At 44.9% G+C, this 68,195-nt stretch overlaps 5 protein-coding genes, 2 long non-coding RNA genes and 1 pseudogene across 8 annotated transcripts; 4 read left to right on the top strand and 4 right to left on the bottom strand.

Moving 5' to 3' along the window:
* Positions 1 to 15,807: 15,807 nt before the first annotated feature.
* Positions 15,808 to 17,387, top strand: LOC139832089 (uncharacterized). Its single transcript, XR_011746641.1, has 2 exons — positions 15,808 to 15,892; positions 17,152 to 17,387. It is a non-coding gene; the product is annotated as an uncharacterized lncRNA (long non-coding RNA).
* Positions 17,388 to 19,701: 2,314 nt separating this feature from the next.
* On the top strand, positions 19,702 to 25,175 carry LOC139832088 (uncharacterized). The gene is made up of 2 exons (XR_011746640.1): positions 19,702 to 19,786; positions 24,940 to 25,175. It is a non-coding gene; the product is annotated as an uncharacterized lncRNA (long non-coding RNA).
* A 1,549-nt stretch (positions 25,176 to 26,724) lies between these two features.
* On the bottom strand, positions 26,725 to 27,463 carry LOC127308932 (uncharacterized). Its single transcript, XM_051339869.2, has 2 exons — positions 27,023 to 27,463; positions 26,725 to 26,873 (listed from the first exon to the last, which is right to left on the bottom strand). The coding sequence occupies exons 1-2, from the start codon at positions 27,374 to 27,376 to the stop codon at positions 26,829 to 26,831; spliced, it is 399 nt and encodes a 132-aa protein (XP_051195829.1). The 5' UTR covers positions 27,377 to 27,463; the 3' UTR covers positions 26,725 to 26,828.
* A 1,561-nt stretch (positions 27,464 to 29,024) lies between these two features.
* LOC127310809 (F-box protein At5g03100-like) lies at positions 29,025 to 30,665 on the top strand. Its single transcript, XM_051341446.1, has 3 exons — positions 29,025 to 29,654; positions 30,038 to 30,172; positions 30,291 to 30,665. Exons 1-3 carry the CDS (start codon positions 29,025 to 29,027, stop codon positions 30,663 to 30,665), a joined length of 1,140 nt encoding a protein of 379 aa, XP_051197406.1.
* A 4,561-nt stretch (positions 30,666 to 35,226) lies between these two features.
* Positions 35,227 to 36,391, bottom strand: LOC127308933 (uncharacterized). Its single transcript, XM_051339871.2, has 2 exons — positions 35,742 to 36,391; positions 35,227 to 35,596 (listed from the first exon to the last, which is right to left on the bottom strand). Exons 1-2 carry the CDS (start codon positions 36,093 to 36,095, stop codon positions 35,552 to 35,554), a joined length of 399 nt encoding a protein of 132 aa, XP_051195831.1. The 5' UTR covers positions 36,096 to 36,391; the 3' UTR covers positions 35,227 to 35,551.
* A 347-nt stretch (positions 36,392 to 36,738) lies between these two features.
* Positions 36,739 to 39,539, bottom strand: LOC127308931 (uncharacterized). 2 transcript variants are annotated; one of them, XR_007856858.2, is made up of 7 exons: positions 39,309 to 39,539; positions 38,994 to 39,146; positions 38,498 to 38,644; positions 38,032 to 38,184; positions 37,492 to 37,614; positions 37,253 to 37,402; positions 36,739 to 37,180 (listed from the first exon to the last, which is right to left on the bottom strand). XR_007856858.2 is itself a non-coding variant. In XM_051339868.2 (6 exons), the coding sequence occupies exons 1-6, from the start codon at positions 39,423 to 39,425 to the stop codon at positions 37,325 to 37,327; spliced, it is 771 nt and encodes a 256-aa protein (XP_051195828.1). In that variant the 5' UTR covers positions 39,426 to 39,539; the 3' UTR covers positions 36,739 to 37,324. The 2 variants fall into 2 exon arrangements, 1 of the variants encoding a protein (XP_051195828.1); XM_051339868.2 differs by having other exon boundaries at positions 36,739 to 37,402.
* Positions 39,540 to 41,127: 1,588 nt separating this feature from the next.
* On the top strand, positions 41,128 to 42,858 carry LOC139832340 (uncharacterized; annotated as a pseudogene).
* Positions 42,859 to 55,473: 12,615 nt separating this feature from the next.
* LOC127308935 (DNA-binding protein BIN4) lies at positions 55,474 to 60,059 on the bottom strand. Its single transcript, XM_051339872.2, has 12 exons — positions 59,732 to 60,059; positions 59,115 to 59,217; positions 58,891 to 58,958; positions 58,441 to 58,498; positions 58,255 to 58,322; positions 58,006 to 58,056; positions 57,424 to 57,541; positions 57,225 to 57,271; positions 57,108 to 57,134; positions 56,870 to 56,945; positions 56,505 to 56,647; positions 55,474 to 55,945 (listed from the first exon to the last, which is right to left on the bottom strand). The coding sequence occupies exons 1-12, from the start codon at positions 59,774 to 59,776 to the stop codon at positions 55,859 to 55,861; spliced, it is 891 nt and encodes a 296-aa protein (XP_051195832.1). The 5' UTR covers positions 59,777 to 60,059; the 3' UTR covers positions 55,474 to 55,858.
* Between the last annotated feature and the right edge of the window lie 8,136 nt (positions 60,060 to 68,195).

Genomic DNA, 68,195 nt, shown 5'->3' with positions numbered 1-68,195 from the left:
CCACCAGGCCCGCCCAGAGGGTTTGATTTTGACGTGACCAAAACTGAGCAAATCTTTGACCTCCTGCTCAAGGAGAAGCAGTTGAAGATACCCGAAGGTCTCAAATTCCCCACGGTACAGGAGCTGAATGGAAAGCCATACTGCAAATGGCATAACTCGCTCTCCCATGCCACCAACGACTGCAGGGTGTGGCGTCAGCAGATCCAAATGGCGATAGAACAAGGACGTCTGATTTTCAACCAGTATGCCATGAAGGTCGACACCCACCCCTTCCCCGCCGTTAACATGGTGGAGTGCACTTACCCTGAAGGTTGCCAGCCAGGATCCTCGTTCAGTATCAACATGGTAGGACCTGGGCACCACTCTGGCAAGGATGGAGACGAGGGCAGCGGCTCTCGTAGCAAGGACACAGAGGAGGCCGCTCCACGCGACCGGCTCCGTTATGATGGCAAGCGCTACGTCACAGAGGGAGAAGTGAAGAACATAAGATATCAGCGACCCCTCTCTGATCACCTCCTCAACAAGTATGTGAGTCAGTATGACCAATGCCGACGATCCAGCGATGAAGACGAAAGAGATCGTCTGGCTAGGGAAGCCAGAAGACATCGTCGGCATGATCGCAAAGAGGAGGAGTACGAGCGCCGTGCCAAGGAAAAGTCAAGGGAGCGAGACGACGAGGACAGGCACTGGGACTGTCCCTTCTTCAGACACTGCTGGGATTCAGGAATGAGCCGATTGCCTACAATCGGCAATTGCCCAGAATGCAACCAGAAGAAGAAGGAGACAGCCAACGTGTCCGTGTTCAAACGTCTAGGGCCTCTCCCAAAACAAAGCGAACGCGCGGAGTCCCCTCAGTTGGAAGATCTCGAGGATTCAGAAGACGAGGGAGAAGAAGAAGAAGACAGGTACCACCGGCCAAGGTGGTGCCCTGATGGGCTTAGCCGTTCCCAAAAGCGCAGGGTTCAGCGATTACGCGGCTTGGAGGAAGCCGAAAGGTTATACCTGCATACGCTAAGGAAGGCGCGACCTGATCTGGCTGCGAAAGTTCAGCGGACCCTGGATGAAGAGGGTCGTCCACGGAAAATGGAGTGGCGCCCCAAGCAAAGGAAAGCCGATGATGAAACATCGGCTGGCACAAACATGGTGTTCATCCTCCCTTCGGAGTTCAGTGCTCCAGGATTAGACGAGGCACCTGTGGCACAACTTGACTGCGGCCCACGGCCGGTTATCTTTGAGAAGCCACGAGAAAGAAGCTACAGACATCTGAAGGCCCTGTACTTGCGAGGTTACATCGATGGGAGGCCTGTCAATAAGATGCTGGTGGACACCGGAGCGGCAGTCAACATTATGCCATACTCTATGCTACGTCGGTTGGGACGCTCTAGCTCGGATCTGATCAAGACCAACGTGACATTGAGCGATTTCAACGGCCAAGCATCTGACGCACAAGGTGTCCTAAACGTGGATCTGACCGTAGGAAGGAAAACTATCCCTACGACGTTCTTCATCGTCGATAGCAAGAGCACCTATGCTGTTCTGCTAGGAAGAGATTGGATCCACGCCAACTGTTGCATTCCCTCCACGATGCACCAATGCATAATACAGTGGGATGGAGATGAGGTAGAGGTCGTCCAGGCCGATGACTCAGCCGAAATTTCAACGGCTGGCATGAACGCGTGGGAAGCAAAGAGCCAAGAGCCACTCTCAGGTATCAATTTGGACGACTGCGAGCGCATCGACGTGACGAAGGGCAGGGTTAGGCTGGTCTTATCCACTGGCCTAACCGAGTAGCAAGAACAAATCAACGAGAAACGTGGCTAGGCCGATCCTTTGGATCGGCCCCAAGGATCTATGAAGGAACATTACAGAGCCTTCATTGAGCGCTTCAATCAGTATGGAGGCCGATTCCAACAATCGGCCAAAATTATCCTTACCACATGTTCTGCTTGTGTTCGACATTGATCCTACTGGAGCCGAGGTACAAATTACAGAGCCGATATCTGCCGTTCTCTGACAGATTCGGCTCGGGGGGCACCTGAGCACGATGAACATGTGAACATGCACAGGAGAACATGTGTGCAGTAAAATATTGGGGCCGATAGGAAAAAATCGGCCAGTAAAAAAACATTTTTTACAGCCGATGCAAGGGCATCGACTTTAGAACTAAGAAACGAAGCCGATGCGCAGCCATCGACTCTGGTGCAATTATACAAGGTCTACCGGATCTTCACCAAGTTTCTCCGCCAAGTCCAGTTCAGCTGTGGGACCTTCTGCTTCTTCGAGGGAGGAAAACAATGAGAGCTTCTTCAGCTGCCTTGAGCCGATTCGGGTTCCTGAACTTTCTTGTCGAGGATTTTCAGCCCTTGGTGCTAGTTCAGCAGTGTTGACAGAAGAGGTATATCGGCTTTCGAAGGAAGAAAGGTGATCGGCTTTGGTGCATCCTCACTGACATTCTCGCCTCGAGTAAGGCTCGGGGGGCAGCAGGCCTGGTAGATGCTCTGTTTAAGAGCCGATTGGGGTACCATCGGCTGATCTTTCGTTGCAACCTTCTTCACAAAATGATGAGTGTTTGAAGAAGACCATTAGGTTTGGTTGGAAGAATTCAAAGGCTTTCCTGAAGACTCTACTTTATCCACCAGATCTCAAAATCATCAGTTGAGGAATTGAAGGGTGAATTTTAAAGGACCGATGCGTTGCTATCGGCTCATTACGCATTGGCTAAGGGGACAAATCGGCAAGATCAGTATGAGGAAATCGGCTAAATTAAGCTCAAAGGAAATCGGCAGAATCAAATTGGGAGAAGTTCTTCATTGATAGGCAAGATTTCTTACATAAAGAGCTGATTGCTCTCAAAAGGAAATACTAGGGGATACATTGCCCCATCTACTACTACTGGTCTATACTAAAGGTCCTATCTACGGGCCGTCGCTGCCCTCGTCATCGCCGTCGTCGCCGCTGTCGGCGCTACTCCCGGCGGGCTCGTCGTCGCTGCTCCAGTGGCCGCCGACCGGGCCCTCATTGTCCTCGTCCTCCTCGCTGGCGTCGTCGGCTGCCGTCGGCCGAAGTCGCTGAGGTTCCCCGGCCAGGGGCAGAACCGTTTGGCTGGCGGCTCGTCGGAGGAGGTGTCGTCCTCCTCCTCCTCCTCCTCCTCCTCTTCCTTCTCCTCCTCCTCCTCCTCGGGAGAGGTGAAGTCGCAGGAGAAGCGATCGTCGTCGCTCTCCTCCTCCGTTTCCCCGTCGGCGAGGAAGCGGAGGTCGCTTTCCCAGTCGGTCAAGGACTTGTCGTCCTCAGACCAGACGGAGAAGTCATGGCTGGGCTCCTCCCCGGCCTCGATGGCGCGGCGAGTGTTGGCTGCGTGGACCTCCGCCGGGTTCGGCTCCGGCGTCGGCTCGCGGGAAGAGGAGGATTGGGTGGAAAGATCCGATGGGGCAGAGGAGGAAGAAGACATGGTGGCGCAGGAGGGCTTTTGGAGTGCTAATGCGAAGGCGATGCGGAAGTAAACTGTTCGGAGCGGTTAAATAAAAGGGGATATAGTGGAAATTCAATGCCACAGCAGTTTCCGAGGAAGTGGTGCCTAAAAAAAAAACTGCCAGGTCACGCGGAGAAGTTGAGAAGGCAAGGCATCATGATGAAAGATACTGCGACGGTTCTGCCACGACATGACCCAACGAAAGAAAGGGCAGAGTGATTTTGGAATTATCAATTCCAAAACCAGGGGGGCATGTGTTATCACCAGAATTTGACCGAGTCAGAGGTGGGCCGCAATCAAGATGGATTTAAAGAATATACATGGAAGAATTACGTGAATCGGCCTGTTATGCAAAGTTTGGGCTAGTTTGCCCTTGTATCTGTAACATAGTAGATTACGTGTCGGTTAGTTAGAGTTTGCCTCGTGCACGGTTGGGATTATTCCCACGTTAGAAAGTCCCCTGGACTATAAATATGTATCTAGGGTTTATGAAATAAACAACAACCAACGTTCAACCACAAATCAATCTCGGCGCATCGCCAACTCCTTCGTCTCGAGGGTTTCTACCGGTAAGCATCATGCTGCCTAGATCGCATCTTGCGATCTAGGCAGCATAAGCTTTATGTTGTTCATGCGTTGCTCGTACTGAAGCCTTTTTGATGGCGAGCAACGTAGTTATCATAGATGTGTTAGGGTTAGTATAGTTCTTCGTATCATATGCTATCGTAGTGCAACCCTTGCATATCTGGCCGCCCTTACACCTATCTTAGGTGTAGGGGCGGCACCCCGCTTGATCATTATTTAGTAGATCCGATCCGTTACGGTTGCTCCTTGTTCTTCAAGGATTAGTTTAATATCTGCAATAGTTAGGCCTTACAAAGGGTTGGAGGATCCAGCGGCACGCAGGGTGTCGTTTGCTAGTCCTAGACAGGATGTTCCGGGGATCAACCTCGTGTTGGTTTTTAGGCCTTGTCTAGGATCGGCTTACGATCACCGTGCGTGGCCGCGAGGCCCAATCGTGAGTAGGATGATCCGATTATGCGGTGAAAACCCTAAATCGTCGTAGATCGCTTTAGCTTTATTTTGATCAAGCAGGACCACCATATATTCGTGCACCTCGTACGAATCATGGGTGGATCGGCTCCTTGAGCCGATTCACAGGATAACCTGAGAGCCGATCGAGGCTCGTATTTAATGTTTACGTGTATGCCATGCAGGAAACTAAGCGAGGCATCTCCATCACCTTCCTGACCAGGTATAGGTCAGGTGGCACGCCCTTGCATCAGCATCGGACGTGTGTACCAGAGGCTTTGCGGGCCGTCGCTCGGAGGGACCAGGGCCAGCCGCAGCCCTAAGTTGTTCCCGGCTCTACTGTGTTGCCCGTCGCTGCTCGCCGGTGGGTTTTGACCGCAACAAACCTATCATATGCATCTTCTCAAATTACTCAAATGTTCAATAAGAAGTTTTACTTTAAAAAGGGTTTTTCAAGAACCGCAATATTTTCGAAATAAATAATTTCATGCCAAGATACAACCTACAAGAGGTTGGATGCTATATGAGAGTGCATGAATAAGATACTTGTTACCGAGATGGCAATGGCTTGATGTAGTAGATAAGAGTTCATCGATCATCCTAGCTTGACTCCAATCCTCATATGGTGACAACACCTTCCTTATAGATGAGACAAGCCTCCATTGCATCTCCAATGTACCTAAAACATCATTCAAGTACATCTTGGTCCCCAAACTTATTGGGTCCAACATGGTTAGACTAACCACAATATATAGGACACACTCCATATAAACATGTGCATATTGAAATGAAATTTGAATTTCATGCACATCTTAGCCATTTAGGATTTGATGGAGTATATCCTACATAATGGATCGAAAGAAAGCAAGCATGCTACAAGTATAAACAAGTTACATATAAGCATGCACCAAAACTTTTAAAGATCCAAGAAAGATATACTTTGGACAAAACACCAAAGGAATTAAATAAGGCATAGAGGTGTCACAAAACAAATTTGTTGTCCAAATTATATCTAAGAAGCAAATCACAAAATATTTGTTCAACAAAGTTCAACAAGTGAACTAAGAAGAAACCATTGAGCATAGAGGATGAAATAAAGCAAACATGCTCAAAGATTTATCTCATTCAAGCTAATAGAATATGTAAGAAGGAATGAGATAGCAAACTCCCCAAAAGAGCAAGGTTCGAACAAATAAACCAAACCCTCTACACCTTTCACAATGGCACAATGTACCATAAAGAAAAGGTTTGTCTTCCAAAACAAACACTTGATATGAATCAAGATAATTTATCAAAAGATGTTTCAAAGAGACAAGGAAGACACATGGGAGCAACAAGGATTTGTTGGAAATAAAATAAGGCAATAAGAAGCAATCAAAGGTGAAGGTGATCCATAAATTCAACCACATATAAGGTTATCAATTGTCAAAGACAATGAGTATATTGGAAATAATTTCCGGTGGTGAATTGACAAAGATAGTAAGGATCAACTTCACAATAAAAGGCATAGGATAAGTATATAGAATTAAGCACTATGCATGGATGAAGATTCTTGATAACTTCAACTAGTCACACAATCACGCAATGCAATGATTAGAATAACTTGAAGCAAACGGTGTCCCAAATAAGATATAGAGATATGTACTTGAGGAAAAACCGCACCAAGAATTTCTTATTCAAACAAGAACCAAAAGATGAGCAATAAAATCTTTTTACTACAAGTGGAGCTTGTTTGAGCAAACATGCCACCTAGGAACAAGATAATTAAGAGCATCAACTCTAAGTGGCATAACCTCATATGTTCACATTTTCTAGGCTTGTGATATGTACAAAACATATTACTTCCCCATAATGTGATAAGTCATTTCTTCCCAAACAAGAGGCAACTAAAATTCAACTAGAGATGATTAATGGATATTTTAGAATTTGAATTTCTCATGAGTATGACACACCACATAGTGACTAGATAATCTTGCAATATCAATACTAAGTGGTGGTACCCATGTACACATTTTAAAGAAAGAGAGATGCACAAAGCATATCACTCCCCCAAAATGGGATGTTCCATTAATCACTTCAAAGAGAGCCAAATAAGATATCATCAAGATGCATTAGGCTCAAAACAATACACAAGTATATGATGAGTCAAACAAACATACTTGAATACACAAGATAGGCAAGTAAGACACAACACATACATACACATATTTGGTACAAAAACCAAACATGCAAAGGGGCAAGTAACTTACAATAAACATGAAGAGTTGAAATATAAGTTACCGCAAAGAGGAACATTGGATATAAGATATAGATGATAATCCATATGACTTGGCTTGTTCAAAATATAATATATGAAGATCCCTTAATTCTTCATGAAGTAGCCAAGTCTCCAATGACCTCCACTTGTACCTATTGATCAAGTTTGAGATTGTTGGTCCCCAACCAAGTTGGGTCCTAAGAGGTTAGTCACAATAGGCTTGGCAACCCAAATGGTTCTTTTCTTGAAACCACTTTGAGTTCCAACAAACTTGGCAAACACATTGCCATCCTCATCCTTCCCTAGCGAATAATTATTATCAACAATTATAGGGTTAGATAAGGTACCACCTAAGCAAGAAGAAGCAAAGTGCCCCTTCTCACGACATAAGTAGCAAGTGTTCCCCTTTCTCTTCTTTATTGATTTATTCTCTTGGGGAACAATATCTTGATTCTTCTTGGGAAGTGGCCTATCTTCAACTTGAGGTCGAGCATGAGCTTGACCCTTGACCTTGTGGCCGTTTCCCTTGTTGTTTCTTACTCAAGTGCTTCTTCTTCTTCAATGGGCATGATCTAACATGATGCCCTTCAACCTTGCACTTGAAGCAAACCAACTTGGCCGGATCATTGACCTTATCTTGGCCCTTCTTCTTGTTGCTCTTTCTCTTGGACTTGTTCTTGTTATTGGAGTTGAATCCAAGTCCACTCTTGTCATTGGGGGATTGTTGCGCACTCAACATCTTGTCAAGTGCGGATTTCCCTTCATGACGCCTTTCCAAGTCTTTCTTCAAAGAAAGGACTTGAGCCTCGAGCTCTTTTATTTCCTCTACATGGTTAGTAGAAATACAAGTACTAGAGGAAGTAGAAGCTTCATTGTTAGAGCAACAAGGCAAAGTGAGTAATCCAACACGATGTGTATCACTAGTTTGACTAGATGGATTACAAGGACTAGCACATGGCAATATAGCATTTGTAGTAGAGATTGTGTTAATGTCCATATGAGGCTCACAAGATGTTACCTTAGTGATACTAGCCTCACGAGCTAACTTTATCCCATCATAGGAAATTAGAAGGTCATCATGAGAGCCCGAGAGCTTTTTATGACTTTCTTCCAATTCCCTATAATTGCTAGTTAGCAACTCAAGTTGAGCCCTTAACTCAACATTCTCCTTTAAGATAGATGCTTCACAAGAAGTAGAATTAGTAGCACAAGCATCAACAATAGTTTTCTCATTTTCATGCATATAGGATTCAATTTTTTGTGTAAGCATAAAATTAGTATGCTTCTCATCTTTTAGCTCATGCTTGAGGAGAGTGAATCTCATTTCCCCATTTTCAACATGGGACTCCAACTCCACTATGGTTTCCCTATATTTATACAAGGTATCCATAGAGTGTTCGAGATTAGCACGAGCTTCTTTATTACCACGAAGAGAAGCATAAACCATTGCCATATTATGCACCAAGATATTATATTCTTCATCATTATCATCATCATCATTCTCATCATTAGAGGATGTGTTAGGAGTCAAAGTAGGAGATACCTTTGATCCATTTGCCATAAGGCACATGTGCATACCGGAGGATGAAGATGAAGATATTCTTGAATCCTCATTTGAAAACATGTCTTGATCCATAGAGTGTTCGGTTTCCTCTACATTGTTAGTCAACAAACAACTAGAGGAAATATAAGCATTTTGATTATGGGAGCAAGACAAGGTAAGCATATCATCATGAGATCTATGTAAGCAATTTACACATGATATGCAAGGGCTATCAACACAAGCATGTAGGTTATTTTCAATACTAGATGTGTTTAAGTCCAAAGAGGAAGCATTACAATGGGATAGAGATGAAGAATCATCACTATTGAGCACAATATCAACATTGCAATTTTCCTCACCACTCACCATATCATTACCTCGTGTCTTACTACACGTTGGTGAAGTGGAAGAAGATGATAACTCATCACGACCGAAGGTGGAAGCAACTTGGAGCTCTTCATGATGTGAAGAGGAAGAGAGCTCTTCGGAGTCACCACCGACCAATTGAGAAGTGGATCCACCAAACATTTCCTTAAGCTTGATCCACATCTCATGAGACGATTTTCACTTTATATATATCAAGAACCTACGAAAATCGGGTCTCAAGGAGAATAAAAGCTCATTAGATACTTGAGCTTCAAGATGTAAGTTTTTCTCATCCTCTAAAGATAGATTTTGAGAATCCATCGGAGGAGAAAAACCGACATCAAGAAATTGCTCTATATGTGGACACAAGGTCCGAAGATTACAAAGCAAGCAATTTCGCCACAAAAGATAATTTGTGCCATTAAAGACAATTGTGTCATTGTGCACTATACTAGCCGACATCTTTACTCTCAAGGCGGTGAAGCCTTAAACAAGGAGAGACCTTGCTCTGATACCAATTGAAAGATCGAGATGTCGCCTAGAGGGGGGGGGGTGAATAGGCAATTACAAACTCTTGCGGATTTGTCTTGTAAGAATGCGGAATTAAACTATCGTTTAGTTTACAAGCACAAACCCTAAATATGCTAAGCTCAACTAAGTGTAACAATAGCAACTAGAGCTAAGCAAGATAGGCACAAAATATATGTAGCACAAGTGATAGCAAGATATATGTACTTCAAGCACGATGGCTATCACAAGGAAAGAGAGCTCGGGTATAGAAATAACCGAGGCACGCGGAGACGAGGATGTATTCCCGTGTTCCCTTGCTTTGCAACAAGGTACGTCACGTTTGGAGGAGTGGAGGTCCCACGAAGGATTCCCCGTGCCACGAAGGCTCACCCTATTCGCCGAACCACACCCACGAAGGATAATGGCCCTTTCCTTATGGTTAGCTTTTCCTCCGCTCCGGAGATGGCAAGCTCCACAACCACTTCACAAGCTCCACGAAGGAGAAGCCCGGGCCCCTTCACAATCTTCCACGAAGAGATCACCGGGACACCAACCAAGCCAACTAGGAGGTCACCCTCCAAGAGTAACAAGCTCATGGTCTTTCACTCGAACAAATCGTGGTGGAGAGCTCAACACTATGCAATGATGCAAAGCAAGAACACCGGAGGTGTTCAAGTCCTTCACACTCAAATCCCACCAAAGCAACGAATGCTAGGATGAGATTGGAGAGGAAGAACAAGGGGGAAAGTCAACCAAAGACTCCAAGATCTAGATCCCAAGAGATTCCCTCACTTAGAGAAGAAATGGTTTGGTGGAAGTGTAGATCTAGATCTCCTCTCTCAAATCCTCAAGTATGAGCAAGAATGGTTGGAGGAATCAAGGGAGAGAGCAACTTCTTCAAATGCAACAATGGAGGTGAGAGAAAGGGGAAGAAGTTGTTGTCTCAAGGTAGGAGAAAGGTATTTATAGTGGGGGAAGAAGAAATAACCGTTGGGGAGAAAACCGGGTGAAAATCGCATAAAAAACGGGCTAAAAAAGTGCCCAGGCCGGCCAGCAGGCCGGCCGACCGGAGCCTGGGCCGGAGAGGCCGGTGGCCTGTCCGGTCGGACCGGCCCACCGACCGGGCGAGGCGGAAGAGGCCACCGAGCGGCAGAATGCCCAGGGGCGCGCGGGCGCGTCGGGGCGAAGGCCTCATGGGCCTCCGGACGGAGAGGCGGCCCGCCGGATCCGGTCGGGCCGGGAGGCTGCTGGGCCAGGCCGGCGCGTGGGCCGGATGGCGCCCGGTCCGGTTGGCGCCCGGTGCGGACCGGGTGGGCCGGCGTGCGGCTCGGCAAGCCGGGCGCCCAACCGGCAGCCTTCCCCTTTTTCTTTTCTTTTTTCTTTTTATATTTTCTCCTTTTCCTTTTTCTTTAATAACTATTGCTCCCGAACTCCGATTGACATGAAACTAATTTCGTTGGAAAGATAACAACAAATGCTATCCAATAGAAAGTGCAAACACAAGAAACTGTAGGAGGGGATTTTATTATGAATATAAAAGGGTAGAACCTTATATCATGAATAACCGGTAAAATCACCCAACCTCGAAAACGCAATAGAAGATGCATGCGAACTCCGTTTTCGATGAACTTGGGCTTGTTGTAAAGCTAGCAAAAAGCTCAAGTACCTCACATAGAGAAACACCAAGAAGCAATAAGGATATGCAAAGTATGCAAAGGATTGAGCTCTCTAAGACGATGTGATCAAGTTACTCAACCGAAAGCCCCTCTTAATAGTGCGGCTATCTATCCTATAATCCGGTCTCCCAACATCCACCTTGAGACCGGTAAAAGGAAAACCTAGCAAGGCCATACCTTTGCCTTGCGCATCCCGCTTGATCTTGATGATAACTCTTCAAGCTTCACTCAAGCCGGAATGCCTCACTTGACCAATGTTGCTTCGTGAAGACTCACAAATGCTCCCCCATACACTATGATGGGAAAGCTCTATTGATGCACATCTTCACTAGTCCATTATCACCAAATGGACGGCAAGCTTCAAGCATGTGATTCAATTGAGATGCTCATCTTGAACTTGCCCAACTCAACCTTGTATCTTCTCATACTCACATAAGATAGAGCATGGCTAATATTGAGTTCCACATAAGAACTCCATCTTCATTTCTTCTTCTTGATCATATCACATATATATCTTCATACCGATGATCTTGATGCCAATACACAAGGTATACCTTTATCTTCATGGCATCCATACTTGAATCCAACACATGGAGTACAAGTAGCACCTATGGAATATTCCTTCATATAAACTCAATGAAAAACATTAGTCCATAGGGGTTGTCATTAATTACCAAAACCACACATAGGGGCAATGTACCCTTACAATTTGTTTTGTACATTCCTCAGATTGTTTATGTTGTGCAATTTCTACAGTTCCCTGGAAGCGAGTGCTTTAATATTTGAAAGCTTAAGTTGATATATGAGGTTCACTAAGTTGTACTTATGCAAATCATAAGCAATTTAATGTAGGTCCGTGCACCAGAAATATCGTGTGGTAAATTTTTTTTTGCTGTCATAGTTTTGTCAGATTTGAAGATTTTACTTTTAATGGCTGAGAAGACTTCAGATGTTCTTAGCAACCTTGGTAATCCTACATCCTGCTGGTATGGGGCTATTCCAGGAGGCACACCATAGATTTCAACCCCACTTTCTTGTGAAAACATAGTAGGACATGTTAAAATTGTTACCTGCAAAAAAAACTATTAAAATTATTTTTTATTATGAAAAGTGTTTTCTGGAAAAAATCTATACATATGATTTCCGCACATCCAAACAAACTAGTTTGAATTTATTTCCTGTGTTTGTATCTCATTAAGTTACCTCTACTGAAATTGCCAAATGTATGGATGCAAAAAAGATTTATCAAAGTCATTACCGCTGATCCGAATACCTTTTAGCTGCCAACTGTTTGGTTATGGCTAGTATACATGATTCAGTTATCTTGGTGATTGATGAATTGTTAATCGCATAGTATATCAACATTTGTTTTCTACATTCCTCAGATCGTTTATGTTGTGCAATTTCTATAGTTCCCTGGAAGCGAATGCTTTTATCTTTGAAAGCTTAAGTTGATACATGAGGTTCACTAAGTTGTACTTATGCAAATCATAAGCAATTTAATATAGGTCCGTGCACCATAAATATCGCGTGGTAAACCTTTTTTTTTTTGCTGTCATAGTTTTTTCAGATTTGAAGATTTTACTTTTGATGGCTGAGAAGACTTCAGATGTTTTTAGCAACCTTGGTAATCCTACATCCTGCTGGTATGGTTGCGGCTATTCCAGGAGGTACAACATAGATTTCAACCTCATTTTCATGTGAAAACATAGTAGGACATGTTAAAATTGTTACCTGCAAAAAAAGAGTATTTAAAATAATATTAGTGGTACCAGTTCTAAATGCTGTCCACAAAAGGATGTTCATCCTCTGCGTCGATATAAGATTTGTGGACAAACACAACAACTAAGGAGGCCAGTCATGATATATCATCAAAACATGCAGACAAGAACATGAAGAATGTCAATGACCAACCAAATAATGACAAACTTACGAAATAACTATAAACTAGCATCATTAAAAAGTAGAACCTTAACAAAATACTATCTCCGGAAGGATGGAGGGGATCATCTACTATTTGAAATTTAAGGACATTATGTAACACACTTGTTTTTGAGTGGGGAAGGAGAATAATAAGCGAACAATTGAACAACCAATCTAAGTCTGAATTCGCAGGATTAGGACATGAGTGAGAAAAAAGCTTTCATTTTCGTCATTCAGCAGTAAGAGCATCTCCACCGGCGGTCCCGATAGCGGCCTCGATAGAGTTTTGGGGGGCGGTGCGGTTTTTGGGCTCGCACCGGTGCGCCCCAAACGGCGCCGACTAGTTTTCGAGTCCAATAGAATCGCCCGCAACCCCGTGTCGGCCCCTTGGCCAAGGGCGCGAATTGGGCGCGCCGGCGCCTCGCGGAACGACGGTTTTCGCGGGTGGGGGTGCTTTGTCAGCGACAGGACGCGACGGTTCGCATCGGTCGCGACGCGGGAAGGTTGGTCGTCGGCGTTTAATGGTCTCTCGCGCGGAAACCGAAGCGGCCACGAGGGCAGCGACTGGTCACACGGCGTCCAGTCGCGACATCGCCGTTAATGCGGGCAGTTGTCACCGCTATATAGTACGTTCCGCGGTGCTATCCTCTCATCTCCACCACCGCCACCGCACTATCAAGAAGGGCTTTCGGTTGGGTAACTTGATTGCATCGTCTTAGGGAGTTCAATCATTTGCATATTTTTCATCCCTATATTCTTGTTGCTTCTCGGTGTTTCTCTGTGTGAGATTCTTGAGCTTGTTGCTAGCTTTTCAACAAGCCCAAGTTCATCGAAAACGGAATCCTTATGCATCTTCTATTGCATTTTAGAGTTTGGACGTCTTTACCATTTCCTTACGTTGGGAGGCTTCGTCTATAAAATCATCTAAAAATATTCTGTGAGGAGTCTCAATATTTCCAACAAAATTGGTTTCATATCAATCGGAGTTCGGGAATTTTGTCAAAGTTAAATTCTTTCGAGAAAACTGCGTTTGTGGGGTTCTGGCGATTTCGGCGCTGAAACCGGTAGTGCCGGCTCTCCTGCCGGAAAATCTCGGCGAGCCAAAATGGTTCTGATTTCGTACGTGTTTCGGATAAACCGGTTTCGTTCCGGTGTGCTGGTATCGTTCCGGCGAGAGAACCGACGTTCCGGTTTCAGAACCGGTCCAGCCTCGTGTGCTGGAGATTTCCGGCGGCGGTTTCGGTCAGCCGGTTTGCTTGCCGGACCATTTCGGCGTGTAACCAGTGGTGCCGATTTTACCACCGGTACAGGTCGCATGAATTCCCTGTAACGGCCCCGGGTTATACCCATAATAGATATTGCTTGTTTCTTTTTCTTTGTGCATCATCATGGCATATGCATCATATCATCCATATTTTTATCAAAATAAAATTATTTATAAACCCTCCCCTAGGCCTTTCCCTCTCTCTGGCCGTCTTCCCCCTTTTTTTCTTTTCTCGGTGGCCCAAGCAAGCAGCCCAGTAGCTCAACCCATCTCTCTTCCTCTCCTCTGGCCCAACCCATCTCTGCCGAAACGCTATATCCCCTCCTTGTCGTCTTCTTCCTTCACGAGAGAGACGTGAGCAGCCTGGTCCTCCCCAACCACCGCACCACCACGTTTTTCCTCCTTTTAATCCCCCCTCAAGGTCCAGCAAACCCTAGCCCTATCTCCCATCCATCCCGCCGCCACCTACCTCCCTCCACTCTTTCTCTTTTTCTCTTCTCTGTGAGGAAATGAAGGAGAGAAAACCTCACAGTACCGCACCTACCTCGCCATGGCGCCGCCGCTGCAGACCATCCCCCGCCGCTCCGAGGGCACCGGCGGATGCGCCTCGTCGTCCTCTTCGTCTGGGTACAAGGAATTGCTTCGGGAGGCCCTCAATCGAGCACACGGTCGCCGATTCCCCGCGACGGCAGCCGCGCTCCGGCGAGAATTCCGGCCGCCTCCGACCTCCACCGATCCTTCCGAGCACGTCCACGCATTCCAGGTGACCGTGCGCATCTCCGAGGCTGGTTTTCCCCTTCCTTTTCGTTCTCAGTAGCCTTTCCCATGTTGACCTCCATTAACCCTTGTAGGAGCTCGACGTCGGTGATGCTCCGGCGACCCCCTGGACTCCTCTCCGTCACCATATGTTTCCCCACGTTCCGCCGCAACCCGACGCCATCTCGCCCCTCCCGGTTCGCCCCAGAACGTCGTCCTCGTGCTCGTCTGCAAGCCCCGCCATGGTTGTTTCTTCCCAGAGCTTCCGCCTCGGTCTTGTTCAAAAGGCTGCACACCTCCTTCCAAACAACATCAGGTGCATCAGCCCAGATGGTTCGTTCCTATGTCCAGTTCGTGGAGATTGTGAGTTCAATTCCCACTCCAGGCAATTTAAGCCCAACTTTTTTGTTCCATCTATTTTGGCCAGATCTTCCGGCGATGGGCCTGGCCCGAGATCTGCCGGTTCACTCCGTCGCCCGCCGCGCGACCAGAAGCTATCCGTCGCCACCAGCAGGCCAGATCGGGCCCTGGACATGCAGGTCCGGCCCGGTTCTTCCCTTCTTGTTTTGTTTTTGCAGAAAATGTTCAGATCTTGTAAAATTCATATCTTGCAAACTACAACTCGGATTAAAATGTATTTTATATGAAAATTGATCAGAAAAACATGAGGAACATCAATATGCCATCCATGCTTGCTATTGCATCATGCATCATATAATTTCGTGCTAGTTTGCATTACCACCTAATATGGAACATATGGAATATGTGGGATATTATATAAATGTTGTCCCGGTTCCATTTAACTTTGATGTAGCTCACCCCTGCCATGCTATGCCATGATAATCAACACTTAACTTTACCGGTAGATATGCAACTTCAACTGTAATTTGATTGTCAGGGGTTCCGACTCCGATTAATATGGATAAGTGCATTGCATCATTGTTGCCATGTCATGCATATCATCTTGATCATGCCGGTTCTTCTTCCGTAGTAGTAAGATTTGCATCCGTTGCTTGCTCCAGCATTTGCTTCTTCCCAGATAGGATCACGAAGTGATGTTGTGAGATACGACAAGTTCTTCTGCAGCTTTTCACAGGCGAGCCCACCCCTTCACCTATTTTACTTTTACATGTTCTTTTGATCTATTGCTATCCTTATGTTGCGATTCTGTTGTGTCACGTGTCCTATCCACCTGTTACCTATATGTCCGAGATACACCTCCTCGCCCTACCTATTGTTTGTTGTTTGCCAGCTTTGCGAGTCGTAGGCGAATTTAGGGTCTTGTTGATATCTCGAGATGTTCGGGATATCTTGTTGGGAGGTTATCACATGCTATATCTTTTGTTGGAGATAATCACACTTTACTTTATTGTTAACAACTAAAATTGTAAGCAGAGGCATCTGTGAGCCCCTTTGCGAAAGCATCGGAACTTTGACTCGCTAATGTCCCCTAGGACCCGAGTTCTTGTTATCTGTTCCGAGATTGAGCGCTCTACCCGTACGTGGGGGAATGGGACCCCCATCACCCACTACCTTTCCTCGAGTCTGTTTATTGGGAGCCACAACCTTGGTTTTATTTGCCCATATGCACGATGCACGATTTTCTTCCTGTTGCCTTCGGGTGTTTATTTCTGTACTGTACTCATATTGCGGATAGACTTATCCTGTGCCTGGTCGTTAGTGCCCGCCTGGACTATGTCGCAAACCTCTGGGTCCGTATCGGAGTACGGCCGAACTTCGTCACGGGTAGCTTAGTTGGGTGGCTCCCATTAAACTTTCTCTTGCATTGGGAACGGTCTTGTTGTGAGACTCCACCTGTAGTAAGTGGGTTCGAGCATGCGTATGGTTACATTTGGGCAACCCCTGCAGGGTGTACATCTTATCGATAAGCCGTGTCCACGGTTATGGACGACTTGGAATTGTATAGCTTGATCATAGAACAACTTACACCTTATACTTGTTGTTAATAATCTGATAATAACTTGCGTAGTAATATAGCATTACTACAACCGATACCTAATAAAACTTGTCCACCGTTGAGTGCCTTTTACATTGCCTCTTCGCTTTGTTGAAGGGGATATGTGTATTTGGCTGGGTTATGTTTGTGTAGTATTTATCTGTTACCTTGTGCGCTCTCTTATCTTCTCTGAGTAGACGGATGTTGTAGCGAGTCTCTATTGGATAGTAGCTTTGCTGCCGCTAAACTCCACATATAGCCGGGTGAAGTTTATACCGCCCACCAGCGAGCATAGCTGGTCTTGTCTCGCAAGTACGTGCCAATGGTACTTACCCTTGCCTTCCTTTCTTTTTGTCTCCTCCCCCTTTTGTCGGCAACCGATGGCCCGACTTTGACAGGTACGAGATGACGACGTTAGCAAGGTTACCCTTCCGGCTTGGCCTGGGCAGGGTTATGGACGCCACTGGTTATCTTCAGGACTCTTAGTCCAATTTGTATCTTGTCCGTACTCGGACGTATTTGATCTTCTGTATGATTCGGATCTTTGTATTGTATATTTGTATCTTGACTCGTCGGAGTCATTGTTGTAATATATGTATCTTGTGGGCTCTATTGTAATCCTGTTGTAATGTTACCGCTCGTGTTAATTCCTCTGGCATCACGTGTGTGATTCTTCACGCACGTCGTGTCAGAGGGCGTCTCTGAATCGATATCGTGCGGATTTCAGCGGGGTCGCTGGAATCCTCATGGTACCGGTTTCGGGGCGTCACAAGTTGGTATCAGAGCCCAGATTAACGGTACCCCACTAGTCCAGCCTGTAGGTTAACCTTGCCAACGGACGTTGTTGTGTCTAGTGTCAAAACCTATTTTCGAAAATTCGTTGGATAGTTCTGACTAGCTCTGATTTTCTCATTACCTATATTCTTTCTCCTCTTATCTATGCGAGTTTTGAGTCTTCTATCTTATCTGTGTTTTCCGAGTCTTAGGTTCCGACGCGGGTTGGACGATCTTTGCCCCTCACCTAATAGGTCCGATCTTTGGAGGATCTCGACGGAAGTGCATCATCATCGACGGGACAACGACTTCTTGTTAGTGGTGACAACCGATCAACATGGAGCAAGCATTCTTGTTAGTGGTGTCGAGGAGATCGACACGTCGCCAGAAGATCTGGTAGTTCACCTCTCTCCCCCGTACATGGACGTGGGATCTCGGGCCGCGATCCCTTGTTAGTGGTGTCGATTGTAACGGCCCCGGGTTATACCCATAATAGATATTGCTTGTTTCTTTTTCTTTGTGCATCATCATGGCATATGCATCATATCATCCATATTTTTATCAAAATAAAATTATTTATAAACCCTCCCCTAGGCCTTTCCCTCTCTCTGGCCGTCTTCCCCCTTTTTTTTTCTTTTCTCGGTGGCCCAAGCAAGCAGCCCAGTAGCTCAACCCATCTCTCTTCCTCTCCTCTGGCCCAACCCATCTCTGCCGAAACGCTATATCCCCTCCTTGTCGTCTTCTTCCTTCACGAGAGAGACGTGAGCAGCCTGGTCCTCCCCAACCACCGCACCACCACGTTTTTCCTCCTTTTAATCCCCCCTCAAGGTCCAGCAAACCCTAGCCCTATCTCCCATCCATCCCGCCGCCACCTACCTCCCTCCACTCTTTCTCTTTTTCTCTTCTCTGTGAGGAAACGAAGGAGAGAAAACCTCACAGTACCGCACCTACCTCGCCATGGCGCCGCCGCTGCAGACCATCCCCCGCCGCTCCGAGGGCACCGGCGGATGCGCCTCGTCGTCCTCTTCGTCTGGGTACAAGGAATTGCTTCGGGAGGCCCTCAATCGAGCACACGGTCGCCGATTCCCCGCGACGGCAGCCGCGCTCCGGCGAGAATTCCGGCCGCCTCCGACCTCCACCGATCCTTCCGAGCACGTCCACGCATTCCAGGTGACCGTGCGCATCTCCGAGGCTGGTTTTCCCCTTCCTTTTCGTTCTCAGTAGCCTTTCCCATGTTGACCTCCATTAACCCTTGTAGGAGCTCGACGTCGGTGATGCTCCGGCGACCCCCTGGACTCCTCTCCGTCACCATATGTTTCCCCACGTTCCGCCGCAACCCGACGCCATCTCGCCCCTCCCGGTTCGCCCCAGAACGTCGTCCTCGTGCTCGTCTGCAAGCCCCGCCATGGTTGTTTCTTCCCAGAGCTTCCGCCTCGGTCTTGTTCAAAAGGCTGCACACCTCCTTCCAAACAACATCAGGTGCATCAGCCCGGATGGTTCGTTCCTATGTCCGATTCGTGGAGATTGTGAGTTCAATTCCCACTCCGGGCAATTTAAGCCCAACTTTTTTGTTCCATCTATTTTGGCCAGATCTTCCGGCGATGGGCCTGGCCCGAGATCTGCCGGTTCACTCCGTCGCCCGCCGCGCGACCAGAAGCTATCCGTCGCCACCAGCAGGCCAGATCGGGCCCTGGACATGCAGGTCCGGCCCGGTTCTTCCCTTCTTGTTTTGTTTTTGCAGAAAATGTTCAGATCTTGTAAAATTCATATCTTGCAAACTACAACTCGGATTAAAATGTATTTTATATGAAAATTGATCAGAAAAACATGAGGAACATCAATATGCCATCCATGCTTGCTATTGCATCATGCATCATATAATTTCGTGCTAGTTTGCATTACCACCTAATATGGAACATATGGAATATGTGGGATATTATATAAATGTTGTCCCGGTTCCATTTAACTTTGATGTAGCTCACCCCTGCCATGCTATGCCATGATAATCAACACTTAACTTTACCGGTAGATATGCAACTTCAACTGTAATTTGATTGTCAGGGGTTCCGACTCCGATTAATATGGATAAGTGCATTGCATCATTGTTGCCATGTCATGCATATCATCTTGATCATGCCGGTTCTTCTTCCGTAGTAGTAAGATTTGCATCCGTTGCTTGCTCCAGCATTTGCTTCTTCCCAGATAGGATCACGAAGTGATGTTGTGAGATACGACAAGTTCTTCTGCAGCTTTTCACAGGCGAGCCCACCCCTTCACCTATTTTACTTTTACATGTTCTTTTGATCTATTGCTATCCTTATGTTGCGATTCTGTTGTGTCACGTGTCCTATCCACCTGTTACCTATATGTCCGAGATACACCTCCTCGCCCTACCTATTGTTTGTTGTTTGCCAGCTTTGCGAGTCGTAGGCGAATTTAGGGTCTTGTTGATATCTCGAGATGTTCGGGATATCTTGTTGGGAGGTTATCACATGCTATATCTTTTGTTGGAGATAATCACACTTTACTTTATTGTTAACAACTAAAATTGTAAGCAGAGGCATCTGTGAGCCCCTTCGAAAGCATCGGAACTTTGACTCGCTAATGTCCCCTAGGACCCGAGTTCTTGTTATCTGTTCCGAGATTGAGCGCTCTACCCGTACGTGGGGGAATGGGACCCCCATCACCCACTACCTTTCCTCGAGTCTGTTTATTGGGAGCCACAACCTTGGTTTTATTTGCCCATATGCACGATGCACGATTTTCTTCCTGTTGCCTTCGGGTGTTTATTTACATCTTTGTACTCATATTGCGGATAGACTTATCCTGTGCCTGGTCGTTAGTGCCCGCCTGGACTATGTCGCAAACCTCTGGGTCCGTATCGGAGTACGGCCGAACTTCGTCACGGGTAGCTTAGTTGGGTGGCTCCCATTAAACTTTCTCTTGCATTGGGAACGGTCTTGTTGTGAGACTCCACCTGTAGTAAGTGGGTTCGAGCATGCGTATGGTTACATTTGGGCAACCCCTGCAGGGTGTACATCTTATCGATAAGCCGTGTCCACGGTTATGGACGACTTGGAATTGTATAGCTTGATCATAGAACAACTTACACCTTATACTTGTTGTTAATAATCTGATAATAACTTGCGTAGTAATATAGCATTACTACAACCGATACCTAATAAAACTTGTCCACCGTTGAGTGCCTTTTACATTGCCTCTTCGCTTTGTTGAAGGGGATATGTGTATTTGGCTGGGTTATGTTTGTGTAGTATTTATCTGTTACCTTGTGCGCTCTCTTATCTTCTTTGAGTAGACGGATGTTGTAGCGAGTCTCTATTGGATAGTAGCTTTGCTGCCGCTAAACTCCACATATAGCCGGGTGAAGTTTATACCGCCCACCAGCGAGCATAGCTGGTCTTGTCTCGCAAGTACGTGCCAATGGTACTTACCCTTGCCTTCCTTTCTTTTTGTCTCCTCCCCCTTTGCTCGGCAACCGATGGCCCGACTTTGACAGTACGAGATGACGACGTTAGCAAGGTTACCCTTCCGGCTTGGCACAGGCGAGGTTATGGACGCCACTGGTTATCTTCAGGACTCTTAGTCCAATTTGTATCTTGTCCGTACTCGGACGTATTTGATCTTCTGTATGATTCGGATCTTTGTATTGTATATTTGTATCTTGACTCGTCGGAGTCATTGTTGTAATATATGTATCTTGTGGGCTCTATTGTAATCCTGTTGTAATGTTACCGCTCGTGTTAATTCCTCTGGCATCACGTGTGTGATTCTTCACGCACGTCGTGTCAGAGGGCGTCTCTGAATCGATATCGTGCGGATTTCAGCGGGGTCATTTGGAATCCTCATGGTACCGGTTTCGGGGCGTCACAAGTTGGTATCAGAGCCCAGATTAACGGTACCCCACTAGTCCAGCCTGTAGGTTAACCTTGCCAACGGACGTTGTTGTGTCTAGTGTCAAAACCTATTTTCGAAAATTCGTTGGATAGTTCTGACTAGCTCTGATTTTCTCCTTACCTATATTCTTTCTCCTCTTATCTATGCGAGTTTTGGGTCTTCTATCTTATCTGTGTTTTCCGAGTCTTAGGTTCCGACGCGGGTTGGACGATCTTTGCCCCTCACCTAATAGGTCCGATCTTTGGAGGATCTCGACGGAAGTGCATCATCATCGACGGGACAACGACTTCTTGTTAGTGGTGACGACCGATCAACATGGAGCAAGCATTCTTGTTAGTGGTGTCGAGGAGATCGACACGTCGCCAGAAGATCTGGTAGTTCACCTCTCTCCCCCGTACATGGACGTGGGATCTCGGGCCGCGATCCCTTGTTAGTGGTGTCGATTGTAACGGCCCCGGGTTATACCCATAATAGATATTGCTTGTTTCTTTTTCTTTGTGCATCATCATGGCATATGCATCATATCATCCATATTTTTATCAAAATAAAATTATTTATAAACCCTCCCCTAGGCCTTTCCCTCTCTCTGGCCGTCTTCCCCCTTTTTTTTTCTTTTCTCGGTGGCCCAAGCAAGCAGCCCAGTAGCTCAACCCATCTCTCTTCCTCTCCTCTGGCCTAACCCATCTCTGCCGAAACGCTATATCCCCTCCTTGTCGTCTTCTTCCTTCACGAGAGAGACGTGAGCAGCCTGGTCCTCCCCAACCACCGCACCACCACGTTTTTCCTCCTTTTAATCCCCCCTCAAGGTCCAGCAAACCCTAGCCCTATCTCCCATCCATCCCGCCGCCACCTACCTCCCTCCACTCTTTCTCTTTTTCTCTTCTCTGTGAGGAAACGAAGGAGAGAAAACCTCACAGTACCGCACCTACCTCGCCATGGCGCCGCCGCTGCAGACCATCCCCCGCCGCTCCGAGGGCACCGGCGGATGCGCCTCGTCGTCCTCTTCGTCTGGGTACAAGGAATTGCTTCGGGAGGCCCTCAATCGAGCACACGGTCGCCGATTCCCCGCGACGGCAGCCGCGCTCCGGCGAGAATTCCGGCCGCCTCCGACCTCCACCGATCCTTCCGAGCACGTCCACGCATTCCAGGTGACCGTGCGCATCTCCGAGGCTGGTTTTCCCCTTCCTTTTCGTTCTCAGTAGCCTTTCCCATGTTGACCTCCATTAACCCTTGTAGGAGCTCGACGTCGGTGATGCTCCGGCGACCCCCTGGACTCCTCTCCGTCACCATATGTTTCCCCACGTTCCGCCGCAACCCGACGCCATCTCGCCCCTCCCGGTTCGCCCCAGAACGTCGTCCTCGTGCTCGTCTGCAAGCCCCGCCATGGTTGTTTCTTCCCAGAGCTTCCGCCTCGGTCTTGTTCAAAAGGCTGCACACCTCCTTCCAAACAACATCAGGTGCATCAGCCCAGATGGTTCGTTCCTATGTCCAGTTCGTGGAGATTGTGAGTTCAATTCCCACTCCAGGCAATTTAAGCCCAACTTTTTTGTTCCATCTATTTTGGCCAGATCTTCCGGCGATGGGCCTGGCCCGAGATCTGCCGGTTCACTCCGTCGCCCGCCGCGCGACCAGAAGCTATCCGTCGCCACCAGGAGGCCAGATCGGGCCCTGGACATGCAGGTCCGGCCCGGTTCTTCCCTTCTTGTTTTGTTTTTGCAGAAAATGTTCAGATCTTGTAAAATTCATATCTTGCAAACTACAACTCGGATTAAAATGTATTTTATATGAAAATTGATCAGAAAAACATGAGGAACATCAATATGCCATCCATGCTTGCTATTGCATCATGCATCATATAATTTCGTGCTAGTTTGCATTACCACCTAATATGGAACATATGGAATATGTGGGATATTATATAAATGTTGTCCCGGTTCCATTTAACTTTGATGTAGCTCACCCCTGCCATGCTATGCCATGATAATCAACACTTAACTTTACCGGTAGATATGCAACTTCAACTGTAATTTGATTGTCAGGGGTTCCGACTCCGATTAATATGGATAAGTGCATTGCATCATTGTTGCCATGTCATGCATATCATCTTGATCATGCCGGTTCTTCTTCCGTAGTAGTAAGATTTGCATCCGTTGCTTGCTCCAGCATTTGCTTCTTCCCGGATAGGATCACGAAGTGATGTTGTGAGATACGACAAGTTCTTCTCATGACTTTTCACAAAGTAGCCCACCCCTTCACCTATTTTACTTTTACATGTTCTTTTGATCTATTGCTATACTTATGTTGCGATTCTGTTGTGTCACGTGTCCTATCCACCTGTTACCTATATGTCCGAGATACACCTCCTCGCCCTACCTATTGTTTGTTGTTTGCCAGCTTTGCGAGTCGTAGGCGAGTTTAGGGTCTTGTTGATATCTCGAGATGTTCGGGATATCTTGTTGGGAGGTTATCACATGCTATATCTTTTGTTGGAGATAATCACACTTTACTTTATTGTTAACAACTAAAATTGTAAGCAGAGGCATCTGTGAGCCCCTTTGCGAAAGCATCAGAACTTTGACTCGCTAATGTCCCCTAGGACCCGAGTTCTTGTTATCTGTTCCGAGATTGAGCGCTCTACCCGTACGTGGGGGAATGGGACCCCCATCACCCACTACCTTTCCTCGAGTCTGTTTATTGGGAGCCACAACCTTGGTTTTATTTGCCCATATGCACGATGCACGATTTTCTTCCTGTTGCCTTCGGGTGTTTATTTCTGTACTGTACTCATATTGCGGATAGACTTATCCTGTGCCTGGTCGTTAGTGCCCGCCTGGACTATGTCGCAAACCTCTGGGTCCGTATCGGAGTACGGCCGAACTTCGTCACGGGTAGCTTAGTTGGGTGGCTCCCGTTAAACTTTCCCTTGCATTGGGAACGGTCTTGTTGTGAGACTCCACCTGTAGTAAGTGGGTTCGAGCATGCGTATGGTTACATTTGGGCAACCCCTGCAGGGTGTACATCTTATCGATAAGCCGTGTCCGCGGTTATGGACGACTTGGAATTGTATAGCTTGATCATAGAACAACTTACACCTTATACTTGTTGTTAATAATCTGATAATAACTTGCGTAGTAATATAGCATTACTACAACCGATACCTAATAAAACTTGTCCACCGTTGAGTGCCTTTTACATTGCCTCTTCGCTTTGTTGAAGGGGATATGTGTATTTGGCTGGGTTATGTTTGTGTAGTATTTATCTGTTACCTTGTGCGCTCTCTTATCTTCTCTGAGTAGACGGATGTTGTAGCGAGTCTCTATTGGATAGTAGCTTTGCTGCCGCTAAACTCCACATATAGCCGGGTGAAGTTTATACCGCCCACCAGCGAGCATAGCTGGTCTTGTCTCGCAAGTACGTGCCAATGGTACTTACCCTTGCCTTCCTTTCTTTTTGTCTCCTCCCCCTTTTGTCGGCAACCGATGGCCCGACTTTGACAGGTACGAGATGACGACGTTAGCAAGGTTACCCTTCCGGCTTGGCCTGGGCAGGGTTATGGACGCCACTGGTTATCTTCAGGACTCTTAGTCCAATTTGTATCTTGTCCGTACTCGGATGTATTTGATCTTCTGTATGATTCGGATCTTTGTATTGTATATTTGTATCTTGACTCGTCGGAGTCATTGTTGTAATATATGTATCTTGTGGGCTCTATTGTAATCCTGTTGTAATGTTACCGCTCGTGTTAATTCCTCTGGCATCACGTGTGTGATTCTTCACGCACGTCGTGTCGGAGGGCGTCTCTGAATCGATATCGTGCGGATTTCGGCGGGGTCGCTGAAATCCTCATGGTACCGGTTCCGGGGCGTCACATTCCCCAAACGGCCAGTTTTCCCCCTTGGACTATAAATAGTCCTTCTTCTTCTTTGAGGAGGTAAGGTCAACCATTCTATTTGCTTTCTCTCTCCTACTCCATTGTTGAACCTCAAAAGTTTTCTTCCTCTCCATTCCTCCCATGATTCTTGCATATTCTTGAGGGATTTGAAATATCAGATCTAGATCTACAACTCCACCAATCCATTCCTCCTCTTTGTGAGGGGAACTCTTGGGATCTAGATCTTGGAGTCATGTATTGATTTCCTCCATTGATCTTCCTCTATAATTCCTCCCTAGCACTTGTTGCTTTGGTGGAATTTAAGTGTGAGGGATTTGAACATCTTTGGTGTTCTTGCTTTTGCATCGACTGGAAATTATCTCGAGCCCATATCCATGTACTATTCACGCTATATACCATAGAAATCATCTCGAGCCCAAACATTTTTATACGAGTACACTACTTGATCATCTTTTGTTTTCAGGAGGATTCAGATTTGTTTATCAACATTTGAAATTACTAGTTTGAATTTATTTCCTGTGTTTGTGTCTCATTAAGTTACCTCTACTGAAATTGCAAAATGTATGGATGCAAAAAGATTTATCAAAAGTCATTACTGCTGATCTGCCAACTGTTCGGTTATGGCTAGTAATTCAGTTATCTTGGTGATTGATGAATTGTTAACCGCATAGTATATCAGCAAACATTTGTTTTGTACATTCCTCAGATCGTTTATGTTGTGCAATTTCTACAGTTCTTGGAAGCGAATGCTTTAATCTTTGAAAGCTTAAGTTGATATATGAGGTTCACTAAGTTGTACTTATGCAAATCATAAACTTATGCAAATCATAAGCAATTTAATGTAGGTCCGTGCACTAGAAATACCGTGTGGTAAACTTTGTTTTTTGCTGTCATAGTTTTGTCAGATTTGAAGATTTTACTTTTAATGGCTGAGAAGACTTCAGATGTTTTTAGCTACCTTGGTAATCCTACATCCTGCTGGTATGGTTGAGGCTATTCCAGGAGGTACACCATACATTTCAACCGCACTTTCTCGTGAAAACATAGTAGGACATGTTAAAATTGTTACCTGCAAAAAAACTATTAAAATTATTTTTTATTATGAAAAGTGTTTTCTGGAAAAAAAAATCTATACATATGATTTCCGCACATCCAAACAAACTATTTAAAAATATATTAGTGTTAACAGTTCTAAATGTTGTCCACAAAAGGATGTTCATCCTCTGCGTCGATATAAGATTTGTGGACAAACCCGACAACTAAGAAGGCCAGTCATGATACATCATCAAAACATATGCAAACAAGAACATGAAGAATGTCAATGACCGGACAAATAACGACAAACTTACGAAATAAACTAGTATCATTAAAAAATAGAACCTTCAAAATACTAGCTCTAGAAGGATGGAGGGGATCATCTACTATTTTGAAATTGAAGGACATTATGTAACACACTTGTTTTTGAGTGGGGAAGGAGAATAGTAGATGAATAGCCTAGAGCATGTCCCTCAGTATGTTAATAGCCGCGGCATGCTTCTCCTGCAGACAGGGAAGAAAAAGAAAACCACCCTCACAGTAGTTAGTTGGGTATATATATGATTGATGCATGAAGTGATGGATGACAGGGATTCATTAAGTGAGAGCATGTATTTGTGGACAGAGATATGTGGATGCGGTGGATCACTCACCTGGTCACGAGCTCTGTCCCGGACGCCGCCGCACACCGGCCGTCCGCGCTCGTCGTACAGAATCATCCCGCTGAACCTCGGCAGCTGGCACTTGACGCCCATCAGCACCCTCCTCTGCCAAATCGGCCGCGCCGGCGTGCCGCCCGCCCTCTCCAGCACACCCGAAGCCGAAGGTCTCGGCGGCGCCACCGCTTCCTCCGGCTTGAACGCTCCAGGCCCCACTGGGAGCCCGTAATCAGAGACGCCGCCTCCCATCATCATCATCACATTGTCGACGACGTCGTCATGGCCTCGGCGCCGGCGGTCGGCGTAGACCTTGTCCTTCCACAGAGCCACGGACAGGCAGAGACCCATGGGAGCAAACACGGAGCTGTGGTAGGCAGCAATGGATCAAGATGCAGATGTATACAAGTGTAGGCCAGTGCTCAGTGCAGTGGGCTTCTTATGCGAGTGCGGCCAAGAAGAACCAGGCGGCATCGGTCATCCAGAAGGCTCCATTGAGCAAGGCCTTGAGCGACGGGAGGAAGGGCATGCACTCCAGTACTCCACGCTCCATTGAGCAAGCCCATCGAGGTTCGCGTCGCGTCGCACAGCTGGCAGGCGACCGCGACCGCGCGCTGCTGGAGTGCCCACGCGACGCCGCGCGCGGGGGTCTGGTGCACGTGAAGCGCCCGGATAGCTTTGTTTTTTTTTCCACGCGCGCTGGAATTAATTAATGGAAGAATTAATCGCGCACGACCCAATCTCATCCTCCGCGCACGCGCTCTCTCTCTCAGCTGCTCCGTTTGGTGTCACATTAATCGAGCCGGTGCAGGCCGGCTGGGGGGACGCGCGCGCCCAAACATGCCGCGTTCACCAGGAGCCTTGCAACTCTTCACGTTAATTAATTCCAAGGTTTCATCCATGAGGAATACACGCACCGAAATTGATGCTGGCAACATTAAATCTGACAATGTCATTAATTTGCAGGATCCATCCTTAGATGCATAGTTTCGGACTAGAAACAGGATCGGTACGTGACTAATTTAACCTCCGGACTGGATCATATAGGAGACGGGCAGAAAAGGATTCGTACTTACTAGACTCAAAACTCGAAAAGGGGGGAAACGCGTGACTGACCCTTTCGAGAACTTTCTTCCTTCGTCCACGTCGCCGAGACTCCGGCTCCCATCAGTTCCGGCCGCCGGTTTAAAACCAAATGCATCACATCAGAGGAAACAAATCAATCACGAGCGGGTTGGATGATCAGACGAAAAGAGCAAAAGACATAAAATGAGGATTATACCAGACGGCGGCCGAATCGACAACCGTGACTCGGGTGGACGACGGAGTAAGCCCTCTCTCCAGTGCCTGGCGAGCCAGAACATGGGGTTGATATGGCCTTGATACGGGAGAGGGAAGGACCTGTAGGTAAACTGTGCCATAACACGCTGCAACAGTTATACGTCCTTCCTTCTCTAACGAATAGTACCATTTTGTGATTTATTTATTTATGAGATGGCAGTTAGTAGTACTATACACGAAGCCATATGCATGTTGGACAATAATTACTTCAGTCAGGAGGCACTGGGAGCTCCTTGAGGATTAGAGGGAGGCCGCCTCCCTATGCAGCGCTCCTTGTTGCGTGGAAGGAATAGAGGGATGAGATCAGAGGCTTCAGTTCTTTCTCCTGACAGATGGATTGGTTGGGTTTCCTCTCTCATCTCCAACCAACCACAACTTGTTGTCTTTTTTGTTGCCACATATCAAAAGAATCAACTGATCTTGGCTAAGGGGCAAGAGTGTCATTTTGTGTGCCATTATTGGAAAATAATTGAAATAATTAAAATGGCATGTAATAATTGTTTGCAAAGCAAATAGGGAAATATGACCAATTGAAAATAACCGAAAAATATTATCAATGGTTTGCATAATATAGGGCATATGATCAAATCCTCCAAAATAGCCCCTACCTCCGGTTCGCAACCACTTCCCAAACCCTAGGTCGATCTAGCCGCCACCCATGGAGAAGGCGGCGGCTGCAAGGAAGCGTAGATCCAAAGAGACCGCCGGAAATAGAAAAAGGAAAGGGGCACGCGGTGGCAACAATGACGGCGTTGGGGAGGCAGAGGATCACATCAGCAACCTCCCCGATGTCATCCTATACATCATCATCTCCCTCCTCCCCACCAAGTATGGCGCCCGCACACAAGCCCTCTCTAGCCGGTGGCGCCACCTCTGGCACTCCGCGCCTCTCAACCTCGAGGCTGATGGTACCCTGTGTGGATATGTTCGCAAGCGTGTCCCCATCGTCTCCAAGATCCTCTCTAACCACCCAGGTCCCTGCCGTCGCTTCTACTTCCCTTGCATATACGTGAATTACAATAGCGTAGATAGCCAGCTCGATGAGATTGATAACTGGTTCCAATCTCGAGCACTTGATAAACTCCAAGAGCTCGATATCGAATACGCGCATCGTTGGTGGAATCCTCCTGATATGAGTTTCCCCTTGCCGGCATCTGTGCTACGATTTGCACCCACCCTCGTCGTGGTCAGAATCGGCGGGTGCAATTTTCCCAGTCATATCACAACATCAGTGATTTTCCCCCTCCTCAAGCAGCTCACCCTAGAATATGTTTCAATCTCAGAGGATGTATTTACCAGTGTTTTGTCCGGATGTCGTGTCTTAGAAAGCCTTTTGTTGTTTGACATTTTTACTTCTGGTCGCCTCCACATTAGCTCGCTAACTCTTAGGAGTATTGGCTTCCGTGCTCGTAGGACTTCCACACAAGAACTGATCATCCACGATGCCCCCTGCCTTGAAAGGCTTATGTCATTTTATCCGCCAGACATGAGTTATGAGTCTATTAGGGTAATATGTGCTCCAAAACTGAAGATACTGGGACTTATGTCACCCTTTCTCTCCAATCTAGAGATTGCCACTCTATTCTTCCAGGTAGCCCTTTTTGAATCTTGCATTCTCCGTACCTGCATGCACTGCTATTATTTTATTTTATTTTCATTTATTTTCTCTAGGAAATGACCCCAATCAGCATGACAAACCCGATATGCACTGTGAAAGTTTTGGCTCTTAACTCATTTGAACCTCAGTTGGATGCACTTCTAGACGTCCTTTGGTGCTTCCCCTGCTTGGAAAGGCTCTATGTCAATGTGAGTATTTATCTTTTCTAATGCCAAAATGATGTTTTTGGTAAGTCCAAATCTATATTTGATTGAAAATGATATAGTCTAGTTAGAACATCTTTAACATACACCTCTTCTTTCCCAGTTATGCCAACACTCAACGATGGATATGGAAAACATGCTTCAGTGTGACACACTAGGTCCAATAGAATGCCTCGAGACCCATCTAAAAAGAGTTGTGTTTGAGAATTATGAAGGCCATGACCAAGATGTTGATTTGGCCAAATATTTCATTTTGAATGCAAAAGTGCTAAAGGAGATCAAAATTGCAGGCCCTAAGAGCCACCATACAGAATGGGTGGCTGATCAACACATACTACTGCAAGTGGAAGATAGAGCTTCTAGAGACCTTGAATTTGAGTTCATGAGCGAGTGTAAAAATTTCGGTTACAACAAGCATATCCATGATTTCATCGATGATCCATTTGACTACTCATGTTGTAGACGTGAGCTGGATTGATGCTTTTTTTCAGATGATTCATGTTCTCGATGTTGCGATGGTACATTTTTCAACTCATGTTGTAGACAGGGGTTTTCCCATATATTGTGTAGTATTTGATGGATCCTTCTCTAGAACTGGAAGAGAATGATACTTGAAATTTGTCTTGTCTTTTGACCATACACCAGATTGATATGGCTGCCCGATTTCTAGTTTGAATTTATTTCATGTGTTTGTGTCTCATTAAGTTACCTCTACTGAAATTGCAAAATGTATGGATGCAAAAAGATTTATCAAAGTCATTACTGCTGATCTGCCAACTGCTCGGTTATGGCTAGTAATTCAGTTATCTTGGTGATTGATGAATTGTTAACCGCATAGTATAACAACGAACATTTGTTTTGTACATTCCTCAGATTGTTTATGTTGTGCAATTTCTACAGTTCCCTGGAAGCGAGTGCTTTAATATTTGAAAGCTTAAGTTGATATATGAGGTTCACTAAGTTGTACTTATGCAAATCATAAGCAATTTAATGTAGGTCCGTGCACCAGAAATATCGTGTGGTAAAATTTTTTTTGCTGTCATAGTTTTGTCAGATTTGAAGATTTTACTTTTAATGGCTGAGAAGACTTCAGATGTTTTTAGCAACCTTGGTAATCCTACATCCTGCTGGTATGGTTGAGGCTATTCCAGGAGGCACACCATAGATTTCAACCCCACTTTCTTGTGAAAACATAGTAGGACATGTTAAAATTGTTACCTGCAAAAAAACTATTAAAATTATTTTTTATTATGAAAAGTGTTTTCTGGAAAAATCTATACATATGATTTCCGCACATCCAAACAAACTAGTTTGAATTTATTTCCTGTGTTTGTGTCTCATTAATTTACCTCTACTGAAATTGCAAAATGTATGGATGCAAAAAAGATTTATCAAAGTCATTACCGCTGATCCGAATACCTTTTAGCTGCCAACTGTTTGGTTATGGCTAGTATACATGATTCAGTTATCTTGGTGATTGATGAATTGTTAATCGCATAGTATATCAACATTTGTTTTCTACATTCCTCAGATCGTTTATGTTGTGCAATTTCTATAGTTCCCTGGAAGCGAATGCTTTTATCTTTGAAAGCTTAAGTTGATACATGAGGTTCACTAAGTTGTACTTATGCAAATCATAAGCAATTTAATATAGGTCCGTGCACCATAAATATCGCGTGGTAAACCTTTTTTTTGCTGTCATAGTTTTTTCAAGACTTCAGATGTTTTTAGCAACCTTGGTAATCCTACATCCTGCTGGTATGGTTGCGGCTATTCCAGGAGGTACAACATAGATTTCAACCGCATTTTCATGTGAAAACATAGTAGGACATGTTAAAATTGTTACCTGCAAAAAAAGAGTATTTAAAATAATATTAGTGGTACCAGTTCTAAATGTTGTCCACAAAAGGATGTTCATCCTCTGCGTCGATATAAGATTTGTGGACAAACACAACAACTAGGCCAGTCATGATATATCATCAAAACATGCAGACAAGAACATGAAGAATGTCAATGACCAACCAAATAACGACAAACTTACGAAATAACTATAAACTAGCATCATTAAAAAGTAGAACCTTAACAAAATACTATCTCCAGAAGGATGGAGGGGATCATCTACTATTTGAAATTTAAGGACATTATGTAACACACTTGTTTTTGAGTGGGGAAGGAGAATAATAAGCGAACAATTGAACAACCAATCTAAGTCTGAATTCGCAGGATTAGGACATGAGTGAGAAAAAAGCTTTCATTTTCGTCATTCAGCAGTAAGAGCATCTCCACCGGCGGTCCCGATAGCGGGCATGGACCTCGCCTTGTATTTTCTTCGACTTCGAAGATTGTTATGCTTGGAGTTTCTACGCAAGTCTTCGACTTCCCTATAAACTCGGGGGCTACTGACATGGGCATACCCTTCGGGTACCCATTATTAGTACACCTGGCTCGGCCCAATATGGAGAAGACCCAATATGGAGAGAAGGCCCAACAAGGCAACCCGAAGAAGTAGTCGACTAGGACTCTTGTAAAATCCTAGGCTGGTTGCATATATAAAGCTAGCCAGGGCACCCGAAATAGAGGGGCCAACATATAGACACATAGAGAAACAACATAGATCCGCCTACGGCGGCACCATGTAAACATACTTGTGATCATATACTGGATTGCTAGCAGCACGTAGGGATCCTCCATCGAGGGGACCCGAAGCTGGGTACGTCGTGTGCCTAATCTCGTCCCCGGAATCTCCATCGTCGCTCTCCCGAAACCCTAGTCTACAATACGTAGGCATTGCCGAGGTATTCCCTCGTCAAGCGGCCTCGATAGAGTTTTGGGGGCCGGTGCGGTTTTTGGGCTCGCACCGGTGCGCCCCAAACGGCGCCGGCTAGTTTTCGAGTCCAATAGAATCGCCCGCAACCCCGTGTCGGCCCCTTGGCCAAGGGCGCGAATTGGGCGCGCCGGCGCCTCGCGGAACGATGGTTTTCGCGGGTGGGGGTGCTTTGTCAGCGACAGGACGCGATGGTTCGCATCGGTCGCGACGCGGGAAGGTTGGTCGTCGGCGTTTAATGGTCTCTCGCGCGGAAACCGAAGCGGCCACGAGGGCAGCGACTGGTCACACGGCGTCCAGTCGCGACATCGCCGTTAATGCGGGCAGTTGTCACCGCTATATAGTACATTCCGCGGTGCTATCCTCTCATCTCCACCACCGCCACCGCACTATCAAGAAGGGCTTTCGGTTGGGTAACTTGATTGCATCGTCTTAGGGAGTTCAATCATTTGCATATTTTGCATCCCTATATTCTTGTTGCTTCTTGGTGTTTCTCTGTGTGAGATTCTTGAGCTTGTTGCTAGCTTTTCAACAAGCCCAAGTTCATCGAAAACGGAATCCGTATGCATCTTCTATTGCATTTTAGAGTTTGGACGTCTTTACCATTTCCTTACGTTGGGAGGCTTCGTCTATAAAATCATCTAAAAATATTCTGTGAGGAGTCTCAATATTTCCAACAAAATTGGTTTCATATCAATCGGAGTTCGGAAATTTTATCAAAGTTAAATTCTTTCGAGAAAACTGCGTTTGTGGGGTTCTGGCGATTTCGGCGCTGAAACCGGTGGTGACGGCTCTCCTGCCGGAAAATCTCGGCGAGCCAAAATGGTTCTAATTTCGTATGTGTTTCGGATAAACCGGTTTCGTTCCGGTGTGCTGGTATCGTTCCGGCGAGAGAACCGGCGTTCCGGTTTCAGAACCGGTCCAACCTCGTGTGCTGGAGATTTCCGGCGGCGGTTTCGGTCAGCCGGTTTGCTCGCCGGACCATTTCGGCGTGTAACCAGTGGTGCCGATTTTACCACCGGTACGGGTCGCATGAATTCCCCAAACGGCTAGTTTTCCCCCTTGGACTATAAATAGTCCTTCTTCTTCTTTGAGGAGGTAAGGTCAACCATTCTATTTGCTTTCTCTCTCCTACTCCATTGTTGAACCTCAAAAGTTTTCTTCCTCTCCATTCCTCCCATGATTCTTGCATATTCTTGAGGGATTTGAAATATCAGATCTAGATCTACAACTCCACCAATCCATTCCTCCTCTTTGTGAGGGGAACTCTTGGGATCTAGATCTTGGAGTCATGTATTGATTTCCTCCATTGATCTTCCTCTCTAATTCCTCCCTAGCACTTGTTGCTTTGGTGGAATTTAAGTGTGAGGGATTTGAACAGCTTTGGTGTTCTTGCTTTTGCATCGACTGGAAATTATCTCGAGCCCATATCCATGTACTATTCACGCTATATACCATAGAAATCATCTCGAGCCCAAACATTTTTATACGAGTACACTACTTGATCATCTTTTGTTTTCAGGAGGATTCAGATTTGTTTATCAACATTTGAAATTACTAGTTTGAATTTATTTCCTGTGTTTGTGTCTCATTAAGTTACCTCTACTGAAATTGCAAAATGTATGGATGCAAAAAGATTTATCAAAAGTCATTACTGCTGATCTGCCAACTGCTCGGTTATGGCTAGTAATTCAGTTATCTTGGTGATTGATGAATTGTTAACCGCATAGTATATCAGCAAACATTTGTTTTGTACATTCCTCAGATCATTTATGTTGTGCAATTTCTACAGTTCCTGGAAGCGAATGCTTTAATCTTTGAAAGCTTAAGTTGATATATGAGGTTCACTAAGTTGTACTTATGCAAATCATAAGCAATTTAATGTAGGTCCGTGCACCAGAAATACCGTGTGGTAAACTTTGTTTTTTGCTGTCATAGTTTTGTCAGATTTGAAGATTTTACTTTTAATGGCTGAGAAGACTTCAGATGTTTTTAGCAACATTGGTAATCCTACATCCTGCTGGTATGGTTGAGGCTATTCCAGGAGGTACACCATACATTTCGACCGCACTTTCTCGTGAAAACATAGTAGGACATGTTAAAATTGTTACCTGCAAAAAAACTATTAAAATTATTTTTTATTATGAAAAGTGTTTTCTGGAAAAAAAATCTATACATATGATTTCCGCACATCCAAACAAACTATTTAAAAATATATTAGTGGTAACAGTTCTAAATGTTGTCCACAAAAGGATGTTCATCCTCTGCGTCGATATAAGATTTGTGGACAAACCCGACAACTAAGAAGGCCAGTCATGATACATCATCAAAACATATGCAAACAAGAACATGAAGAATGTCAATGACCGGCGAAATAACGACAAACTTACGAAATAAATATAAATTAGCACCATTAAAAAGTAGAACCTTCAAAATACTAGCTCCAGAAGGATGGAGGGGATCATCTACTATTTTGAAATTGAAGGACATTATGTAACACACTTGTTTTTGAGTGGGGAAGGAGAATAGTAGATGATAGCCTAGAGCATGTCCCTCAGTATGTTAATAGCCGCGGCATGCTTCTCCTGCAGACAGGGAAGGGGGAAAAAACCACCCTCACATAAGTTGGGTATATATGTGATTGATGCATGAAGTGATGGATGACAGGGATTCATTGAGTGAGAGCATGTATTTGTGGACAGAGATATGTGGATGCGGTGGATCACTCACCTGGTCACGAGCTCTGTCCCGGACGCCGCCGCACACCGGCCGTCCGCGCTCGTCGTACAGAATCATCCCGCTGAACCTCGGCAGCTGGCACTTGACGCCCATCAGCACCCTCCTCTGCCAAATCGGCCGCGCCGGCGTGCCGCCCGCCCTCTCCAGCACACCCGAAGCCGAAGGTCTCGGCGGCACCACCGCTTCCTCCGACCTGAACGCTCCAGACCCCACGGGGAGCCCGTAATCAGAGACGCCGCCTCCCATCATCATCATCACATCGTCGGCGACGTCGTCATGGCCTCGGCGCCGGCGGTCGGCGTAGACCTTGTCCTTCCACAGAGCCACGGACAGGCAGAGACCCATGGGAGCAAACACGGAGCTGTGGTAGGCAGCAATGGATCAAGATGCAGATGTATACAAGTGTAGGCCAGTGCTCAGTGCAGTGGGCTTCTTATGCGAGTGTGGCCAAGAAGAACCAGGCGGCATCGGTGCACCGTGCGCCCACCGGCTACCCGTGAGCGCGCGCTTGATTGCTTGCCGCCTGTGCCATGTAAATGCTGCGTATTTACGTTTCACCGTTGCGTCACCGCACCGCAGCCTCCCCGGGTGTGCATGTGAAGCATTCCTACTCCGGCGCTACAGACCCAGACTGGACCTGCCTGCGAGTAACATTCTCAAGACCATGAAAATGGTGTCTCTGTTTGGTGCCAGAAGAATTGCTTCGTGTCTTTGTTTGCTTAAATAGTTGAGCTCCCACCCACGACCAAGGCATCTGATAGCACGTCCCCTTTTTTTTCTCTATTTTTGTGTGTGTGTATCTTATGGTTTTCCATGTTCAACTGTGAACAAAAAAATGATCCTACACTACATGTTTGGAAGGATTTATGCAGGAACGCACCACCTGTAAGGCTGTAACCAACTGAAGCAAAATGATTTAACGAAAGCTTGAATCTATAGAATGTTGGTCATCTTTTAAACCCAGCCCATCAATGAGAATATGCATGTCTAAAGGGCAAAAAAGGTATCCTTCAACCAGTATTATTGAGGAGAAAAATTATGTCCGTTGAGCCTTAAGCTCATTATTACAAAGGGTGTCGATCAACCTCAAACTTACAAGCCAAATACCTTGCAAAGCCAGTTTTCCAGATAAACTGCAACAAGGAGCAATCGGATCAATGGTCTTCAAATTCGGCTTTTTAACACCCACAGACAAGAGTTTCTCCCACGACCCAGAACTGGTGTTGACCAAGGATTTCAAGATGGCCCTGGTTTGCTTTTAGAGATTTTCAACTAGCATCCAACGTTCCCGAGGCAGATACTGATGAATATGAGAATTCCCGTGGACACCATGGTTGTACTATGGCAACATAAGCTAGCACTGTAATCCTTAACCCATCAGCCTTGACACTCATGATGTTGTGCAGTTCAGTGCTTGAGCGTTTATAATGCTACCGGAAAAAAAAAACCGATGGAAGTTTCGAACAAAGGCAGAAACAGAGAAAATTAGCACTGAGCCTTACACAGAATCAGGGCAGCAGCCATTAACATTACGACAACCCGCCACTCGGTAGTAAGAAAGGTAATGGTGACACCTAACAGCGGAAATCAGGGGGTACAGTTTCTTCTGTGAAGTACTCTTTTCTCACAGTCTCAGCATCACAAAATCTCACCTTATATGAAGAAACAAAAACAACATAAGTGGGAAAATATTAGATGTAAAATCATTTGATGAAATATGTTGAGAGAAACAAGTACTGACCAGGGAGGCATATTGTTTCAACAGAGGTTTAACAAGCTGCCACATTGGCTGAAACACAAATGGTGCATCCACAAAAAGAACTTGGCCAAGCCGCTTCGGATAGTAATAGTAGAATACATCAATCTGGAAATCGCAGGAAATTAACTCTGATCTACGTAGTACCAGATTAGGGAACAATAGTTGTATGTGCATGTGCACAAAAGCTCATCAGCCAGTAAATATGCTTCAGAATTTTGGGAGTTACAACTATACATGGTTGGACCTCAAAGACCAAACTATATGTGGGCTCACTACACAGCCCAAGCATGTTAATTTACTTCCTATTTAGATTGATGAGTCTCAGCATGCCTTTGCATGTCAAGAACTTTTCTGTTTTGAGTGTATCTGGAAACCAACTTCCATTTTCTGGTTAATAGATCTAGTGAAAGGTGCATGCATGATTCTCAAACGGTATGTTGCTCTCATCTGAAATGCGTTCTTATAGCTGCCAACACAATTAGTGGGAGCAATAACTTCAACTCGGGAAAAGACTGAACTTACCAAAAACTTCAAGAATTGGAGATCACCATTTTCTACACGGAAGCCTCGAAGATCAAAAATTCCAAGTATGTTATCTGTTCCCGTTGGAAGTTTATTTAAAGCCTTTTCGACCAAAAAGGCGCATAGTTTCTCATTTTCATGTGGATCTTGCTTCTGTAATAGCAATACTGTTTACCCATCAGCCATATAACTCGGAACAAAAGGCATCTAAAACACAAAAGACATCAGCATGATAGATTATATAGAATAAAATAGGGCCAATAGGTCTGCCATGTCAGGTTGTAGTCAACAATTCAAAATTCTCTTTTCTCTGAAAAGTTTGGCCTGATAGTTCACGACATAATTCTGTATCTTTACCTTTTGATTTGATACTTTAACACTTGCCAAAGGCGTATGATTTCATTCAGGCGAAGGAACATCAGTTTGTTCAAAATATGTCTCAAGATTCAGAGCATGAGAAACTTACAGAAGGAAAATGTTTGGCTGCCACTACGACTAGCACAGGTCTGCCGGAGGTGTCAAAAGAAGAATGCACATATGCCTTGCCAGTTTGATACAACCCTTTCACTGATTCTTCCGATAATTCTGACACACGAAAATCTTGACGCCATTTCTAGTGCAGATGAAAGGAAAGATGAAGGTACAAAAAAAAATGGGAAAAACAAGTCTTCACCGTCAATAATTTGATGGACAAAATGTTAGGTCCTCAATGAAGATACAAAACAGAAGGCGTTAGGCAAAACATTCTAAAAAAATCTCACATTGGAACAAACCCGGCTCATTTTGTCATGGATAAGAAGCCCCCTCCCACAAACTAAGAGAGAGGATGAGAACAAAATAAATTGGACACTATATAAGAAGAGTGATCCACTTGGAGTATGCAAGTTAAGAAGAAAGAATAAGAAGAAACATGAAAGGAAGGGCTACTATTTATGAGCTGAACACAACAGGTTGTAGGATACAATGGCCTTGGTCAACTTGGAGACGGCCTCATCAACGGCGAATTTCCTGTCCTTTAAGAACCAGAGGATCATCTCGTCATCATCCCTCCCGCTTCTGCCAGTCGGGAGGCCTGGATGCTCCCTTTCCAGCCTCTCTTTAACCTCCATGACGAGCTACACACATGGAACAACCAACGCGCGATAATGTAAGTCCTAGCCTACACACCCAGTGTCAGCCGCTTGTGGTATTTCCGACGAATCAGTGCCATCCAGCAGCAAAGGAGACGAGGAAATCCTTTGAATCGGGAGCTGAACACGTGGTACGGGCTTGCTAACCTTGGAGGTGTAGGCGCCACCGGGAGCGGTGCTGCAGCAGAACACTGACCTCCTGGCGAGGCCCCGCGGAGGCGGAGGAGCCCGGACGATGGAACGGAAAGAGCAGGCGGCGGCCATCGCCTCTCCTCTCCTCTTAGAATTTTCGATTCGCGGCCGCAGCGCTAATGGAAGCGTGCGACGCCGGATTGGGGGTCGACGGCCGACGGGTCCACGGTGGCCGGTGGTCGTGAGGCTTTCCCCGGATAGGGTCCCGATGGAATGAGACAGTGAGATGCGGTGAGCACTGAGCAGGGCCGATCCTGCCGTATCTTTCAGTTATACATTTCTAATTTGGTTATCTATGCCCTGAAGTTTTGTTGTCTTTCGCTTGTTTTGTAAAAAGGATTGATGCAACCATATTTTTTGTTTCTCCAATCATCCAACTTGGTACAGCTGCTCTATTTGAATCTGAAGATTGTATGTCTTCCCATTTTCTGAAAATGATTGATGCAACCATACTGACTTCCAGTACTCTAATTGATATGGCTGATATATTTTTAGTCCCGCGTCCGCTTCTAATTCTTGACATAGTCTGCCAGACACCGGGAGGTCCCTATGCATGTGAGTGTGTTTGGGTTGTGGCCAAAGTGTTCCCTGCCAATTTGTTTTGCCATGACCTAAAAAATACTACTCCCAAAATGACAAAACCTCAACCAGAATTTTGGGAGGAAATTGCAGCTTCCACTAGGTTTAGCTCATTTCGCTGCTCAAAACACTACATCGATAAAACTTTTGCAGTCTCCACCAAGTCTAATCTAATCAGTTGCAACCCAGTCTAAATACTCATTTTATCACCCTTAATAGTAAAACTGACGAGTCGGTCCCACACAGTAAGCCCGCTTTTAATCAGGTACCGCACCTCCCCATGTGTTGCGGAACGAGGGCGACCCGTGAAAATGCCTCGGTTGTAGGCAGAACACAAAAGGGAAACGGCTCACACTTAGAGCATCCCAGTCGTGTGTTACCATGGCGTAAGCTTCGGAAACATCCGATTTTTATTCAAATTTCTTTAAATTTACAAGTTTAAATGAAATATGCTGAAATTTAAACACCTAAACTAATTGCGGTGTGGGATGAAGCGCCAGAACCACTCCATGTTGGGCTCTTCCTCTGCCGCATCCTCCTCCTTGATGGCCACGTTGCCGCCCGCGCCAACTCCTACCGTGCTGGCTGCACTATTTCCTTCGCTAGCCGTGAGGTCGACAAGTTTGCCGAACTCTCAAATACGTGTTTGAAAAGAAAGCGGTACTTGTAGCTTTCGCTTCCATTTTAAGTTTCTCCACTGTTATGGTCATATTCTATTTTACATATGCACTGTTAATATTTATTGTCTCCTAAATTACACTCTTATATTGTTGCTGCACCATTTCTACTTTTTTTTTTGGCATGCACTTGACTAAAACAGCTTCCTATTGTAATTTTGTTTCTAGGTTAGCTGTTAACATGGTATTAGACTGGACTGCAAAGGATTAGATGTAGACCTGGTGGAAGGTGCAAATTTTCTGTCGATGTGGTGGTATGTGCAACGGTTTGAGATGAGTCTGGTGGAGAGTGCAATTCCCTCCAATTTTGGCTAGCCAATCTTTGGTAGGGTGATATTGGAATCAAACACATTCTGTGTCTTACAAATAATATGGTTTTGCAAATATGATTTTGTCTAAAAGAAGATTATGAAACTCCGCCTATGTTGTCTCAACATAGCCGGTCCCAAGCCCGGGTAAAGGAGGAGGGTTGTGATAGGCGAGGCGACAACGTAAAAAACCCAGCCACTCTTATGTAGATGAAACCCAAAGGAACCTCGTTGGGGCGTAACCCTCTTAGCGACGCGCCACATCGGAACCCGGGTGTGGTGTCAAATGGGCAAGGGCCGGGCGGTCACCCCCTTGGTGACGCGCCGTATCTTGATCTGGATACGGTGATAAGTGAGCAAGGGTCGGGTCGCCGCTTCCTTAGTGGCGCACTGCACCGACGCCCCGGTGTAGTGAAAAATGAGCAAGGGTCTCCGCATTTGACTCGACGAGTGCGGAGGGTAAGGAAGTTAGCCGAGCCTAGGAGGATACGCTTAGGTAGCTGGAACGTAGGGTCCCTGACGGGTAAGTTATGGGAGTTAGTTGATACAGCGGTGAGGAGGCGTGTGGATGTCCTATGTGTCCAAGAGACCAAATGGAAGGGACAGAAGGCGAAGGAGGTGGAGGATACCGGTTTCAAGTTGTGGTACACGGGGACAACTTCAAACAAAAATGGAGTAGGCATCTTGGTCAATAAGAGCCTCAGGGATGGAGTTGTGGACGTCAAGAGGCAAGGGGACCGGATGATCCTTGTCAAGCTGGTTGTTGGGGACTTAGTCCTCAATGTTATCAGCGCGTATGCCCCACAAGTAGGCCATAATGAGAGCACCAAGAGGGAGTTCTGGGAAGGCTTGGAGGACTTGGTTAGGAGGGTACCTATTGGTGAGAAGCCCTTCATAGGAGGAGACCTCAATGGCCATGTGGGTACATCTAACACAGGTTTTGAAAGGGTGCATGGGGGCTTTGGCTATGGCATCAGGAACCAAGAAGGAGAAGATGTCCTAAGCTTCGCTCTAGCCTATGACATGGTCGTAGCTAACACCCTCTTTAGGAAGAGAGAATCCCATCTAGTGACATTCAGTAGTGGTCTACACTCTAGCCAGATTGATTTTGTCCTCTCTAGAAGAGAAGACAGACGCGCCTGCATTGATTGTAAGGTGATACCTGGAGAGAGTGTTGTCCCTCAACATAAGCTGGTGGTTGCTGACTTTCGCTTTAGGATCCGTGTCCAGCGGGGTAAGCGCGCCAAAGTCGCTAGAACAAAGTGGTGGAAGCTCAAGGGTGAGGCATCCCAGGCTTTCAGGGAGAGGGTTATTAAGGAGGGCCCTTGGGAGGAAGGAGGCGATGCAAACATGATGTGAACGAGTATGGCGACCTGCTTGCGGAAGGTCGCTGTAGAGGAGTTTGGGGTGACTAAGGGAAGTAGAAGGGAAGCTAAGGATACCTGGTGGTGGAACGATGAGGTCCAGAAGGTTATTAGGGAGAAAAAGGACTGTTTCAGATGCCTATATCTGGACAGGAGTGCAGCTAACATGGAGAAGTACAAGGTGGCGAAGAAGGCTGCAAAGCGGGCGGTGAGTGAAGCAAGGGGTCGGGCGTATGAGGACCTCTACCAACGTTTAAACACGAAGGAAGGCGAAAGGGACATCAACAAGATGGCCAAGTTTAGGGAGAGGAAGACAAGGGATGTCAACGAAGTCAAATGCATCAAGGACAGAGATGATCAGCTTCTTGTGAAGGATGAGGCGATCAAGCGTAGATGGCGGGAGTACTTTGACAACCTTTACAATGGAGAGGCTGAGAGCTCTACCATTGAGCTAGACGACTCCTTTGATGATACCAGCATGTGCTTTGTGCGACGTATCCAGGAGTCTGAGGTTAAGGAGGCGTTAAGGAGGATGAAAGGCGGCAAGGCGCCCTACAAGAAATCTGCCATAATATGATGTTTTTTTTATGACTGGAAATCAAAATATCATAACTTTATGACGTTCCTAGCTTTGACCGTCCTTGGCCACTCCGGGGGGGGCGAAACCCTAGAAAATCGTGACGTTATTGGGCAAAAACGTCATTGGCAATTTAGGTCAAAACGTCATTAGCAAAAGTAAGTGGCCTACGACATTTTTCCACTGCCGATTGCGACAAATCAGTAACGTCATTGGCATTTGGCTCAATACAATGGTATGTGTTTGGCTGCCATGTCATCCATTTTGCCTATGTGTCCCTTTTCGGGTCCCACGCGCCTCACACGTGTCACTAGAAGCAACTGGCTTGAACTAACTGACATGTAGGACCAACTGATACTTGTGGGACCAAGGCGTCTTGTAATTTTTTTCTCTGTTGCGTCCACCATTTTAGTGGGCTGCTGGTGATATCATCCTCTTTTGGGCTGTCCTCTACTAGGCTGCTGGCCTACCCTAATGTATATGGTGGTTGAATTGCTAGCACGACGGCCCATCCGGTGGTTGAATTGCTGGCCCGACGGCCCATCCGGGGTTGGAAATAACTGGCAAAAATTGCGCTTGCGGGGACTCGAACCCTTGACCTGGCGCTGCCGCACTACCACTCCTTACCGCTTTGCTACAATAGTGTTGTTGACAATATAGACATGATAGAACAATGTGTAGCAACTCCTTTTGCACGGCTCGCCGGCGTCAGCCATGCACGGCGGCGCCACCCATATATGGTCACCGGTGTCAGCCATGTAAAGTGGATGGGTCCTGATGGTATCCCCATCGAGGCGTGGAGAGGCCTTGTAGACGTAGCGATAGTATGGCTAACTAAGCTTTTCAACCTCATTTTTCGGTCAAACAAGATGCCCGAAGAATGGAGGCGGAGTATTTTAGTACCAATCTTCAAAAACAAGGGGGATGTTCAAAGTTGTACTAATTACCGTGGAATCAAGCTGATGAGCCATACTATGAAGCTATGGGAGAGAGAGTCATGTTGGGATACGTTGCATAGAAAACAAAAAATTTCCTACCGCGAGAACGCAATCCAAGCCAAGATGCAATCTAGAAGATGGGAGCAACGAGGGGATGAATGAGACTAACCCTTGAATATTTCCAAAGCCTATACGAGTAGGCTCTTATTGCTACGGTAGACGATCACTTGCCGCTTGCAAAAGCGCGTAGAAGATCTTGATCACGGTGCCACGATCGGGCAGCACCTCCGTACTCGGTCACACGTTCGGTGTTGATGACGACGTCCTTCTCCCCGTTCCAGCGGGCAGCGGAAGTAGTAGATCCTCCTCGGAATCCCGGCAGCACGACAGCGTGGTGGCGGTGTCGATGGAGATCTCCGGCGGAGCTTCGCTAAGCATATGCGGGAGAAGTAGTGGAGGAGGGGTGCTAGGGTTTGGGGAGAGGGGGTGCCATGGGCGCCGGCGTCAAGGGGGCAGGGGTGGTGCGGCCAAGCCATGGGCTGCCCCCTCCCTCTCCTCCTCATTATATAGGTGGAACCCCAAGGGTTTGCCCAAAGTCTTCGAATAAGACCCCAACAGAAAAAACTGCCTTATGGACGAAACCTAGAGGGACAGGGACTCTCCCCTTCCCCCTTTTCTTTGGCCGGCCAAGGAGGTGGAGTCCACCATGGACTCCACCTTCCCACTTGGTTGGCTGGTTAGGGTTTGTGGAGTCCCTCCGGGACTCCTCCTTCCATAGTAATTTATTTCCAGATAATTCTAGAAACCACCTTCCATAAATTCACCGGATCATTTCCAAACTTGGAAAGTGACTTCTTATATATGAATCTTATTCTCCGGACCATTCCGGAACTCCTCGTGATGTCCTGGATCCCATCCGAGACTCCGAACAAAACTTCGAACTCCATTCCATATTCCATATCTACTTAAACGACATCAAACCTTAAGTGTGTCACCCTACGGTTCGCGAACTATGTAGACATGGTTGAGACTTCTCTCCGACCAATAACCAATAGCGGGATCTGGAGATCCATAATGGCTCCCACATATTCAACGATGACTTTAGTGATCGAATGAACCATTCACATACGATACCAATTCCCTTTGTCACGCGATATTTTACTTGTCCGAGGTTTGATCATCGGTATCACTCTATACCTTGTTCAACCTCGTCTCCTGACAAGTACTCTTTACTCGTACCGTGGTATGTGGTCTCTTTATGAACTTATTCATATGCTTGCAAGACATTAGACGACATTCGACCGAGAGGGCCCAGAGTATATCTATCCGTCATCGGGATGGACAAATCCCACTGTTGATCCATATGCCTCAACTCATACTTTCCGGATACTTAATCCCACCTTTATAACCACCCATTTACGCAGTGGCGTTTGATGTAATCAAAGTACCTTTCCGGTATAAGTGATTTATATGATCTCATGGTCATAAGGACTAGGTAACTATGTATTGAAAGCTTATAGCAAATAACTTAATGACGTGATCTTATGCTACGCTTAATTGGGTGTGTCCATTATATCATTCACATAATGACATAACCTTGTTATTAATAACATCCAATGTTCATGATCATGAAACGATGATCATCTATTAATCAACAAGCTAGTTATACAAGAGGCTTACTAGGGACTCCTTGTTGTTCACATAACACACATGTATCAATGTTTCGGTTAATACAATTATAGCATGGTATGTAAACATTATCATAAACTCAAAGATATTATAATAACCATTTTATTATTGCCTCTTGGGCATATCTCCAACAGTCTCCCATTTGCACTAGAGTCAATAATCTAGTTTACATTTGTAAAGATATAACACCTTGGCCTTCCGGTGCTTTATCATGTTTTGCTCACGGGAGAGGTTTTAGTCAACGGATCTGACATGCTCAGAACCGTATGTATTTTGTAATTCATTTGCGTCTCAACGCATCACTCATTTCCAAATGAGTCGGCATTAAATATGTTTGGTCTTCTGGTGGAACCTTAATTCCGCGGTCTGAAATATGTCACTAATATTGTCATACACAATATAGCTTCAAAGTTCTGACACTATCGGAACTACACCAAGTTCTCAAAGAACCTTTTGACTTAACATCCTTTGTCATTGTCAAAACAATAACATACTCTGCCTTCTTTCGTAGAATCCGTCACAATATTTAGAACTCTTCTAAATCTAGCATAGACAACTTCTATCTCATTGTGCTACCTTTTAAACAACACTTAGCCTAATTGAGATTGAAATTTATTTTATATGCGACCAAACTAATATCGGTGCAACACATTACATCGATTTGTTTGTCATTACACCATATAAAATTATATATATATCCTTGGATCTTCTAAAGTACTCAAGGATATTCCTACTGTTTGTCCAATAATCATCACATGAATTATTCTGGTATATGCTCCTAACTCTTTAGAGCACAGGACATCTGATTTTGTACATATTCTTCGTGATCTAAAATCACTCATGTGTTTTTACTCATCGAGTGTCAAATACACTCAAGTCTTGTTAAACCTTCACATGAAAAGAACACCTTCTTAATATTTCTATGTACTTTGACTTAAACTTATTATGTATTCCAATCTATCTTCATAGATCTTGACACTAAATATGTTTCAGTCCATATCCTTTCATTGAAGTTAATTCTCAATGAAATCTTTTAATCAAGTATATAATTACATCATTTATAACCAACTATATGTCATCTACATAAAGTATTATAAATATGTCTCAGCGCTCCCACTTAATTTCTTGCAAATGCAAGCCTCTTCATCGTCTCTGATGAAATCAAAAACTCTTTGAAGATTTCATCTGGTGAAGATTCCAACTCCGCGATATTTACTTCATCCAATTGAAGTTCGTATACCTATCTAGTATTTCACGGACTAGCAAAACTTTTGGTTGTATCTTGTATACACCTTTAATACACACTTCTGTTAAGTAATGTATCTTGCCATCCTACTAGCATATCTCATAAAAGAAATATGTAGTGATTACTAGAATAATCCACATAGACTATAAGCATTGCTACGGAAGATCTAATCTTATCGTAGTCAACTCTTTGAACTTTGTCGTAAACAACTTTTCAACAAGTCAAGCTTCATCAATTTTTATAGATCCATTTACTTTCAAAAAGTATTCATCTATTTTGGATTTCATGGCGTATAGCCATTTTAACGGAGTCAGGGCCTATCATAACTTCTTTGTTTGTAGTTGGTTTATCATTGTTCAAAATCAATCCTTTGTCCACAAATCATTTATTTGATCACAAAGTAAACCATACCTACATGGTTCAATATGTACTTTGATCTCCATGGCTAAAACAATTTGTAGTCATGGGAGCCATGATCGTCGTGGCCACTTCCGGAACCAATTCCGATGTTGTGCTACTCTGATCATTATGCTCAGGTTCATAAACCTTATCAAGTTCTATTGTCCTCCCACTCAAATACTTCGCTAGAAACAATTTCTTGGAAATAAGAAACATTGACAAACACTTTTGTCTTTGTCTACATAGTGGGAAGAATTCCCAATCAATTCTCTGGAATAACCAACAAAGACATTCATCCGATTTTGGTTGTAAACTTATTTACTTATGCTATGCATACCAAAATTTTAAGAAAAGACTATTAGGATTCATACCCATGCCATAACTCGTATGGTGTCATTTCAACGGATCATGATGATGCTCTATTAAGTGTAAAAGCGGTAGTCACTAAAGCATAATCCACAAAAAATATAATGGCATCAATATTTTATCTCATCATTGATCCAACAAGGTTTGGATACGTCTTTTGGATACTTCATCATCATTATGATACTCCAGAAATGTGAGTTGTAGAACAATTTTATGACTCTCTTAGATGTTCGCTAAAACTCGTAATTCAAATATTTTCCCAATGATCCAATCATAGATATTTGATTTTTCTATTACGATGATTTCCACTTCATGCTGAAATTTATTTGAATCCATTCAAATGTTTCAAACTTCTTCCTTATCGAATATATCCACATATATATACTCAATTTATTGTTGGAAGTTTTCATGAAGTAGAAGAATCTCCCGCACACAACTATGCCCAGTGAACCACATATATCATCATGTATGTTTTCACTAAGTTAGTTGCCCGTTCAACTCTTGGCCTATGAACGGTATTTTAGTCATTACTTTTTAGAAAAGATTTTGCAAGCGCCAAACGATTCAACAAATCAAATGACTCCAAAAATCCATTTGCATGGAGTTCCTTCATGCGTTTCTTTCTAATATGACCTAAATGGCGGTTCCACAAATAAGTGGAATTCAAATCATTTGCCTTATGGCATTTTAGCGTCAGTGTTATGTATGTGTGTTTCACCATTTATAATAACTTATCCATCGTATATGCAGTAATGTCATAATTTGAACAACTCATTGTTTTCATTTGACCAGAGCAAAATAACAATTATTAAGTTCTTTATTATAAATTCTAAGGGCTAGATAGAATGCTAATGACGAACATAATAACACTTTATTTTGTTCCAGTCGTGCATTCCTATCATATTCCTTGTCAGTCACTTAGGCCATTGTATTCTTGTATTGCGTTGTTTTTGTATGACACTTCATACCAACCAATATGGTACAAATACCCAAGAATTTCATTGTGTGACCTAACTAGGAATATAACCATAACATGTATATCATTTATATACACCTGAGCTAGACATTCTAGTCTTTTCTTTCTTTCTGCCAATAATCTTTTGTAGTTTCTCTTTTAGCTTTCCTCATTATTCAGAAAAACACATCAACTTTAATAACTTCTCGGTTTGTTAGTCAAATACCAATAACCTTGAGGTTCTTACTTTTAAGTTGATCATCATATGACAAGTGTTCCGGATTTCACTATTAGTAACCTTGTCATATGATTAACAATTTCACTCATAATTTTATCCATTGTATCATGATGACTTTCTGAGACCATGTCTGTACATGCTAGGCTCATAAAGTTTTAACCTTGGTATTTGCATGTGCAAATCTGGCTTGCACCCGTTGTATGCACACGTAGAATCTATAACACCCGATCATCACGTGATGCTTCGATACGACGAGTCTTAGCAACGGTGCATACTAAGGATGATAACTTCATGGATATGCGAATATTGTTAGTGCCCCAATAGTTGGAGGATTGGGACACCTTGCGTCTTCAACCTTCGTACATTCCCATAAAACTTTTGAGTTTATGTAGTCTCACCAAATTATATTCTATCATCTTGCAATAAGGTCTTAGATATCACATATATCTCATACCTTGATTATTTCTGAAAACTAAATTTTCAGCTCCTTACTTTTCAAACAGATTTGAACTTCGATTTTCACGGAGACAAGATAACTTTATGTACTAATTGAAACCATAGCTCTTTGAATCAACAATGTGAGGTTTACTAAAAGTTTGCTATAGGACTTAATCACTTCTTGATTCTTTAACAATACGGTACCAGTCCGTAAAGTTTCTTGTCAGATTTTAACAGTATTTCTATCTCAATAACAAGACTAGCGCATGATAGAATAACGGATGCCAAAACTACAAAATTAATTCAAAATACTACTCAGACTAGGTTTATGATAATTAGTTCATGTTTTAATCTAATTACTAATGAACTCCCACTTAATACAACATCCCTCATAGTTGTTAAGTGGTACACGATCCAAATCCACTACACCAAAACCGATCATCACGTGAGATGATGTAGCTTCAATGGTGAACATCAACATGTTGATCATATCATCCATATGACTCGTGTTCAACCTTTCGGTTTCCGTTGTCCCGAGGCCATGTCTGTACATGCTAGGCTCGTCAAGCAAACCCAAGTATTCCGCGTGTGCAACATGGCTTACACCCGTTGTATATGAACGTTGAATCTATCACATCCGATCATCACGAGATGCTTTGAAACGACGAACTTTGGCAACGGTGCATACGAGGGGAGAACACTTTATTATCTTGATATTAATGTGAGGGATCATCTAATAATGCTACCGCCGCGTTTTAAGCAAAATAAGATGCATAAAGGATTAACATCACATGCAATTCATATGTGATATGATATGGCCCTTTAGTATTTGCGCCTTTGATCTTCATCTCCAAAGCACGGACATGATCTCCATCATCAACGGGCATGATCTCCATCATCGTCGGCGTAGCGTCAAGGTCCATGGCGCCGTCTTCATGGTTGTTCACCTCATGTAGCAACTATTACAACTACTTTGAAATACTAATCAACATGAAAATTAAAGACAACCATAAGGTTCCTGCCGGTTGCCACAATACAATAATGATCATCTCATACATATTCATCATCACATTATGGCCATATCACATCACCAAACCCTGCAAAAACAAGTTAGACGTCTCTAATTTGGTTTGCATATTTTACGTGGTTTAGGGTTTTCGAGAGAGATCTAATCTACCTACGAACATGAACCACAACGGTGATACTAATGTTGTCAATAGAAGAGTAAATTGAATCTTCACTATAGTAGGAGAGACAGACACCCGCAAAGCCTCTTATGCAATACAAGTTGCATGTCGAACGAGGAACAAGTCTCATGAACGCGGTCATGTAAAGTTAGTCCGGGCCGCTTCATCCCACTATGCCACAAAGATGCAAAGTACTCAAACTAAAGACAACAAGAGCATCAACGCCCACAAAACCATTGTGTTCTACTCGTGCAACCATCTATGCATAGACACGGCTCTGATACCACTGTTGGGATACGTTGCATAGAAAACAAAAAATATTCCTACCGCGAGAACGCAATCCAAGCCAAGATGCAATCTAGAAGATGGGAGCAACGAGGGGATGAACGAGACTAACCCTTGAAGATTTCCAAAGCCTATAAGAGTAGGCGCTTATTGCTGCGGTAGACGATCACTTGCCGCTTGCAAAAGCGCGTAGAAGATCTTGATCACGGTGCCACGATCGGGCAGCACCTCCGTACTCGGTCACACGTCCGGTGTTGATGACGACGTCCTTCTCCCCGTTCCAGCGGGCAGCGGAAGTAGTAGATCCTCCTCGGAATCCCGGCAGCACGACGGCGTGGTGGCGGTGTCGATGGAGATCTCCGGCGGAGCTTCGCTAAGCATATGCGGGAGAAGTAGTGGAGGAGGGGTGCTAGGGTTTGGGGAGAGGGGGTGCCATGGGCGCCGGCCTCAAGGGGGCAGGGTGGTGCGGCCAAGCCATGGGCTGCCCCCTCCCTCTCCTCCTCATTATATAGGTGGAACCCCAAGGGTTTGCCCAAAGTCTTCGAATAAGACCCCAACAGAAAAAACTGCCTTATGGACGAAACCTAGAGGGACAGGGACTCTCCCCTTCCCCCTTTTCTTTGGCCGGCCAAGGAGGTGGAGTCCACCATGGACTCCACCTTCCCACTTGGTTGGCTGGTTAGGGTTTGTGGAGTCCCTCCGGGACTCCTCCTTCCATAGTAATTTATTTCCGGATAATTCTAGAAACCACCTTCCATAAATTCACCGGATCATTTCCAAACTTGGAAAGTGACTTCCTATATATGAATCTTATTCTCCGGACCATTCCGGAACTCCTCGTGATGTCCTGGATCCCATCCGAGACTCTGAACAAAACTTCGAACTCCATTCCATATTCCATATCTACTTAAACGACATCAAACCTTAAGTGTGTCACCCTACGGTTCGCGAACTATGTAGACATGGTTGAGACTTCTCTCCGACCAATAACCAATAGCGGGATCTGGAGATCCATAATGGCTCCCACATATTCAACGATGACTTTAGTGATCGAATGAACCATTCACATACGATACCAATTCCCTTTGTCACGCGATATTTTACTTGTCCGAGGTTTGATCATCGGTATCACTCTATACCTTGTTCAACCTCGTCTCCTGACAAGTACTCTTTACTCGTACCGTGGTATGTGGTCTCTTTATGAACTTATTCATATGCTTGCAAGACATTAGACGACATTCCACCGAGAGGGCCCAGAGTATATCTATCCGTCATCGGGATGGACAAATCCCACTGTTGATCCATATGCCTCAACTCATACTTTCCGGATACTTAATCCCACCTTTATAACCACCCATTTACGCAGTGGCGTTTGATGTAATCAAAGTACCTTTCCGGTATAAGTGATTTATATGATCTCATGGTCATAAGGACTAGGTAACTATGTATTGAAAGCTTATAGCAAATAACTTAATGGCGTGATCTTATGCTACGCTTAATTGGGTGTGTCCATTATATCATTCATATAATGACATAACCTTGTTATTAATAACATCCAATGTTCATGATCATGAAACGATGATCATCTATTAATCAACAAGCTAGTTATACAAGAGGCTTACTAGGGACTCCTTGTTGTTCACATAACACACATGTATCAATGTTTCGGTTAATACAATTATAGCATGGTATGTAAACATTATCATAAACTCAAAGATGTTATAATAACCATTTTATTATTGCCTCTTGGGCATATCTCCAACAAGTCATTGAGCACCGCTTAAGAAGGTTGACAAGCTTGACCAAAAACCAGTTTGGTTTCATGCCTGGGAGGTCTACCATGGAAGCCATCTTCTTGGTACGACAGCTGATGGAGAGATACATGGAGCAAAAGAAGGACCTTCATATGGTGTTCATTGATTTGGAGAAGGCCTATGATAAGATACCTCGGAATGTCATGTGGTGGGCCTTGGAGAAACACAAAGTCCCAATAAAGTACATTACCCTCGTCAAGGATATGTATGATAATGTTGTGACAAGTGTTCGGACAAGCGATGGCGACACTGATGACTTTCCAATTAGAATAGGGCTACACCAAGGGTCAGCTTTGAGCCCTTATCTTTTTGATTTGGTGATGGATGAGGTCACAAGGGATATACAAGGAGACATCCCATGGTGTATGCTCTTTGCGGATGATGTGGTGCTAGTCGATGATAGCCGAACGGGGGTTAATAGAAAGTTAGAGTTGTGGACGCGAACTGAACTCTCGAATCGAAAGGTTTTAGGCTTAGTAGAACTAAAACTGAATACATGAGGTGCAGTTTCAGTTCTACTAGGCACGAGGAGGGAGAGGTTAGCCTTGATGGGCAGGTGGTACCGAAGAGAGACACTTTTCGATATTTGGGGTCCATGTTGCAGAAGGATGGCGATATCGATGAAGATGTGGGCCACCGAATCAAGGCTGGTTGGATGAAGTGGCGCCAAGCTTCTGGCGTACTCTGTGACAAGAGAGTGCCACAAAAGCTAAAAGGCAGGTTTTATAGGACAGCTATCCGACCTGCGATGTTTTATGGCGCTGAGTGTTGGCCAACGAAGAGACGACATATCCAACAGTTAAGTGTAGCAGAGATGCGCATGTTGAGATGGATATGTGGCCACACAAGAAAGGATCGGGTACGGAACGACGATATACGAGAGAGAGTTGGGGTAGCACCGATTGAAGAGAAGCTGGTCCAACATCGTCTCAGATAGTTTGGACATATCCAACGGAGGCCTCCGGAAGCGCCAGTGCATAGCGGACGGATAAAGCGTGATGAGAATGTTAAGAGGGGTCGTGGTAGACCAAACTTGACATGGGAGGAGTCCGTTAAGAGAGACCTGAAGGTTTGGAATATCGACAAAGATTTAGTCATGGATAGGGGTGCGTGGAAGTTAGCTATCCACGTTCCGGAACCATGACTTGGCTTAGAGATCTTAGAGCATCTCCAGCCGCGTCCCCCAAAGCGTCCCCCAACCGCGCCGGATTGAGCGTTTGGGGGACGTGTTTCGTTCGTGCCGCGTTCGGGGGACGTCGCTCCCCAGTCGTGTCCCCAAACAAAATTTCGGAAATTTTAAACTTAACGAGATTCGATTAAGATTCGTCCAAACTTACATAGATTCGAACGAAATTTGACTAAATTTAAACTAAACCTAATCTAGAACCATTTGCGGCGGCCGGAGGCGTCGTAGTACTGCTGGAAGTTGTACATCTCGTCGGTGACGACCTCCTGCTAGACGCGCTCGTCGACGGGCTCGTCCTTCACCAAGCCGCTTGGTCCTGCCTCGCCGTCGTCGGTGAGGTCCACCAGCGGCTTGCCGGAGTCGCGGATGGACAAGGCGATCGCCGCGTCGAGGTCGCCCCTCCAGGCGTCCTTGTCGTTCATGGACGCCAAGAATGCCGCCCGCAGACCTGGGCAGTCCTCGGGGTCGTCGCTGCTGGCGATGAGCCGCTGCTGCCGCTCGTACTCCGCCAGCAGCGCCGCCTGCGACGGTTCCTCCGGCTCCTCCTTCACCTCCGGCTTCGGGATGAGGAGGGCGCCGCCGCGCCTCCCTTGCTACCGCCGGCTGCCGCTGCCGCCACACCTCGTGTTGACAGGCGTCGCCGGCTCCTCCTTCACCTCCCGTTTGGGGACGGTGTAGGGCGCCGACCTGTACGACGAGGACGGTGTCGATCGCGCCGGTCCTGAGGAAGAAGAGTGCGAGGAGGACGAGTACGTCGTCCTCCTCGGCTGCCATTGAGGAGACGGTGGCGGTGACGATGGCATCTCCAACCTTGGAGCGCCGTTGCGGATGCCGCGGATGACGTTTTCGAGGGTGCGCCCCGGAACGCCCCAGAACAGGGCGCGACCGTCCTTGTTCCAGCTGTTGGGGCCGCCGACTAGCCTGTCGGTGCTGTGCATCTCGATGTCGTACTTCGCCTTGAAGTACGTCGTCCACCAGGCGTCGTTGTCGTTGGCCGCCCACGTCGGATCCAACCGCTCCTCGGCGGTGAGTTGAGCCCGACGGGCCTTGATGGCGTCCCTCCATTGGTCCGTGCGCGGCTTCGGCGGCGGCGGAACGCCAATGCCGTTCACGGCCATCTTCCAGCCGCCGCTGCTTGGCAGCCGCATGTCCGGCGGGACTGGATACCGGGCGTTGTACAGCGCCCACGCCTCCGGCACGGTGAGGCTGCCGCGGCCGAAGCCGTTCGCCGCGGTGATCTTGCGGGAGGACGAGCTCGACATTTTTGGCGCGGACCGGACAAGATCTGGGAGGGGGAAGGCGGCGGCGACGAAAAGGTTTGTGAGCGGTGAGAACTGCAGGGCGTCTTTAAACAGCGGCGGCAGCGGGTGGTTGCATGCAATAACGCCGGCGCGGACGACCACGCGGCCATGCACGACGAAACGCGCCCCTGCGTCGCCTGGGAAAACAGGGACGCCATTAACGTCGCTTGACCAAAGGTAAGCGACGGGGTTTTAGGCTTCCAAGCCGCTGACGCGTCGGGCCCACGGCGCTTCGCCTCGCTTTTCGGTGTGTCCGGCATCCCCGGTGCGTCCCTTGTGGGACGGGGACAGGCTCGGGGCGCCGGACACCGTATCGGGGCGCGCCGGACAAAAATGGGCTTTGGAGGACGCGGCTGGAACGGTTTTTTTTGTCCGACGCGCCCCAAAGGGCCAAATCCCTTTGGGGGACGCGGCTAGAGATGCTCTTATGGGTTTCCCAACTTGTTTGGACTGAAAGGCTTGGTTGGGTGGGTAAAAGAAGAATATGAATGCATCCTACTGTGTTGCAATCACGAAATGCATGGACATTTAAGTTGTGCGTCTGTATACAAAATCATATGAAGAGAACTAAAATGACTTGCGCAAATTCTCAACATTCAGAATATTTCCTTCTCTGATCACACAACTGCATGTTACATTTGAAGACATTGGAATCATAGTGTGCACCTTCTCATTGCACATGCAAAATAAGAATCATCTCCTTAAATCTGAATATTTTGAGTTGATCTCACGACATTGAATTGGCTAACTACCAGTATAGAGTACATGGTATTAGCCTTCTCTTCCTAAAAAAAATACATCATGGTACACAGATAGCCCAGATTATACAACATGTGGAGTCAGCAAACAACTATCCTAGAACCAAACCAGAACCAGTTGTATTGTAGCCTTTCCTCGTGTCCAGCTTGAAGTGAGTTCTCATCCTTACAGGAAAATATCCCAGTTCTTCGGCAAGTAATTATTTCTTTCCCTTCTTCCCTCTCTTTGTTGATTGGGTTTTCTTTGCTCCCTTCTTAGCAACCTTTGCCTTCTTCTGTCCCTTTGCCTAATATCACAAAAAATATTACAAGTTTGCCATCAGAGGCTCTATGATATTGCGATGTATGCAACTAAGTAGAGTAACATTTCCTACTTCCATGATTATCTGTTTGGTAATAACTACATGCTCTAGTAGAGCTGCTCACCAGGAAGCAAGGCTTTTACAGCTAGCGAACACTTCCCGATGAGTGCCATTGTGGTCTAACTACTCGACAATGGGCACAGAAATGACAAACAAAGAAGAGTGTCTCCAACAGTGAATGCAGTAAAGGGCATGCAACAGGATGTGTAATTGCTAAGAACTGGAAGTCCTTAAAAGCACATCAAAAGATGCACTGACCTGGTTACGCAAGTAAGATCCAGAAAACACAGCTATGCGAAAATGGGTTAGCAGTTGCCACATGGTAATATGCCGAGGCAAATGATAATTGATGGGGATCCGGTACTCATGATTTGCATTAACATACGCAATGATGTATTACTGGGGACATGACAATATCCGAATACTATGAATCAGTGAAAAGAAAATAAATAAGTGCAACAGAAAGATAGGCAAGAAACCATACCGCTGGCTTCACGGCTGCTTTTCTTTTGGTTTTCGCTTTAGGTTGATCTTCATTCTCATTGTTCTGATCATTTTGAGAAGCATGAAGTTCATTAAGCCTGTCACCCTCTCCATCTGAATCAAACGTGAACCCATCAAGGGTACCTATATAGAACGATACCAATTGTTAGAGAACATAGGTCTACAACTTCATGCAAATGTACTTCTTTTACGCTAAAAACTGTAATCAAATGCATAATAGCTCCCAAAACATGCTATATTAGGAATGACGACTTCTCCCAAACAGAGCTTAAGGCAATAAATTCAATACCAACAAACTGTTGACTGCAATCGGCAATAGATAGTCCAGCAAGATAAAATGCTAACCTTCCATCATAGTCTCTGCTTCAAATAAATTGGAATGAGGTTCCAACTGAATGAAGTCATTCATTATAGCCTCTATCTGCACAGGAAGAGGAGGATTAAAGCAAATACTTGCATCTTTTAAAGCAGAATGCAAATCCATATTCCAATTTACTAGTGAAATGGGACATTAGGTGCTAGAAATTTTGACTCAGCAGAGAAGTTCAATATGCATATAGAACTCATGTTATGGTTGACAAACCTTTGCTTCTGTTTGTCCCATGCTGACCTGAAACGAAAGAGGTAACGCACAAAGGACTAAGAAAACATACCGAAAAGCACAAATGCACAATTGCACTTAAGTTTGGGCGTAACTTACAACACAAAATGTCCTGGATGGCACTATAGTTGATTTGTATACTGTTCCTGTATGAGCACAGAAAGAAAAGAAGATGCTGAATTGTTTGTATTATTGTAAAGGAGAAATGATTTTCAACTAATGTATCTGCCAGTGCAGATAAAATTAGTTACAATATTGCATAAAAATTGATACAATAATGAGATGAACCTGGCGGTACCTTTCAGGTCCAGTAACAAATCCTGATTTCCAGTCGGACTGTTTGAAATTACTATCCTACCGACAGCTCCAATATCTCCGCTCAAGTCTATCGAGTCACCATCACATTCAACCAATGCCTAGAATGAATGAAAGATGATTATAAACTTGGGGGGTATATTAATAACAAAGTCCCCCTCGCAGGAAATCTGTTATTTCCAGAAAGCAAGATGTCGATACATTAAACTTGAACACATACTACACATTTTCTTAATCTATTTTCACAATGCATTCATGCATGCCTAATTTGTATAGCCTGTACTTATGTAACCCCTATTATATCCAGGGAACACACAATTGTAGCCTGAGGAAACATGCATGTATGGTCAAATCACATAAATCATGATTGTTCCTATGCTGATACATAACATACATTCCTTTCCAATCCCTTCATGCAAATTAGACAGCTTTCCCATGAAGAGAATACAAGCCAGAGAACAATTGGGATGTTCATAGTATTTCAGGTTTCTCGTTGCAGACAATGAACTTTTATGATGAATGTTCTTTGCAATTAAGCGACACTAGTGCGAAAATTAGAGTTTACCTTTGAACGTTGAACTTTATCAGACAGGATCAATGGCAGCCTCTGGGAGACCTGGAATTCAGAACATACACTCTGTAAGTAAATCCAGGTTTATAATTGTTACAGAAATATCAAATCACGGAACACAATACCAGAAAATTTGGTGATCTAGGAATCAGCTAGAACTTGTCCTGTGTTATTTATTCATATTTTGCATCGTGACTTGGAAATTTAGTTTTATGAACCCAAACAGATAGGAGGGGATCTTACAGAGTTTCTTGCAAGCTTGTCCTGCATCTTTTCCTCATTAACTTCATCTTCGAGTTGTTCCAGGGTATCTATGTTTGTTTGACAATAAAACACTAATTAAACCTCACTGGAAGGATGGAATTATATTACCTGAAAGGCATATTATTAGGCACTAACTAGAATGGTGTGTCTTTTAATTAGTCTTACCATTTCTTTTATCCAAACTATCTTTTGTTCCAGCAACCTTTGTTTTCTTCTTTGGAGTCTACAAAGAAAACATTTTGTACATAAATTAACAATGTTTGCAACTAGTACATGTTCCCTCAAGAAATTAATACATGCATTGAAGTTAAAGGTGACTGATCATCAGCATCAAAACATGTAAGAGAAGTCTAAAGATATGATCCATGAAAGTTGTTGCTAGCAGGAACCAAAGTATCAAACATCTTCACATGAAATAGGTGCCTGCTCAACTTGATTGGTGAGCAAATTCAGAGGTACCATAGTACCTTTTAGTTTCAGCATGATATATATTTTTAACCGTTTACTTGGAGATAGCAGCTATCAGTATTTAGTAAGATAATAACTAATATAAGACAGCTGGCAAGCTATCACGAATTCAAACTAGGTAAGTTGCAACAAAAATGAAATCTGTACCGCGCGTTTAGGAGGTTTATCCTGCTTTTCTTCCATGGATGGTCCTTCCTCATGTTTACTCGAAGTACCTATGAGCGGCCAAGTGGGGAAAAATATGATCAAATTGTTAAAGAGAACTATCACTAGCTTGAAATTTATCATACAAAATATAAAAAAATACGGGCATTCCTCCTAGTAGGAGATGGCCTGTTTGCCCTTAACTTGTGCAGCAGCATCTGTACTACCTGCACAGTCTGAAGAATTCTTCTTTTCTTCGGGTGGAGCGGTTCTTTTAGGGCTATTTTCAGGAGAAGAATCAGAAAGCATCACTGTAGCAGTACTTGGTGCCTGTACCCCACCCAAAACATAACACCCATATCCGTGTATTAGTAACTAGCAACCATGTAATTGCAAAACAAGAGCTATCAGTTATACAAAACATTGGTCTTCACAAGAATATGTCACAATTACGAAAAGCCAAAGTAGATCTAGAACAACACGTTGGCTTTCAGCAAAGATAGGCCTCAGTAATATGAATTGGTGACACAGCAAGGCATTCTTATTCAGAACAACATGAAGCATATCGGAGAAAGACATACTATATGCTAGAAATGGTGGCCATTTACAGCAGCGTGCAATATGTTCTAAGAACTTGCTGCAGGACTCGATTTCTAGCTGAATTCTGCACCGCGGTCACATACATCGCAGAATTTAAGCAGGAAAGTAGCGTCATTTCACATATGCACCTAACCCCGTGAAAATGGTGAATCTATTATGCAAGAAATCTTGGTACAGGTTTGTTCCCAAAGCGATAAGAGCTCATTTTCCCACGACTCAAGCAGAGGTTAGGTGAGATGGGTACCTTGAACGCAACAAGCCAGTCAGGGTCGCCTTCTTCGTCCGCCATGCCTGCCTGCCTGCCGCCGCCGCCGCCCCTCTGGTTCCGATTGGGATGGAACCCTAGGCTCGCTGAGACTGGGAGGGTTTCGGCCGCGCCGAGATTTAGGGGGTTTTGCCTCCGGGAGGAAGCGGCAGCCCTGCCTGTGCGAGTTCAGCGAGCCGCCGAGACCGTCTCCGTCGGAAGTGGGGCGGCTGCCACTAGACGCTCGGGCTCCGGCTAGTCCGCGACGCCGTGACCACGCCGCCGCCGCCCAAGCTTAAGAGAAGGGTGTCGGGTGTTTTTTTCTTTTCTTTTCGAGATGAGGGTGTCGGATGCTAACTCCACATCTGGGCATGGGCAGCCCGGCCCGACCCGATACGGCCCGGAAATCCTGGGCCGGACAGGGATTGCATGACGGGCTGGGTTCGGGCATGAATTTGGAGCCCGCTCATTAGACCAGGCTTGGGCTTGCAGAAAATGGGATTTAGGCCGAGTTTGGGACGGGTTTGTTGGACTGTCTTTTTTAGTTCGGGTCTGGTTTGTAAGCCCGGAGATCGGGCCGGACTAGGCTTGGGCTTAGGAATTTAGGTTCGAGCGGTAAGCAAGACACAACGACGGACCAGGGCACAAGCGGACAGACAATTGGTTTGACATGTGTGCATAGGTGTTCAAGCAATGTTGGCAAGTACCACATTTAAATTGGGCACTAAGTCTATCGGGATTGGCGTCAAAGTGACGGACAAGAGTCCGCCACGGAGAACTTGCGAAAGTGTTGATGAGACTACTGTGAATTTGACTCAAAGTGACTCAAGGGCGACGGTGAAATCTCTTCAAGTTATATAACTTCCACGCAAATCAATGGCTGGTAAGATATAGTGTTGATCGGAAAGAAGGGACTAAAGTTCAGCTCGAGTCTGTAGTACATGGAAGTTTGATGCTTGGACCACCTCAAAGTGGTGGACTTTGTTGTGTTTGTGTCGAATATTATGTACGAGTTGAGTTGCGTTTGGAATCTAAGTTTAATAGGTGTGGATATGATACGTGTAGTGTTCGAGTCGTACATTAGTAGCCTGGGCCTCTTATATGATGAGGGGGCACCACATATTGTAACCTATGCTAAGAGGAGCTGGTGGCATGTGTCGATGCCAAAGGCGGGCATGTGTTGCGTTATCAATGGAGGAGTGTTCGTAGTCATGGCTCGCAGAGTAGTAAATTCACCGAACTGGATTAACACATTTCAACGTCGTCATCCTGTGTTATGATTTTGGTCCTCGGTAGATCTACAGATGCACCTACGATGGTGATAGAAGGGGATCCTCAAAAATGTCTCCAAGGAGGGAGCGATGTTTGAGAGCACTGATACGTCTCCGACGTATCGATAATTTCTTATGTTCCATGCCACATTATTGATGTTATCTACATGTTTTATGCACACTTTATGTCATATTCGTGCATTTTCTGGAACTAACCTATTAACAAGATGCCGAAGTGCCGATTCTTGTTTTCTGCTTGTTTTTGGTTTCAGTAAATCCTAGTAAAGAAATATTCTCGGAATTGGACGAAATCAACGCCTGTGTTCCTATTTTACCCTAAGCATCCAGAACACACGAGAACCGCCAGAGAGGGGGCACAGCCCACCAAACCCTAGGCCGGCGCGGCCGGGGGCCCGCGCCACCCTATGGTGTGGGCACCCTTCGCCTCTCGGCGCCGCCTCTTCGCCTATTTAAAGCCTCCGTCGCGAAAACCCCGATACGTTCGACGAAACCCACGTAAACCTTCCGAGCCGCCGCCATCGCAAAGCCAAGATCCGGGGACAGAGTCTCTGTTCTCGCACGCCGCCGGACGGGGAAGTGCCCCGGAAGGCTTCTCCATCGACACCGCTGCCATCTCCACCGCCATCTTCATCACCGCTGCTGCTCCCATGAGGAGGGAGTAGTTCTCCATCGAGGCTCGGGGCTGTACCGGTAGCTATGTGGTTAATCTCTCTCCTATGTACTTCAATACAATGATCTCATGAGCTGCTTTACATGATTGAGATCCATATGATGAGCTTTGTATCGCTACTAGTTGTGTGCTACTCATGTGATGTTATTAAAGTAGTCTATTCCTCCTGCATGGTGTAAAGGTGACTAGTGTGTGCACCATGTGGTTCTTGTCGTAGGCTATGATCATGATCTCTTGTAGATTGTGGAGTTAATTATCATTATGATAGTATTGATGTGATCTATTCCTCCTTCATAGTGTAATGTGGGCAGTGTGTGCACTATGTTAGTTCTTGGTTTATTTTGCAATGATCTATTATGCTCTAAGGTTATTTAAATATGAACATTATTGTGGAGCTTGTTAACTCCGGCATTGAGGGTTCGTGTAATCCTACGCAATGTGTTCATCATCCAACAAAAGAGTGTATGTAGCACATATGAGAAAGAGTTATTTATTATGCGATCAATGTTGAGAGTGTCCACTAGTGAAAGTGTAATCCCTAGGCCTTGTTCCTAAATATCGCTATCGCCGCTTGTTTCATCGTTTTTTTGCGTTACTACATCGCTGCAATACTACCACCATCAACTACACGCCAGCAAGCTATTTTCTGGCACCGTTGCTACTGCTCATACTTATTCATACCACCTGTATTTCACTATCTCTTCGCCGAACTAGTGCACCTATTTGGTGTGTTGGGGACACAAGAGACTTCTCGCTTTGTGGTTGCAGGGTTGCATGAGAGGGATATCTTTGACCTCTTCCTCCCTGAGTTCGATAAACCTTGGGTGATCCACTTAAGGGAAAACTTGCTGCTGTTCTACAAACCTCTGCTCTTGGAGGCCCAACACCGTCTACAGAAAAGGAGGGGAAGTAGACATCAAGCTATTTTCTCGGCGCTGTTCTTGCAGTGAGGAAAGGTAAAAGGTACTCACACTCCGAATCTCGGCTACTAAGCTATTTTCCGGCGCATTGTAAGTACTCAAAGCTATTTCCTTTAGATCCTGCAATTGCAACTTTTTGTTTCTTGTTTACACTAGTTTGGCATAATGGACAAGAATGAGCTTCTTATTCTATTTCCTGATTTAAAACATGGATTGTTTGATGCGAAAATTAAAAAACCTATAGAATCTTATTTGCATGCTGGTAGTAATATTAGTATGAACGCTTTGAACACCATTGTTGATAATGATATAGAAAGTTCTAAGCTTGGGGAAGCTGGTTTTCATGATCTTTTTAGTCCCCCAAGCATTGAGGAGAAAATTTTCTTTGATGATACTTTGCCTCCTATTTATGATGATTATAATGATAGTAGTCTTTTGGTACCACCTGTTATGGAGGATAAATTTGATTATGATTACAATATGCCTCCTATATTTGATGATGAGAATAATAATGATAGCTACTTTGTTGAATTTGCTCCCACTACAACTAATAAAATTGATTATGCCTATGTGGAGAGTAATAATTTTATGCATGAGACTCATGATAAGAATGCTTTATGTGATGGTTATATTGTTGAGTTTGCTCATGTTGCTACTGAAAGTTATTATGAGAGAGGAAAATATGGTTGTAGAAATTTTCATGTTATTAAAATGCCTCTCTATGTGCTGAAATTTTTGAAGCTATACTTGTTTTATCTTCCTATGCTTGTTACTTTGCTCTTCTTGAACTTGTTTATTTACAAGATTCCTTTGCATAGGAAGCATGTTAGACTTAAATATGTTTTGGATTTGCTTCTTGATGCTCTCTTTTGCTCCAAATACTATTTCTTGCGAGTGCATCATTAAAACTGCTGAGCCCATCTTAATGGCTATAAAGAAAAGAACTTCTTGGGAGATAACCCATGTGTTATTTTGCTACAGTAATTTGTTTTTATTTTGTGTCTTGGAAGTTGTTTACTACTGTAGCAACCTCTCCTTATCTTAGTTTTGTGTTTTGTTGTGCCAAGTGAAGCCTCTAATCGAAGGTTGATACTAGATTTGGATTTCTGCGCAGAAACAGATTTCTATCTGTCACGAATCTGGGCCGTTTTCTCTGTAGGAAAATCAGAAAAATATGCCAATTTACGTGCGTATTCCTCAGATATGTACGCAACTTTCATTAGTTTTGAGTTTTCTGATCTGAGCAACGGAAGTATTTATTAGAAATTCGTCTTTACGGACTGTTCTGTTTTGACAGATTCTGCCTTTTATTTCGCATTGCTTCTTTCGCTGTGTTGGGTGGATTTCTTTGTTCCATTACCTTCCAGTAGCTTTGAGTGAAGGAGATATGCCCTAGAGGCAATAATAAAGTGGTTATTATTTATATCTTTATGTTTATGATAAATGTTTATATATCATGCTAGAATTGTATTAACCGAAACATTTGTACATGTGTGATATGTAGACAAACAAGAAGTCCCTAGTATGCCTCTTAAACTAGCTTGTTGATTAATGGATGATTAGTTTCATAATCATGAACATTGGATGTTATTAATAACAAGGTTATGTCATTGTATGAATGATATAATGGACACACCCAATTAAGCGTAGCATAAGATCTCGTCATTAAGTTATTTGCTATAAGCTTTCGATACATAGTTACCTAGTCCTTAAGACCATGAGATCATGTAAATCACTTATACCGGAAAGGTACTTTGATTACACCAAACACCACTGCGTAAATGGGTGGCTATAAAGGTGGGATTAAGTATCCGGAAAGTATGAGTTGAGGCATATGGATCAACAGTGGGATTTGTCCATCCCGATGACGGATAGATATACTCTGGGCCCTCTCGGTGGAATGTCGTCTAATGTCTTGCAAGCATATGAATGAGTTCATAAGAGACCACATACCACGGTACGAGTAAAGAGTACTTGTCAGGAGACGAGGTTGAACAAGGTATAGAGTGATACCGAAGATCAAACCTCGGACAAGTAAAATATCGCGAGACAAAGGGAATTGGTATTATATGTGAATGGTTCATTCGATCACTAAAGTCATCGTTGAATATGTGGGAGCCGTTATGGATCTCCAGATCCCACTATTGGTTATTGGTTGGAGTGAGTACTCAACCATGTCCGCATAGTTCACGAACCGTAGGGTGACACACTTAAAGTTGGATGTTGAAATGGTAGTACTTGAATATGGAATGGAGTTCGAATATTTGTTCGGAGTCCCGGATGAGATCCCGGACATCACGAGGAGTTCCGGAATGGTCCGGAGAATAAGATTCATATATAGGATGTCATTTTATGTGAATTAAAATGTCGCGGAAGGTTCTATGGAAGGTTCTAGAAGGTTCTAGAAAAGTCCGGAAGAAATCACCAAGGAAGGTGGAGTCCACATGGGACTCCACCTTCATGGCCGGCCAACCCTAGTGGGGGAGGAGTCCCAAGTGGACTCCCCCTTAGGGGGCCGGCCACCCCCCCACATGGGAGGTGGAAACCCCACCTTTGGTGGGAGTCCTAGTTGGGCTAGGTTTCCCCCTCTTATGGAAGGTTTTTGGTTCGGGTCTTATTCGAAGACTTGGACACCAACACTTGGGGATCCACCTATATAATGTGGGGCCAAGGGAGGGGGCCGGCCACCCCAAGACCACAAGCTGGCCGCCCCCCTTGAAGTGGCCGACCACCCCTCCCAAACCCTAGCCGCCCCCCTCTCCTCCATATCTCCCGCGTAGCTTAGCGAAGCTCCGCCGGACTTCTTCACCGCCACCGACACCACGCCGTCGTGCTGTTGGATTCAAGAGGAGCTACTACTTCCGCTGCCCGCTGGAACAGGAGGTGGACGTCGTCTTCATCAACAACCGAACGTGTGACCGAGTACGGAGGTGCTGCCCGTTCGTGGCGCCGGACCCGATCGTGATCAAGATCTTCTACGCGCTTTTGCAAGTGGCAAGTGATCATCTACCGCAGCAACAAGAGCCTCATCTTGTAGGCTTTGGAATCTCTTCAAGGGTGAGACTCGATACCCCTCGTTGCTACCGTCTTCTAGATTGCATCTTGGCTTGGATTGCGTGTTCGCTGTACGAAATTTTTTGTTTTCTATGCAACGTTATCCTACAGTGGTATCAGAGCCGTGTCTATGCATAGATGGTTGCACGAGTAGAACACAATGGTTTGTGGGCGTTGATGCTCTTGTTATCTTTAGTTTGAGTACTTTGCATCTTTATGGTATAGTGGGATGAAGCGGCTCGGACTAACTTTACATGACCGCGTTCATGAGACTTGTTCCTCGTTCGACATGCAACTTGTATTGCATAAGAGGCTTTGCGGGTGTCTGTCTCTCCTACTATAGTAAAGATTCAATTTACTCTTCTATTGAAAACATTAGTATCAACGTTGTGGTTCATGTTCGTAGGTAGATTAGATCTCTCTCGAAAACCCTAAACCACGTAAAATATGCAAACCAAATTAGAGACGTCTAACTTGTTTTTGCAGGGTTTGGTGATGTGATATGGCCATAATGTGATGATGAATATGTATGAGATGATCATTATTGTATTGTGGCAACCGGCAGGAGCCTTATGGTTGTCTTTAAATTTCATGTTGAGTAGTATTTCAAAGTAGTTGTAATAGTTGCTACATGGAGGACAATCATGAAGACGGCGCCATTGACCTTGATGCTACGCCAACGATGATGGAGATCATGCCCGAAGATGATGGAGATCATGTCCGTGCTTTGGAGATGAAGATCAAAGGCGCAAAGACAAAAGGGCCATATCATATCACATATGAACTGCATGTGATGTTAATCCTTTTATGCATCTTATTTTGCTTAGATCGCGACGGTAGCATTATAAGATGATCCCTCACTAAAATCTCAAGATAATAAAGTGTTCATCCTTAGTAGCACCGTTGCCAAGACTTGTCGTTTCGAAGCATCTCGTGATGATCGGGTGTGATAGAATCAACAAGTGCATACAACGGGTGCAAGACAGTTTTGCACATGCGGATACTAAGGTGGCCTTGACGAGCCTAGCATGTACAGACATGGTCTCGGAACACGTGATACCGAAAGGTAGAGCATGAATCATATGGTTGATATGATGAACACTTTGAGTGTTCGCCATTGAAATCACACCTTTTCTCGTGATGATCGGGTTTAGGTGCGGTGGATTTGGTTCGTGTGATCACTAAGACAATGCGAGGGATATTGTTTTGAGTGGGAGTTCACTTAGATTTTTAATTATGTTGAATTAAAATTTGAACTCAATTTGTCATAAACTTAGTCTAAACTATTGCAAATATATGTTGTAGAGATGGCGTCCCCAATCAATTTTAATCAGTTCCTAGAGAAAGAGAAACTTAAGAGCAACGGTAGCAACTTCACCGATTGGTTCCGTCATGTGAGGATCTTCCTCTCTCGGCGGAAATCTGCAATTTGTGCTTGATGCACCGCTAGGTGACCCTCCTGCAGAAGATGAAACCGATGAAGTAAAAGTTGTTTACGCGACTCGGAAAACTCGGTACTCTCAAGTTCGGTGTGCCATCTGTGCGATCTGGAATCCGATCTTCAAAAACGTTTTGAGCACCATGATCCTCATGAGTTGATGAATGAGCCGAAAGCTATATTCGAGACTCATGCGGCCGTGGAATGCTATGAAGCATCGAAACATTTCTTCACTGTATGATGGAAGAAGGCAGCTCCGTTAGTGAGCACATGCTCGCCATGACCGGCATGCGAAGAAACTCGATGACTTGGGAATAGTGATTCCTAACAGATCGGGATTAATCGTGTCCTTCAATCACCGCCACCAAGTTACAAGAACTTTGTGATGAACTACAATATGCGTAACATGAACAAGGAGTTACCTGAACTCTTTGGCATGCTAAAAGCTGCTGAGATTGAGATCAAGAAAGAGCACCAAGTGTTGATGGTCAACAAGACCACCAGTTTCAAGAAACATGGCAAGTCTAAGGGAAAATTCAAGAAGGGTGGCAAGAAAGCTGCCACGCCTCCTATGAAACCTAAGAACGGCCCTAAGCCTGATGCTGAGTGCTATTCGCAAGGAGAAGGGACACTGGAAGCGTAATTGCTCCAAGTATCCGGCTGATCTGAAGAGCGGCCTTGTCAAGAAGAAGAAGAAAGAAGGTATATCTCGATATACATGTTATAGATGTTTATCTCACTGGTTCTCGTTCTAGTACCTGGTATTTGATACTGGTTCGGTTGCTCGGATCTGTAACTCGAAACAGAACTAAAGAATAAACGAAGACTACCGAAAGATGAAGTGACGATGCGCGTTGGAAATGGATCCAAAGTCGATGTGATCGCTGTCGGCACACTTCCTCTACATCTACCTTCGGGATTAGTTTTAAGCCTAAATAATTGTTATTTTGTACCCGCGTTGAGCATGAACATTATATCTGGATCTTGTTTAATGCAAGACGGTTATTCATTCAAGTCTGAGAATAATGGTTGTTCTATTTTTATGAATAATATCTTTTATGGTCGAGCACCACAAAAGAATGGCTTATTT

Source organism: Lolium perenne, chromosome 6 (assembly GCF_019359855.2).
Source record: "Lolium perenne isolate Kyuss_39 chromosome 6, Kyuss_2.0, whole genome shotgun sequence".
Lineage (NCBI taxonomy): Eukaryota > Viridiplantae > Streptophyta > Magnoliopsida > Poales > Poaceae > Lolium > Lolium perenne.
This window is presented reverse-complemented; position numbering and strand designations above follow the sequence as displayed.

What these genes read in the sequence shown, in the direction of transcription:
- LOC127308932 (XM_051339869.2), bottom strand. Translation starts at nt 27,376, where the DNA reads ATGGGTCTCTGCCTGTCCGTGGCTCTGTGGAAGGACAAGGTCTACGCC. An exon ending in GGGACAGAGCTCGTGACCAG is followed by an intron (nt 26,874 to 27,022) that starts GTGAGTGATCCA and finishes CCCTGTCTGCAG; the next exon opens with GAGAAGCATGCCGCGGCTAT.
- LOC127310809 (XM_051341446.1), top strand. Translation starts at nt 29,025, where the DNA reads ATGGAGAAGGCGGCGGCTGCAAGGAAGCGTAGATCCAAAGAGACCGCC. An exon ending in ATGTTTCAATCTCAGAGGAT is followed by an intron (nt 29,655 to 30,037) that starts GTATTTACCAGT and finishes TATTTTCTCTAG; the next exon opens with GAAATGACCCCAATCAGCAT. An exon ending in TGGAAAGGCTCTATGTCAAT is followed by an intron (nt 30,173 to 30,290) that starts GTGAGTATTTAT and finishes CTTCTTTCCCAG; the next exon opens with TTATGCCAACACTCAACGAT.
- LOC127308933 (XM_051339871.2), bottom strand. Translation starts at nt 36,095, where the DNA reads ATGGGTCTCTGCCTGTCCGTGGCTCTGTGGAAGGACAAGGTCTACGCC. An exon ending in GGGACAGAGCTCGTGACCAG is followed by an intron (nt 35,597 to 35,741) that starts GTGAGTGATCCA and finishes CCCTGTCTGCAG; the next exon opens with GAGAAGCATGCCGCGGCTAT.
- LOC127308931 (XM_051339868.2), bottom strand. Translation starts at nt 39,425, where the DNA reads ATGGCCGCCGCCTGCTCTTTCCGTTCCATCGTCCGGGCTCCTCCGCCT. An exon ending in CAGCCAAACATTTTCCTTCT is followed by an intron (nt 38,185 to 38,497) that starts GTAAGTTTCTCA and finishes TTGCTATTACAG; the next exon opens with AAGCAAGATCCACATGAAAA. An exon ending in TGAAACAATATGCCTCCCTG is followed by an intron (nt 37,403 to 37,491) that starts GTCAGTACTTGT and finishes TCTTCATATAAG; the next exon opens with GTGAGATTTTGTGATGCTGA.
- LOC127308935 (XM_051339872.2), bottom strand. Translation starts at nt 59,776, where the DNA reads ATGGCGGACGAAGAAGGCGACCCTGACTGGCTTGTTGCGTTCAAG. An exon ending in TAGTTTGGATAAAAGAAATG is followed by an intron (nt 58,323 to 58,440) that starts GTAAGACTAATT and finishes AAACAAACATAG; the next exon opens with ATACCCTGGAACAACTCGAA. An exon ending in TTTGTTACTGGACCTGAAAG is followed by an intron (nt 57,272 to 57,423) that starts GTACCGCCAGGT and finishes GTGCTCATACAG; the next exon opens with GAACAGTATACAAATCAACT.